This window comes from Triturus cristatus, chromosome 8, assembly GCF_964204655.1.
Source record: "Triturus cristatus chromosome 8, aTriCri1.1, whole genome shotgun sequence".
Lineage (NCBI taxonomy): Eukaryota > Metazoa > Chordata > Amphibia > Caudata > Salamandridae > Triturus > Triturus cristatus.
The window spans coordinates 1,083,697,234-1,083,769,322 of NC_140591.1; positions in this window are offsets into that span (position 1 = coordinate 1,083,697,234).

Here is a 72,089-nt window from a genome sequence, read left to right on the forward strand (position 1 = left end):
AATCTGTTCAGTAGTTCCTGAGAAGTTTTTAAAAAAGAGGTCAGAAAATCAATTTCCCATAGGAAACTTCAGACATGGCTACTGCCTGAACTGCTGAACGGATTTACACCAAATTTGGCAAAAAAGTAGCCCTTGTTTGAGAAATAACTCTTTTTGTTAAATGGTTTAAATCCGTTTAGTAATTGCTGAGAAAATCAAAAATAATAGTTTCGATATCTATGGCCGCGGTGGATCCGCAGACCCTCCTGACCACGAGCTTTATTCTAATTGGCATGTCAACACTCCAAACCAGGAAGTGTTGGCAGCCATCTTATGACTCAGTAGAACCGAGTCACAAGAAAAGAGAAAAACAAATGCGCAAAACACGAAAAGGAGGCAGGGTAGAAACACCCTGACCCCCTAGGGCTGCTCAGGGGTCCCACAAGGACCCCTAGGGCCAAAAAACTGCATTTAAAAAAAGTAAAAATGGCAACCTTGGCAGGGGATCCGCGAATCCCGCCGTGAAAATAATAAAAACAAAGCCCGTGCTCCCGTGCTTCATTATTATTTAGCTCCCGGGTGGGCCAAGTCCCGGGGTCATGATGAAAAGTAATTGCGGGGGCCCATGGGAACCCCTGCAGCCCTGGGGTCTGCCACCCTGGGGCTTTTCTTAAATATTTGCGGGGGCACAGGGCCCCCCCGCAGACCCAGGGACAGCCACCCACGGGGCTTGTTTGTTTAATGTTTGAGGGGCCTCCAAGGCCCACAAGCCCCCGGGGATTGTTTAAGATAAAATAATATTAAACCTTTGTGGGGGACTCGAGCCCCCCCACACATCCCGGGGACCCACCCTGCCATAGCAAACTGTGGTTTGGATTTTGGAAGAGAGAGCAGGAAATCTGCTCTCCCTTCCAAAATCCAAACCAGATTGCTTTTCCACACGGGGAGCTGCATGTCAGCAGCTCCCCGTGTGGAAAAGCAATGCCGGCTCCCGCAGGAGGCGGGGAGCCAGCTGGGACTGTGGGGGCTTTGGGGCTCCCCCCACAGTCCCCAACGAGAGGCCAGGCCCCGGGAGATGGGGTCCCCGGGGCAAGGAGTGGCCCGGGAGGGGGGCCATGGGGCCCCCACTCCCATAATATTTTTTTATTTAAACACGCAAAAGCCGGCCCAAGGGGGATGGGGTCACCGGGGCCATAAATGGCCTGAGTAGGGGGGCCATGCAGCCGCCCTCCAAATATATATATTTTTTAAATAAACACTGGCCATGCCCCAGGGGTGGGGTACTCCGGGCCGAATATGGCCTCGGGAGGGGGGCCACGTGGCCCCCTTCAATTTTGGATAAAAAAATTAAAATATAGGGGTCAGGACCTGGGGGACACCTCTCTACAACGCAGTTCTGTGTCACTTACTGGCGGTACCTAGTGGGCTAGTTGGACCCCAGGGACCCTCAGGATTCAAGGGGACTTTATCCCCAAACCTAAAATGCACCACGGGGTGCGTTTGCACAGTGGTGAAGGGAGGGGGCGGGGGCTGAGGTGACATGTGTGCAAACACAACCTGTGGTGCGTTTTAAGTTGGGGAATTAATTCAATCCTGAGGGCCCCTGGGGGCCAACTAGCCCATCAGGTACCTCTAGTATGCGCCACAGGCCTGCATTGCAGAGAGGTGGTCCAGGCCATGCCCCTTTTTACACCTCTCTGCAACGCAACTCTGTGGCACTTACTGGAGGTACCTAGTGGGCTAGTTGGACCCCAGGGACACTCAGGATTCAAGGGGACTTAATCCCCCAACTTAAAACGTGCCACGGGGCACGTTTGCACAGTGGTGAGGGGAGGGGGCAAGGCCTGAGGTGACATGTGTGTAAACACGCCCTATGGCGTGTTCAAAGGTGGGGAATTAATTTCTCTTCAATCCTGAGGTTCACTGGGGGCCAACTAGCCCACCATGTACCTCCAGTAAGCGCCACTGCACTGAGTTGCAGAGAGGTGGTCCAGGCCACACCCCTTTTTACTTCTCTCTGCAATGCATGCTCTCTGGCGCTTACTGGAGGTACCTGGTGGGCTAGTTGGACCCCAGGGATCCTCAGGATTCAAGGGGACTTATTCCCCCAACTTAAAATGCGCCAGAGGGTGCATTTGCAGAGTGGTGGAGAAAGGGGGCATGGCCTTTGTCTATCTCTCACCAAGGACCAGGATGTCCTTGGGTGCCAACTACACCTCTTGTTACCTCCAGTAAGTCCCACACAGTGGTATTGCTAAGATGTCTTTGGCGGCCATGGCCCCCTTTCTCTACCACTCTGCAATTATGCCTTGTGGCAGACTACAGGATGGGGGATGAAGTCCAATTTAGTCCTGAGGGAGTTTGGGGGCCAAGAATCCCTCCTGGTACCTCCTGTAATTCCTACACAGCAGAATTCCTGAGCGTTGGTTGGACGCCCAGCACCCTTTCTTCACCACTCTGCAAACGTGACTACTAGTTAAATTAGCATATTTCTGCACCTTTGACTTAGAGGTTGTTTTAATCCCCCTGCCCTATTATGTACTAGGGCCTTACAGAGGAGGTCATGCTAATCACAGGGGTACCCCAACACATAGTGTTCCCTAGTGTATGTAGGTGTTTTCACTGTATTCTAAGTGTCTTTTAGCATAGCACTGGCGCTAGGCCTGGTTAGACAGAGTCAGTTACCACCAGTACCCGTCTGAAAAATGTGTGGGCACAGGATGATTTTGCAACAAGGCCTCTTTCTGCTCCTCTGTTGGTTCTTTCTGCACATGTCTTGCTTCTTCCTGCACTTTTCTTCGTCTTTGTGGACTTCTGTTGCTTCTTTCTGCATTTCTTTTGCTTCTTTCAGTGTGTTTTTTCTTCTTTCTTCACATGTCCTACATCTGTAGGCATAGTTAGAGACTAGCATTTAAAAAACCTTTGAAATTCACTTAAAAAACCATAGGTTTCAGGCACGTTATAGTTAGAAATTAGCATTTAAAAAAAACTTTGAAATTCACTGAAAAAACCATAGGTTTCAGGTACTTTATAGTTAGAAATTAGCATTTAAAAAACCTTAGAAATCCATTGAAAAGCCCATAGGTTGTTTGCAGTGAATATATATATATATATATATTCACTGAAAAAAACATAGTTTTCAGTGGCGTTATAGTTAGCTGGAATTTTCACTCGTACAAAACCATTGAAATTCCCCCGTTATAGTTAGTTAAGCTAACTATAACTCGCGCGCCCGCAATGCACTGCTGATGACGTCACATATTACATCACTCATGACATGGTCAGTGACATCACTCATGACATCACTGATGACATCTCAAATGACATCACTGATGACATCACTGATGACATCATCCAGTGAATGTGTGTTTTTCTGAAAATTACATATGTTTTATATATGTATATCTCAAGGTCGATGGAAGAATAAATGGGTATATAAGTGTCTAAATGGATGATTTGTTTTTGAAAAATTGATTGTATAACTGACTGATTAAGAATATCTTATTGAATACATGGCTTAGTGAGTAATGTTTAAATATGTAAAAATCTGTATCAGTCTCTCACTTTGTGTATAAGTGGCTGCATGGGTTGGTGAGTAGCTACACTAATGTCTATATAGGTTATTAGTTGGTTTTTTGAGTATCAGTATGAGTGTCTGAGTGTCTGTATGGTTCGGTGGGGGGTATTATGTAGTGCATAGGTGCATGAATGAGTGACTCACTGTTTGTATGTGTTGAAGACAGCATGTGTGCAGGACTGTATGGGTGGATGAGTTTGTGCATAGGTGTGTTAGTGAGTGATTGACTGTCTCAATAGTGTCTTTATGAGTAACTACATATGGTGACTATTGGTGTATATAAGTGAGTATATGTGAGAGTGAGAGATTGGAAGAGTTCCTGTATGAATAAGTATGTGTTTCTATAAGTGATTGTTTAAAAGACTAAGTATGTGTAAGTTTCTGTGGAAGTAAGTGTGGTGGTGTGTGTATAACTGTATATGCAAGTAAATGGATGTTTGATTCTTTATTAGCATGAGTGAGTAACTCTATGGATGAGTGGTGTTGTGTAACAGGATTTATAGGTGTATGAGTACATATGATGAGTGAGTACATGTATGAGTGACTGTATAGGACTGTAAATGAGTGGATGTGTATGTGGATCTTAGAATTACTGAATCGGTTGTTTTAACTGGTATTGGTATGTCCATTGTTTTGAAAATTTTAGTTTCTATTTTTGAATGTGTGTATCAAAGGTTATATTAGGGGGAGAGGAGGTCTGCCACTCTATCACAAGGATGATGTCATCAGTGATGTCATCAGTGATGTCATTTGAGATGTCATCAGTGATGTCATGAGTGATGTCACTGACCATGTCATGAGTGATGTAATATGTGACGTCATCAGCAGTGCATTGCGGGCGCGCAAGTTATAGTTAGCTGAACTAACTATAACGGGGGAATTTCAATGGTTTTGTACGAGTGAAAAATCCAGCTAACTATAACACCCCTGAAACCTATGGTTTTTTCAGTGAATTTTTAAGGTTTTTTAAATGCTAATTCCTAACTATAACGTGCCTGAAACCTATGGTTTTTTCAGTGAATTTCAAAGGTTTTTTAAAGGCTAATTTCTAACTATGCCTACAGAGATAGGACATGTGAAGAAAGAAGAAAAAACGCACAGAAAGAAAAAAATGAAATGCAGAAAGAAGCAACAAAAGTCCTCAAAGACGAAGAAAAGTGCAGGAAGATGTATAACGTGCAGAAAGAACAAACAGAAGAGCAGAAAGAAGCCTTGCTGCAAAATCATTCTGTACCCTCAACTTTTTCAGACGGATACTGGTGGTAATTGAGTCTGACTAACCAGTCCTAGAGCCAGTGCTATGTTAAAAGACACTCAGAATACAGTGAAAACACCTACATAAACTAGGGAACACTATGCGTTGGGGTCCCCCTGTGAGTTAGCATGACCTCCTCTGTAAGCCCCTAGTATATAATAGGGCAGGGGATTAAAACTACCTCTTAAAATGCGCCACAGGGCGTGTTTGCACACGTCACCTCAGGCCCCGTCCCCTCTCTTCCCCACTTTGTAAACACGCCCTGTGGCCGTTTTAAGTTGAGAGATTAAGTCCCCTTGAATCCTGAGGGTCCCTAGGGTCCAACTAGACCACTAGGTACCTCCAGTAAGCGCCACAAAGCTGCATTGCAGAGAGATGTAAAAAGGGGCACGGCCTAGACCACCTCTCTGCAACGCAGCGCAGTGGCGCTTACTGGAAGCACCTGGTGGGCTAGTTGACCCGCAGGGTCCCTCAGGATTGAAGGGGAATTATTTCCCCAACTTAAAATGCACCACAGGGCATGTTTACACACGTTAACTAAGGCCCCGTCCCCTCCCTTCGCCACTGTGTAAACACGCCCTGTGGCCGTTTTTAGTTGGGAGATTAAGTTCATTTGAATCCTGAGGGTCCCTAGGGTCCAACTAGCCCACTAGGTACCTCCAGTAAGCACCACAGAGCTGCGTTGCAGAGAGGTGTAAAAAGTGACACAGCCTGAACCACCTCTCTGTAACGCAGCTCAGTGGCGCTTACTGGAAGCACCTGGTGGGCTAGTAAGCCCCCTGGGGCCCTCAGGATTGAAGGGGAATTATTTCCCTAACTTAAAACGCACCATAGGGCGTGTTTGCACACGTCACCTCAGGCCCTGTTCCCTCCCTTCCCCACTGTGTAAACACGCCCTGTGGCCGTTTTAAGTTGGGAGATTAAGTCCCCTTGAATCCTGAGGGTCTCTAGGGGCAAAATAGCCCACTAGGTATGTCCAGTAAGCGCCATTGCAGAGAGGTGTAAAAAGAGGCACGGCCTGCACCACCTCTCTGCAACGCAGAGCAGTGGCGCTTACAGGAAGCACCTGGTGGGCTAGTTGGCCCCCAAGGTCCCTCAGGATTGAAAGGGAATTATTTCCCCAACTTAAAACGCGCCACAGGGCGTGTTTGCACACGTCACCTCAGGCCCTGTCCCCTCCCTTCACCACTGTGTAAACGCGCCCTGTGGCCGTTCTAAGTTGAGAGATTAAGTCCCCTTGAATCATAAGGGTCCCTAGGGTCAAACTAGTCCACTAGGTACCTCTAGTAAGCGCCACAGAGCTGCGTTGCATAGAGGTGTAAAAAGGGGCGTGGCCTCTGAACACCTGTCTGCAACGCAGCTCCCTGGCGCATACTGGAGATAACTGTTGGGCTAGTTGGCCCTTAGGGACCCTCAGTATTGAAGGGGAATTAATTCCCCAACTTACAACTGGCCAGGGGGCGCGTTTGCAGAGTGCTGCAAGGAGGGGGCGTGGCCTCCGGCGTGATGCCGGTCTTTTATTTATTTAATTTTTTTAAGAAGGAGGGCTGTGTGGCCCCTCTTCTTTTCTAAATTTATTGGCCCTGGGGACCCCATACCCCAGGGCCTGCATCCTACTTTTTTTTGTTGAAAAAAATTACTTTGGAAGGGGGCCGCGTGGCCCCCCTCCCAAGGCCTTAATCGGCCCCGGGGACCCCAACCCAAGGGTCATGACCTTTTTTTTCTTTTATTCTTTAGGAGGGGGGTTGCTTGCCCCCCTCCTCAGGCCACTTATGACCCCAGGGACCCCATCCCCCAGGGCCGGCCTTTGTTTTTTATTATTTAAAAAATATATATATTTATAGAAACACCTATGTACCTATCACCATGACGATTTGCGTGATATTCATTAAAAGGCGACTATGCATACAATGAATCCACGTGGAATGTATTTGCACCGCTAGTGAAGCTCTGACGTGTCTGACGCCCTACCGTGCCTAATCCTGGTGCCCCCGCCGGTGGGTACTCTCCAAGTAGACACCCTTGTCGTTTATTTATACAAACATGGGTAGCTACTGACGGGCACATTTAATACACACGCACACCAAGCCATTCATAGGGGATTCGACAAAAATTCGACCAAACTATGCAAGAAACCCCCCTCACGGTTAATAAAACACACATCCACCGCCGGATATGTAATACTTTTTATTTTACTCTCTGGAAAGGAGACGAACCTCACTTGAGAGTCACAGCGTGCTCCTGGCTGAGCCCAATGCTGAGTTACACCCACCAGTGCCCGCCGAGTGCCACACACCTCTGTGTTGTATTCCACCAGCTAGTGCGTATGCTATGACACTCTCTAGCCCATGTGCACTGTAACACCACCCCGTGACTATATCATGCCACACTTGCCTTCGCACGGGTTATATTGCCCCATCTAACGTGCCTTCCTCAATGCCTATGTTATAACGCATAGCGCTATGTCATACATATTACAATCTGGGATCCATATCTTTGTCACAGTGTATATGCAACGTTAGACTCCCCAGCACATATTTTATATTACAACTTCAGAGACTAGTTAGGTTACACAACACTGCCCTGTGCATATTACACTCCAAGGCGCATATTGCATAGCACGCGCTAGTGCCTGTGCTATCTCGCACTCTCCAATGAATCTGTCACTGCGTACAATGTACTGCATATTATATTTCATGCCCCGGTTCATCATATCACACTTTTTGGTGCATAGTTTATACCATACAGTATATCTAGTTTTCATTTTCAATCGTGCTCTCAGGACTATGTTCTATATAACACTGCGTTCACCAACCCTTTTCACAGGCATTACGTTTTGTGATGGGGGTGGAGGGTCAGGGGGGGATTCTACCAAGTGAGCCTGGAGTCACAGTCACAAACGTCCTCTTCTTCCTGAATAAAAGTGAGATTATGTTGCATACTTGTTCATATTTTAAGTAGTTCGCAGACACACATTTTAAAAACAATAAAGTTCCTAATACCCACCTTCTCTGAACAGTTAGCTTGCTGCCCCATCCACCTCCTCTCTATCCTCTGTTGTCTGAATCCATGGACTAGCCTCCTCCCTCCTGCCATGCATGGTCTGATGTGCTGCCACTGCCCTCCATTTAGCATGATGTACCAGTCCACTCCTCCTGCCCTCCATTGCCCAATTCTATGCCCCATTATTGACCTCCTGCTTAGCCTCTGTGCTTAGCTTGCTGCCCCTATTCTCCTTCTCCCTGCCCTCCGATGTCTTTGTGCATGTTCTGCTCCATCCTTTTTGCCCACCATGTTCCATGGACCTGCCACTCCTATCTACTCTGAGTGTTCTGTTGACCTACCACTCCCCTCCCACCTGCCTAGCATTGTCAGATGACTGTAACCTGTCCCTGCCACCTCCACCCTGCCTGTCCACATGCCATGCCCCTATCCCCTTCCTCCTGTCCTCCATGGTCCATTTTACTGCCACACCCTTCTGCCCTCCCTGGTCTGTTGTGCTGCAACTGCTCATCCTGCCTGCCCCGCGCAGTTTGTTATGAGGCCCCTTCCCCTGAACTCTCTTGTCTGTGCCCAGGTCCTGACCCTCCATTCTATCCTCCATGGTCCTTTGTGCATGCCCCTGCACCCTCCTTCTTGCCCATTATAGCCATTGTGCTGCCACAAACCCTCCCGCTTGCCATGCATGGTCTTCTGTGCTGCCATGGCCCCTCCTACCTTCCCTGTGTGGTCAGCTAGCTGCCCCTGACCCCCTCCCACCTTCCCGCCATGGTCTGTGTGTATGCCATCATAGTCTCACTGTTGTTCTCCATTGTCTGTCTTGTTTCCAGTGCCCATCCTGCCTGACCTCCATGGTCATCTTGCTGCTCCTGCCCTGCCCCCTTGCCCCCAGCCCACTGTTTCCATGTGCAGACCCCTATTCCCTCCCTCCTGGCTTGTCTGTTCCATTGTAATGCCACTGATCCGTCCCTCCTGCCCTTTATGGTCTGTTATGCTGCAGCTTTCTCTCCTGCCTGTCCATTATGGTCAGCTAGCTTCCATTGCCTCTTTCCCCTCTGTTCTCTGTTCTCCATGTGCATGGTCCTGTCCCCTCCCTATTGCTTTCTATGGATTGTTGTGCTGCACTCCCGTTCCACATGCCCTGTGTGGTGTATTGTGCTGCTGCAAACCCTAATGCCTGCCCTCCAGGGTCAGTTTGGTGCACCTCTCCATGTCCCTCCTGTCCTCTGTTATCCGAGTCCATGTCCCTACCCCAATTCCTCCTGCCTTCCATGATCCAATGTACCATACTTGTGAACATTTTGAGCTTGGTAAAAGGGGGATTTTGAAAAAAAACTGGGGTATTGATTTTACCCTTTGAGTTACATGAAATAAGAGGAGATTGTAGACACGAGACAGATCAAATAAAGCCCATTTGAGCTTAAAAACATTAGAAGTTTCCTGGCTGAATCGGGTCTGTTGGCATGTATGGTTTTACTACCACTGCCTCTTCCTTCTGCCCACAATGGTCTATTATATTGCCGAAGCCTCTCTTGCCAGTCCTGTATTGTTGGTTTGTTGCCCCTGCCCCCCTTTCCACTGCCCTCCATAGTCTGTTGTGCTGCCACTGCCCTTCCTGCCTGCCCAGTGTAGTCAAATTGTTGCCTCTGCACCCTCCTACTTGCCTTCAATTTTCAGAGTCCGTGCCCCTGGCCTCTGTCTCTCAACAGTATCGTAATGAACAACTAGATTGCTAACATTCTATATTTATTACAAAAGTGTGGAATGCCTGACGTCATCTTGATGTAATCAAAAGTGTAATACCTAGAGAATTTCCTTTAGAAATTACATATATGAGAGGGTCTTATTTGCATCAAAATTATGGTTAGTGCTCTAAAAACTAAAATGAGGACATATTTTCTGAGTTTTCAAATAGCGACAAAGCACTTTAAAATTATTTGTTATCTTTATGTTTTTCAATCCAGTTGACCACTTGATTAAATGTTGCACTTAGGGGAGAGACTTAGGGGAGAGGATGTGGTGTTACTTCCAGAGCTGCAGACTTTGCAACTGGGGAACCAGGTTGGAGTTTCTGTTCAGCTCAACATTCTGTGATTCTGGTCAAATCACTTAATCTCCCCACGTCTACAACCAAAATGAGTTTGATCTTGTGTGATGTAACCAATGCTCATGTAAAGCACTTCAATACCTGACAAGTCTTCACTATATAAAACTGCAAAAACACAAAAAATAAGTGTTTTGCACACTTCTGTCATGGGGCTACATGTGGGTGATATTTGTGCTGCATTTGGGCTCTTTTGTCTCTGGTGGCCATCTTGGAAGATTTATTTGTTATGAAGTTTCCTAATTTCCTCATTTACTGCAGTCTCCTCAGTAGGAAATGCTTTCAGTTTTTTACTTTGATTCCATCAAGAAGGTATTCAGATATGTCACACATTTGCCATAAATTCGGAATGTTAGCACTCTAGTTGCTCATTAGATCACTGTGGTAAAGCTACTGCTGCCCATGGAAGTCTGCTGCTGGTATTAAAAGTGCATGTTTCAGTCTGCATGTCAGAATCTTTTTATGAAATAGAAGAGGATTTGAGAAGTCACTCAAAATGTGCCCTAATTTTTCTTTCTTCAGCACTAATCATAATTTCTATGGCAAAATGAACCCCCTCATTGTGTTCCTTTTTAAATTAAATGTTTTAAGTGATACCAGTTTATTCCAATTAAGATGGCTTCAGGTGTGCCATACTTTTGTCATAAGTAAGACAGTAAGCGCTCTAGTTGTTCTTAAGAACACTCTGGGACATTCTGTCATTGGGCTATACTTGGGCTACATCTGGGTGATATTTGGGCTACATTTGGGCTCTTTTGTCTCTGGTGGCCATCTTGGGAGACTTATTTGTTAGGAAGTTTCCTAATTTCCATATTTACTGCAGTCTCCTCAGTAGGAAATACTTTCAGTTTTTTACTTTGGTTCCATCAAGAAGGCATTCAGATGTGTCACACATTTGCCATAAATTCAGAATGTTAGCACTCTAGTTGCTCATTAGATCACTGTAGTAAAGCTACTGCTCATCAGGGAAGTCTGCTACTGGTATTGAAAGTGCATGTTTCAGTCCGCATGTCAGAATTGTTTAATGAAATAGAAGAGGATTTGAGAAGTCACTCAAAATGTGCCCTAATTTTTCTTTCTTCAGCACTAATCATAATTTCTATGGCAAAATGAACCCCCTCATTGTGTTCCTTTTTAAATTAAATGTTTTAAGTGATACCAGTTTATTCCAATTAAGATGGCTTCAGGTGTGCCATACTTTTGTCATAAGTAAGACAGTAAGCGCTCTAGTTGTTCTTAAGAACACTCTGGGACATTCTGTCATTGGGCTATACTTGGGCTACATCTGGGTGATATTTGGGCTACATTTGGGCTCTTTTGTCTCTGGTGGCCATCTTGGGAGACTTATTTGTTAGGAAGTTTCCTAATTTCCATATTTACTGCAGTCTCCTCAGTAGGAAATACTTTCAGTTTTTAACTTTGATTCCATCAAGAAGGCATTCAGATGTGTCACACATTTGCAATTAATTCAGAATGTTAGCACTCTAGTTGCTCATTAGATCACTGTAGTAAAGCTACTGCTCATCAGGGAAGTCTGCTACTGGTATTGAAAGTGCATGTTTCAGTCCGCATGTCAGAATTGTTTAATGAAATAGAAGAGGATTTGAGAAGTCACTCAAAATGTGCCCCAATTTTTCTTTCTGCAGCACAAATCCTACTTTCTATGGCAAAATGAACCCCCTCATTTTGTTCCTTTTTAAATTAAATGTTTTAAGAGTTACCACTTTATTCCAATCAAGATGGCTTCAGGTGTGCAATGGGTTTGTCATAAGTAGAACTGTTAGCGCTCTAGTTGTTCTTTGGAGCACTCTGGGAAGCTGCAGTAGAACACAAAGGAATCAACTGACAGTTCCTGCCCTTGTTGGATGTACATGTTTTACTGAGAATGTCAGACTTCATTCTCACATAACTGAGAAAGATAATGTGAATTTACAGAAAATATGCTGTCAGTTTTGCTCATAGATCACCTTCCAAACCTCTGTGGGAAAAGCATGAGAAAATAGTTTTACATGATATTACAGCAGAAGGCTTTTTCCCATGGTAAAATCAACTTAGAAAACACCACAGTTCCTAAAATGAGTATTGTACCATCAAAAAATGATTTATAATGTAACTAAAGTCTTAAAACCTTCTATTAACTGCAATGCTTTTTAATGAGGTGCTATCATTTATATTGGTCCCAAGATGCCTGCCAACACTTCTTGGATGAAGTGCTGGCAGCCAATCAGATCTCATGATGAGATGGGTGGTTAGGCTCCGCCCAGATATATATGTGATTATGATTTTGATTTTCTCAGGAACTGCAGAACGGATTTACACCATTTAAGCAAAAATGCACGACTCTGAACCAAGGTCTACCTTTCTGACAAATGTGGTGTAATTCCGTTCAGCAGTTCGGGCTGTAGCTGCGGCTAAAGGTCCTGTGGGAAATTGCATGGGGAAAACACGTTTTGGGACCCCCTTTTTTCTCAGCCCCCGCTACATGAATCATCCTGAGACTTTCAGGATAGGAGCAGACCGGAGCTGGCCAAAAGTTTTGAAAATTTCGCAAAGATTCGTCAATGGGCGCAAAAGTTATTCCAAATAGAATGTTGCGGATTTCCTATGGAAAATAGGTCCTAACTATAACTACCTACTGGCGACTGCCAGTAGGTAATATATATATATAAATATATATATATATATATATATATATATATATATATATATATATATATATATATATATATAGGCACTCCAGTGAATAAATACCAGCACTCGCGGGGGGTTAATCCTGATGCGGATTTAATGGCACACAAAATGGAAAAACAAACGCATTTCAGCGGTACGCCTTCGTCAGTGTTTGGCGGCCGCCGCACACAAACCTCGTAATTTAGACGTCATCATCAGGTAGCAGGTTGGGTGTATGGGCGCCATGATTACACCAGGCAACATAATCTAATACAATGATTGATACATCTGCCGATACAGACTCATTTCTGCACCAAATGTTAACATAGTTAATTGTGGCAGTCAACAATAAATTGATACTTTTATCATCGCGCATGTTAAAGATCTCATACATAAACATGTCTGGTATATTCAATCAATTCCTAAATCCATAGGCGCCATACTTGATTCAGGCAGCGCGGCATAATTGAAAGATTATAAACATCTGCCAAAACTTATAAGTCAGCCAAATCATACGTGGCATCTTAGTGTCCCTAATACAATAAGGCGCTGTGCTGTATTGTGATAAAGCCCTGGATGGGCATTAACGGTGACCCTGCATAGTTCACCTTATATTATCGTGAGTACAAATACTATTCATCAAAAATAATCATTTGAATGCTTCACTGGCCGACCAAAATAAGCAAATCAAATCAAAGACAACGATATTGTCACAATTCATTTAACGAACCAATTGCATGGTGCCCCCGACCAATCCTGTATTCTCTTAATTGTTACACAACCAGCTGTATTTACATATTTACAAGTGAACTCCCAGTTCCTCCCCCATATTAAGTCCTATTGGGACCTTAGTGGCCATATCGATAATGTAACGGGACTCCAGTCTTCTAAGACGTTTCTCTCTGTCTCCTCCCCTAGAGTCACGTGCTACATAATCCAGACAGAAGTATTTCACTAGTTTCCGGTTGCTGTTATGATGTAACTGGAAATGTCTAGCAACCGGATAGTTGTTATCGTTATTTTGGATAGCTCGCTGGTGTTCTAAGATGCGAATCTTTGCTGCATGTATGGTACTGCCGTGAACTTCTGTCTGCATAACAATATTTTTACTTTTCAGGATCATCTGTACAGACAGAGACGTGGGACTGCCATGGGGGCCTGCTTCGCCCCCAGCTATGCGAATATTTTCGTAGGCTGGTGGGAGAAGCAGGCCGCATGGGCCGACTCTTGTGACCATTGGGTGGAGAGAACTATTAGCTGGAGGCGATATAATGATGACCTCTTTCTGATTTGGCGAGGCAGCAGGGAGTCAGCAATAGAATACATTGATCACTTGAACATCAATAATTTGAATCTAAGGTTCACTAGTAACATCAGCTCTAGTGAGGTCACGTACTTGGATGTGAAGGTATTTGTGGCAAAGGGAAAGATCGAAACAGCATTGTTTCGAAACTCTACCGCATGCAACTCAGTGCTACACGCAAGGAGCAGCCATCCGGTGAGTCTGAAAAACAGTATCCCCTATGGGGAACTATTGCGTATTAAACGCAATAGCACTAGACTGGAGGATTTCCAACAATCGGCTGTAGAGAGCATAGAAAGGTTTCAAGCGAGAGGCTACAAAAGGAAAATTCTTGAAAAAGCATGGAAGAAAACTGAGATGAAAAACAGAACCGAGTTATTGAGAGATGCTCCTAAAAATAAAAAGAAGGAAAGTGAGAATGCACCAAACTTCAGGCTGATTACCAACTATTCCAGTGCAGCGACCAATGTTAGAAAAATCATTCAGGCTAACTGGAATATACTGCAATCAGATGTAATCATCGGTCACAATATTCCTGTACATCCATCTCTTATTTTTAGGAAAACACGATCTCTCAGAGACCATTTGGTCAAAAGTCATTTGCCATCTACTCCAAAAGGGATTCTGGGTATAGCAGGTTTCTATCCCTGCGGAAAATGCAAAGCTTGTGCTAACAGTAGTAAGGTAACATCCTATGCGATTCCAGGACGTAGGGATCCTATACGTATCTCTAAGTTCATGAATTGCAACACAGCTTTTGCAGTGTATTGTCTGGTCTGCCCATGTGGCCTCAGGTACGTGGGCAATACCATACATGCAGCCAAGATTTGCATCCTAGAACACCAGCGAGCAATCCAAAATAACGATAACAACTATCCGGTTGCTAGACATTTCCAGTTACATCATAACAGCAACCGGAAACTAGTGAAATACTTCTGTCTGGATTATGTAGCACGTGACTCTAGGGGAGGAGACAGAGAGAAACGTCTTAGAAGACTGGAGTCCCGTTACATTATCGATATGGCCACTAAGGTCCCAACAGGACTTAATATGGGGGAGGAACTGGGAGTTCACTTGTAAATATGTAAATACAGCTGGTTGTGTAACAATTAAGAGATTACAGGATTGGTTGGGGGCACCATGGAATTGGTTCGTTAAATGAATTGTGACAATATCGTTGGCTTTGATTTGATTTGCTTATTTTGGTCGGCCAGTGAAGCATTCAAATGATTATTTTTGATGAATAGTATTTGCACTCACGATAAAATAAGGTGAACTATGCAGGGTCACCGTTAATGCCCATCCAGGGCTTTATCACAATACAGCACAGTGCCTTAGTGTATTAGGGACACTAAGATGCCACGTATGATTTGGCTGACTTATAAGTTTTGGCAGATGTTTATAATCTTTCAATTATGCCGCGCTGCCTGAATCAAGTATGGCGCCTATGGATTTAGGAATTGATTGAATATACCAGACATGTTTATGTATGAGATCTTTAACATGCGCGATGATAAAAGTGCCAATTTATTGTTGACTGCCACAATTAACTGTGTTAACATTTGGTGCAGAAATGAGTCTGTATCGGCAGATGTATCAATCATTGTATTAGATTATGTTGCCTGGAGTAATCATGGCGCCCATACACCCAACCTGTTACCTGATGATGACGTATAAATTACGAGGTTTGTGCGCGGCGGCCGCCAAACACTGATGAAGGCGTACCGCTGAAACGCGTTTATTTTTCCATTTTGTGCACCTTTAAATCCGCATCAAGATTAACCCCCCGCGAGTGCTGGTATTTATTCACTGGAGCGCCGCTATTACACGTGATCTTGCCGTCGCGTTTCCAGCACCCGCTACCGAGTGCACGAGCCACCGGCAAGAATTGGGAGCATTGATATATATATATATATATATAGATATATATATATAGAGAGAGAGAGAGAGAGAGAGAGAGAGATATCACTTTCTAGGTTGTGCCTAGGTGCAAGACCTGCTGTTATCAACCTTTTTGGCACGCCAGTGAATTGCCATTTGTTGGTTGTTGTGCCATTTAGAAATGCAGGGTTTTTATTGGTTCATTGGTTCTGATTCTCGCATCTTTGGGTGCTTGGTTCATACCCAGACAATTTCATTCATTGTTTTCTTCAGGTTGTCAATACCAGCATGTCCACGGTTCCTCCTGGTTGGCCATCCCAACACATGGTTACCAGATGGCCTCACAACCTCTCACATCACTTGCTCTCCCCGTGCTGTCCCCTCATCCCTCCCACAGCACTTGCTTGCCCGCCCTACCATCACCCACTTATTGGCCAAAGCTCTGCTGTCGATAAACTACCTGGATATACCTCATAATGGAAGCTCACCACATGAAGTCTCACAGCCCTTGACCTGAGTTTTTATTGTTTACACTATTTACATTGTTTTAGGCCGTTTTAGAGAGCAATGCTCTGTTTGGCATATTTCTATGCTGTCTCATACAGCTCTCAAATCACTCTAATGGGACTGCACCAGCACATCTGTGAATGGAGGTGTCACAAAATGAGGGACAGAGTAAGCATACAGTGTTAATTACTTGCACATTACAAGCACTCACAATTTTTGAGACAGGGGTACAGAGCAAAAAAGTGAGAAGTTAGGATAAAATCTTGTTTCTGCAGGTTTTGTGACTTTTTTCACAACGTCTCAACCTTTGCAAAGTTTTGTGGTTCCAAAGTTTTGTTTGAGGAAAACATCATATACATGAATGCTTTATAGGGAAATGTATGTGTTAATACCTACTTTTAATAGAAGAATTTGCCCACAAATATGATCTTTGAAGGAAGGTTCTTCCACAAAAGTACTTCACTTTAAGGAAATTTCACACACAGTGTTGACTTTGCAACATTATAGAGGCACAAAGGGGTATACGATTTACAGAGAATCAATGCTTTGAATGGGCAGATACTGTCTTGACCTGGTCACCTGCACTTGTTAAATTTGAAAGGTAGAGTACAAACACTTCTCGGTAGGGATGCAATACATTGTATGCTTCTTGGAAGCCAACATGTACTCTAGGATAGTGAATACCTGTACTTCTGTATTTCCATTCTAAGCTCTGCAAAAAACCATAGTTTGCTCAAGTGTAGTGATTCACTTATGAGCAGGTAAGGGATTGATGTGTGGCTCCGCGTACACAGCCTGGGATATCCAATCCGGTGCTTAAGCTTCTTGGTGCATCAGTTTTGAGCTTCACAAGTAAGGTACTCGTTTCGGATGAATGATTTTGTATAACTACAATAAACTATAAGATATGCATCATTCATTAACAGTAACTACCTTATGACTACCTCATTTGTGAAACTTGAAATGTTGTTGTTCTCATAAGAATGGACACTGTGTTTCCCAGGCTGAAGTGAAGCATATCCAGACCCCTGCTGAGGGACTTTTTTATCAGCCCCCCCCCCAAAAAAACAATCACAATACATTCGAAACATGTGAATATACTGAAGAATGCATCTGTAAGGGTTCCCAATCTGTCCAATATTGCTCAATGCCTAAAGGAAATCTCTTTCACAAATGTTGTTCAATGAGTAGTTGTGTCTTACTCCACTCTGAGATATGGTTTACCTGAAGGTCCAGGCCTGATTCACTAGGAATGAAAAAGAGGAAAAATAAGATCCGGCGCAATTGACCCAGCGAATGCGACTAGCAGAGTTGTGAAACTCCGACATACTGGAGCCATAAGCCATGAACATTTACCTGGGGTGGTGGCACTCTCCCGCTTCACTCTTGCAGAAGGTATAACAGCGATTACAGGTTGGCTACGGATCCACCCTAACTAGTATGGTTCACCGAAGCAGATGGCAGGGGTGATTTCTAGGCATGGGCGCAGGGTCTCCGCCCCCTTTAATTTTCCCCCAGGGCAGGTGAAAATACATTCATATTTATAAAATTGCAGGATTGCTAATGCAGGCAGTGCTACTTTAAAAAACAATTGAACACTCACTCAGTCTAGCTGGCTGGGGGTGCTGCAGGTGCTCCAATCGCACTTCTCTTGTGCAGGCTGGAGAATGCTTACCGTGATGGTAAACTTATCCCCTCGGGCGCTTTAGGCTGGAGCCCTGGAGCTCCGCGGCTTCATGTGAATAAGGGAGTGGAGAACATTTGTGACCCAACCCTTACTCATCACAAGGGTGGGGTCAGTGTACATCACTACACCACCCCACCCTGAGACGAGTTGGGAAAGTGTGGGGTCAAAGCTGTAGGCGAGCAGTTGAGAAATCGAGTCTGCGCAGTAGACCATCAAGTATTTTGAATTCACTGCGCAGACTCGAAGTGTCTGCTTCTCACGCTGCATTAAATGAGGGCAGCCTGTCATAGAAGAGAGTTAGCCACATACTGTGCAGCCTACATACTGTGCACCCTACATTGAGAAAATGGCCTCCCTATAGGAGCCCGGCTAGACGCTGTCCCCACCAATCACAACATGGCCATTGCAGAATCGTAATTGGCTTAGGGGAGGGGAGGGAGGCTGTCTGTGGCTGCTTCCTGTTCAGGAGAGCAGCAGGAAAACGTGTGTCCCATTCAGGAGGCAGCGAATGGACCCGGGAAGGTAAGTTTTATTTTATTTTAATGAAACCAGTCCAGCCTCCCCACCCCACGCGAACCTGCACGACCCCCACCCGCGAGTCATGCTGGCCACGACTGAGTGCATGGGCAGTGACTGCCTGCTTTCTCTTCACTGCTACAGCTGCACCCTGGAACCTTGCATGCTCCGTGCTCAGAGAGAGAAATGCGGGTTCGCTGGGGCACTGCTGAGGGACTCTTGCAGCCGAGAGAGAGGGTGCTTAATGGACTGTTGGGTAAACAACAAGCAAAATAACATTCTCCGGTGCCACACCCTAGCCGGGCAGAAGGTACTATGAAACTGGCTCTGCAGGCTTCTTCAGAGGTTCAAAGGTCTCATTTTACAATTTAGAGTACACCCCTAATCTCCTGGCAGGGGACACTGTATACTTGTGGATGGGGCCAATGCACTGGTGTATATATATGGTAGCAACAGGGCACATGGTGTTGACTCTAGTGGGAACATACTATTGCTAATAATCACACCTCCAAGAAAAGTAGGCTGAGAAAGTAAATGCTTTTAGTTTGCTTAGTTTTTACACTGCTCCAGTGTCTATATCCTTAAACCCCAACCATAACAATGACTTGAACACCTGTGCTTGTGAAGTGTTTTATTGAACAGGGTATATACCAGGGTAGTGCCAAGATCGTACACAGGCATCCTGCCCATTTCTCCTTTAATGATTCTGTCCTGGTCACATCAGATCTCCACCTCTAGAATTACAGAGAGGCCCCAATCCAATTTCGATAGTGCAATGAATCTGCTGGTCGGTCACACTTAGGGCTGTCTGCTTTGTACCCTGCTATGCGCAGACTGGCTTGGAACTGAAAAGGCTTGTTTTTTTATTTATTCTATTCTCACTAGTTAGGCTCAATGTCAGAAAGGTTGTGGCATTACCACCAGAGTGCTGACATTCGAACTAGAGAACCAGATTGAACTCCCGGTGTCCGCGCAACATCTTGTGATTCTAGTCAATTAAATTATTCTCCCTTTGCCTAAAATAAAAACAAATGAAACAGCATTGTGTAATGTATTTTATGCTCCTGTAAAGCGCTCCGGTGCCCATGGGACGAGATCGCAATATCAAAAGCTGCAACCACTCACTGTCTAATTGTAGGCAATGATAGTACATTCACAGCATATGAATGATGGGAAAAACATTTTCTTTTCATTCGGTTTGGATGGACATTGGACACATTTCATACTGCGATAAAAAATAGAATGCAATAATTTTACACTTTATTCTACTTTCTTTATTCAACTTTTTCCACATTCTCACACAGTAAAATATTTGTTTCAGTTTTTTAAATCTGAGAGGCACAGGGCGTAAACTGCATATGTAACATCAAGAGAAGATAGCACAGAATTTATTTTACAGTTAAAAGTGGTGGGTATACCTTTCTGTGATGCACAGAGAGGTGTGTTTTCAATTAGAAATCATTTATAACAAATAAGAGATAGCTTAAAAATCTTGGAGCATATTATCAAGGGCAGTATCGCCACTTTAGCGGCACTTTTTGCCGCTAAATCGGTGATATGCTAATTGCCCTATTAGGAAGGCAGCGCTAACATGCATTAGCGAATGTAAGCAGCTGAATTCCTAACTCCACACATCTTAGCGATATACATCGCTAATGAGATGCAAGGAAGGCGTTCCCTCCTAGGACAACACGTGTAATGCTCGCTAAACCAACATCGCGCTATTACCAACGCTGCTCCTGAACAGTGAAGCGAAGAGAGAAGGTGCGCTAAGCCCCCATTATCGCCGGATCCTAACGCCATAATAAAACCTGACTTGTCATTAAAGCCTATGGGAGGTGGATTGTATGGTTTAGTCCACAGTACCCTATTACCAAGCTTGACATTAGCGCTGTGAAATCATCGCAGGATTTCACACGCTAATGTTCATTATCACAGTCTATCAAAGGATTTCACATCGCCTGTCAGCTAAGCGTTGCTAATACGCCGCTGACACGGCGATTAAATCCAGCGATAGCCGGCGATGATTAAAATCGCGCTAAGCGCGCTTTGCGATCTTTATTGCAGACTGTAGATAATATGCCCCCTTGTTTACTGGCTCCATGAAACAAATTCTCTTTTTCCTCACTATCCTCAATGTCTCAGCCTGACATGTATTTACTAGGAGGTAGGAGCAACATTTTTGTGTGGGAGATACCAAAAAACACTCTCTTGCCTGCTGTAGACATCCCTGGAGACGAAGTCAAGCATGTTTGGGAAGCCAGGACTTCTTCCAAATATTTGGAAGTTTTTCTACCATGAAAACAAACTTTATTACCAAAACTAAGGCCACGCATGAAAAACGCTTGGTCTTCCAGAGAGCAGCCCTCCAAGGAGGCATTACAAAAAATCTATAGCTTTTTTAGATGGGCCTGGTGGGCTCTTTGTTTCCCTTGCACCAAGCAAAGCTGACCGGATTCGCACCTCACTGGTGCAGCAGTCTCTGAGCAGCCTCAACATGCAGTCGAAACGCTTCAGTGCTGCAGCTCTTGACATCTTTTAGCTCCTCTCACACTAGTGAAATACCCCGGCTGTAAACCCCAGGCTTCACCGGGTCGCGGACTGTTAAAAAACCCCAGCTTCTACAATTGAAAATGTGTACACAGATGGGTTTTGTTACAAGCTGTCTTTAATTTGGGTAGTACACACAAGTAGGGAAAAACACTTTGAGAAATGGTTTTGCAATGACCTTACTAATGAGACTTGATTAAAAGATTTGCTCAGAATCACATTATGTTGTTGAGGCAACAGCTGACTCAAACCCTTTGTTCCTGGGTCCTGAAGTAGGCTTTTCTGTCCAGTGACAACTGCGCCACATCCTTCTTCTCCCAGCCCACCTACGTCTCCATGCAAATTAAGCATAAAAAGCAGAAAATGTGTCTGAGACATTTCCAACAGGGCAGCATCCAGTAGATTAACTGTGGGTCAAAATAAGCAATGCTAGGGGAGGGTGTAGGTGAAACCAGTGAACAAGCAACATCAAAGAGAAACTGCATAACTTTATCCATAACTAGCTTTGCATTGCCATAGTTTATTTAGGGTTGTAACTAGTAGTTGAGTATATGTTTTTTAAAGACTGATGCTATGTTTCTGCACTCTACGTCAATCCACTCCACTCTATACCACTTCACTCTACTCTAAAACAATCTACTCTATACCATTACACTCTAAGCCACTCTTTTACAATCTGTGCAACTCCGCTGCACTTTATTCTACTGCTATATAAGCAGCGCCACTCTGTGTCAGTAAACACAACTTCACTCTACACCACTGTGCTTTACATCACATAATTACTATACACATGTTCCATTGAACACCATGCCACATAAGTACACCACACATATCGACTCCACAAGACACAATTGCATGACACACAATTCCACAACTAACAATTCCAAACCAACCTACATAATTCCACTCAAACCACATACATCCATTCCACAACACAAGGGTAAAAGACATTGCCATTTACAACGCCACTAGCTCTAACTCAAAAAAATGCAAGACCTATTGCATTTCTAATGCTTGTTTTATGTATGTGTAGTTACCCTGGGGGCTGCAATTGGCCCCCAGTTAAACCACACATATATAAAAAAAAGTTATACAAATATATATATACCCTTACCACATCCCGTTTACAAATACGACAGGCTCCGACAAAGCTCGGGCTCACCATGAAGCCATAATTCGTCACACCACCAGACTTCAGCATTGGTTAGTTCCACTTGTCTTTATTAAATTGTACCATACAGACGCTTTTCGGCTTGTTTGCCTTTCTCAATGTAGGCTGCAAAGCGGGGGACTCACGCGGCGATTTAAAGCCAAGCACAGTGTCTTCTCATTGGTAGGGTGGAGTGGCCATAGAAAGAGGACTGACTCTATATCCCAATGGTATCCGGTTAAATGTGACTACAACAACGTGCTATGATGTAATCACAAGGCAATCCTTTTTCCATGTAGAACAATAAATTGCACTGTAAATTGTGGCAATTTACTCTGCAGGCTTCTCCTAGGGCCACTCCAGCTCAATGTCTCTTCCAACATTCCCCTTCTTGAAAATCAGTGGATCCGCATACCCAAATATCCTCCAGCAACTCCTGTACGTGTGAGGTGCAGTCACCTCCGTGTAGACACATATTTAATGTCCTGACTATAGCCAGCAGATGCGCCAGACAGGCATGTATGCTTTCCCCGTCCTCGGCGGTTGACGACTAGTCAATGCTGGTGTCCAGATATGCAGCATAATACTGCTCTCCTCTCTCCCCTCTCCATGGTCGGGAGAACTCCGCAGAGTGTATAAAAATACAATGATCCACTCTCTCCCATTACTGCGGTGTGCCAGACGGAGGGGGCATGTCGGTTATAGCACGGGCAGCTTGTACCAAACATCCTCATCACAGCCCGTTTACAAATACGACGGGCTCTGACACAGCTTGGGCACACCATGAAACCATAATTCGTCACACCACTAGACTTCAGCGTTGGCTAGTTCCACTTGTCTTTATTAAATTGCACCATACAGACACGTTTTGGCTTGTTTGCCTTTCTCAATGTAGGTTGCAGAAATCCCAGGGCACTGCGTTCCAACAAACTGCTCCCGGTCAGGTTCTCAGTGCTTACTATTATTCATGATGAGAGCACTTCTCCCATCATGGTTTGGGGTCAGAAGGCCGAAATCCACAAGAAAACCTACATACGTGCTTACAAGAAGGACACGGGCGGAGTGGGCAAGAACAACAAGGTTCTTAAACCATGCAATGTGAGTCGTAAAACTCACATTTGGAAACTGTTTACCCACCTGATGCAGATGGCAACATACAATTTGTATGTTGTTTATCATCAGACAACTACAGGAAGATTCATGTCTTACCTTGACTCTTAGTTGTTTGTGATTGAAATTCTCACTACTACAGAAGCAGCAGCCTCCACTTCATCTGTTCTGGAGGTCGTGGCAAGGCTGCAGGAGCAACACTTCGCTGATTGCATTTCAGCAACATCCAAAAAGGAGCAGCCATGTTGTTGTTGTAATGTGTGCTTGATACATAGAAAGAGTAGGGGTGGGCAGAGCTCGCAGAGTTTCACTCTGGAATTCCACGGAGTTACCAAAAAACTCTGTGGAATTCCACAGAGATCCAAATGTAGGCAGAGTTATTGTTTGGCAAGGAAAAAATCCCTAAACTTCACTGACAACTGATACAGCAGTCTGGCACGAGGCATTTACCAACTTAAAAACACCTACATCACCTAATCATAAATATAATTTCACATTATCATTAACACCATCTCGCCACCCATATAGCCACATTAGAATTTAGAGCATACCTCAGCACATCTGACCACAGTACGTAGCGAGACGCGATGAGCAGCACGCAGTCAACTCCATTAGGCATAGGAGCTACCACTGGCACTATCACTATATTAATTTCTAGCAGACTGTGGGGAAGGCTTCCAAAATCAAGGACCAAGGGCGTTCACCACTTCATAATGTGACACTCAACCTTAAGCCACTGATGTCCTCCCCTTTCCTGTTGCTGCTCTCTCCAGCTCTGCTCCTCTGCCCCAAGGAAGAGTGGCAGGGGTTTTGTGTAGGCTGCCTGAGGTTGCACTGGGACCACTGCAACTGTCAGCACCGGCAATCACACTCTTCCTCACCATTGCCTGAGGCCGCTGAAAACATCACCGTGCTGGGAGGAGGGGGATGGGAAGAGAGCCGGCACACCCCAGTGAGCTGACAGGACAGGGTGCTGGAGTGAGGAGGAGATGTCAGGAGGGTCCGAATGGGACCCTGACAAACTGGGACAGGAAAGGAAGAGAAGGAAAGGGCTTCAAAGAGAGGTTGGCGGTCCCAACTCCGTGACTGGATGGGAGGGAGTGGAAGCGGGCACTGTTCTGTTCTCATTGGGCAGAGTCAGTCACCGTTTATTTTGACTGACCTGTAACTGATCCTCCCATCCATCCCAGCAGCCTTGTGTTTTCCTACTTGCTTTGTTGTATCATACTAAAGCAAAGTTCTAAGAAATTCACTGAGGTGGAGCTGCTGTTACATAAACCTTTCAGTGGCTGTAAATAAGTGCCTACTGTCTGTGGGCCACTACTTTGCTAGGCAGGTAGTCGCAACATTTGAGTTCCTCTACTTCAGGAAACCATGGACTTACTTAAGGCCTGCTCACCACCTTTATTCACCCTCAAAACTTGGTAGTTGTCCTGTTCGCTCATTGACAAGTGCATTATAGTCCCCAAACTGCACATACTGGTGGACAGAACATAAACCATGTTGTTGCGGAGTACCCTGTTTGGCAAAATGCTAAATGCTTGACTGCATTTTAAGTGCTTGTTAGGGAATTTATGTATCATACACAAGAACTACCCTGATTGCCTTCGAGATCCAGAGCAAGTGTAAAAAGTCAAATAAATGTCCTGTGGCACTTATTCACCAACTTTTCTACTTGATTTGAAAGTGTGCAAACTCATTTATTAACTTGTACCATAACCATGTTATTGGAAAGGGGTACAGGACAGAATATCTTGTATGATGATTGTTTTAACATCTTGAGTATAAGATGTGAAAAAAATCAGCATACAAGATATTGTGTCCTGTACCCTTTTTCAGTAACATTGGGTATGATACAAGTAGGTAATTGAGTTTTCACAATGTCAAAGCAAAAGTAAAAGAGTCTGTGAATGAGTCCCACAGGACATTTGTTTGAATTATTACTTTAGGGAACCCGGCAATATTCCCCAGCATGTTTTCTTGAGCTTCAAGTAGCTAGGGACAGAAGACATTAGTATAGGTCCATTTGACAAATTATACAGGATTAGTCAAGGCTCTGATGAGGACAGAGACACAAACGGGTACGAAAAGCTTACAGTAGGTGTGCTTTCCCAGGGATTTTGCATAGGTTGATGGCAGACACCAAAGGTAGTACAGATACACATCATGACTTCATCTTCACCTATGGATTCATTCAAACCCATTGGTGCAGCACTCACATTGAATTACTATGGTACGTATGGGTCAATGCTTGACCTGCTTGCCATGTTAATCATTCGTCAGAAGTTAGTAGATGTTTAGTTTTCTGCATGATAACTGCATTATAGTCACAGCCAGTCACAGCATTGCACATTACGGTGGATTAGACACATGCTATGTTGTCACTGACTACCCTGTCTTTCAAAAACTACCGTTCTTAATAGTTTATGAGGTTGTCTTTAAGAAACTTCGGAAAATTCCCCAGCATTTTTGCCCTATTTTCAAAGGTAAATATGTTCACTCAGTTTGAGAAATTGGCCATGGGGCATACTCGAACACCCCCAACTTACATCCACAAACTGGAAGGAGTTGGATTTAGAACAGTCAGCGTGCTAAAGGAGCATGAAAGACATGCCTTCCTAAGCCTAATGTGGCTGTAATGGGAGCCATTAGTAAAAGTTCACTAGACATGCATACGGTAATGTTCAGAAAGAAGGAGGCGGTTACTTGACAGGTGGTAAAATGTACTAATTCCTTCCCGTGATGTATGAATGTTATGGGCCCTTGCATAGCATCGGTATGTGGGTGTGAGTGCACTGATCTGTTGTATTGGGCCTATGGCCAATGGTATGAAAGTCTTGTGTGCGGTGCGTGAATGGTGTGTGAATGGACTATAAAGCGGTTGGTGCAGTGAAGTGGCTTTATGGCTCACCTTCAGAGAGCTTGTTTTCAATATTTAGATACTTTGATAAGTATTTGTGCTTTGAAGTGTTTTGAAGTCAACTTTTCTGGAGCTGCTCAAACCAACCAGTGTAAGTGGTGGATTAACTTTAACAAATTAGTTTAAGATTTATGTTTGTGGTGGCAAGATGGGCTTTACTAAGAACTCCTTGTTTTTTTCACTTTTGTTTTTTGTCATTATGGGTAGCTCTGGATTTTGTGCCCTAGCACAGCGGTCACCTAGGTAAACCTGCACATTCTTTAGAATAAGACAACCTGGGGAGTACAGCGATGAATGATTTGCATGGCTCTCACCAGGTTCTGTTTACCCCTGCAGACCTCAAATTTAGCTAAAAAATCCAATTGTCCCCATATGTCTGTGATGGAGAGTACCTATATCTGTGGAGAGCCACAAACTTCCATCCACACGGCACTCCCCCCAATAAAATTAGTACTTCACTTGTGCGGGTGGGCCAAGTGCCTCCAACAGGGAAGGGCCCAATATATATTGTGGACGCATCAAAATTATCTATCAGAAAACTACTTACATTTGCAAGGGGGGAACCTGTGTTTTTGGTCCCAGGCTCAGCGGCCATCCAGGGAAATCTATCAAACCCAGGCATTTCCGAAAATCAGGTATCATTTTACTCGGAAGACTGAGGGGAACCCTGGTTGGTAGGAAATTTGTGCCAGCGTGACGATCTCAGACAGAAATGTGAGGAAGTTTTTTTTTTTTAGCTAAATGGGAGGGTTTGCAGGGGATTCTGGCTAAGAAAACTTTGGGGGATCCATGCAAGCCACACCTTCCTGGACTCCCTCCGGGTGTTTAGTTTTCAGAAATGTCTGGGCTTGGTAGGTTTCCCTAGATGGCCACCGAGCCCAGGCCAAAAATGCAGGTGTCTCCTTTGCAAAAATAGTTTGTTTTGTGATAGATAATTTTGATGTCTGTACAATACGTTTTAGGCCCTTCCCTGTTGAGGGCACTTGACCTACCTACACAAGTGAGGTAGCCTTTTTAGTGGAACACCTGGGGTAACATGCATAGATGCATCAGATTTAGTGCGCTTGCCGCAACTGCCCTAACAATGAAATGGATGTGCTGTATTTACAATACAGTGCTCCATAGTGCAAGGATTCACTGATGTGTTCGAAATTCTGACACATCTTTTGGCGCTAAAGTGACGCATTGCTGGAGTTGGTCGAATGACTGATGCAACTCCAGCAATGCATCAGAACACAGAGGCAAGCCCCATGTTAAAAGCCCTGTGTCAATCCTTACGTCTGGTTTGAAAAGGCGTAGTGATTTTGAGGCAGTCAAATCGGAGAGGGACGCAGTCAAATGTTGTAAATTTCACTGCGTCACCTCTACATGGCTTTTAATGTGGGAATGCCTACCCTGCATACATTATACCTGGCGCATGTCTAATGTGAAGCAAGACTGTACAAGCTGATGCATTGTGCCCAATGAGTCAGTTTGTAAATATAGAGCCGTGTGGAGCACAGATGTGCTTTGAAGTGTTTTGAAGTCAGCTTTTCTGGAGCTGCTCAAACCAACCAGTGTAAGTGGTGGATTAACTTTAACAAATTAGTTTAAGATTGATGTTTGTGGTGGCAAGATGGCCTTTACTAAGCACTCCTTGTTTTTTTCTCTTTTGTTTTTCGTCATTATGGGTAGCTCTGGATTTTGGGCCCTAGCACACCGGTCACCTAGGTAAACCTGCAAATTTTTTAGAATAAGACAACCTGGGGAGTACAGCGGTGAATGATTTGCATGGCTCTCACCAGGTTCTGTTTACCCAGAATACCCTGCAAACCTCAAATTCAGCTAAAAAATCCAATTGTCCCCACATGTCTGTGATGGAGAGTACCTGAATCTGTGGGAAGCCACAAACTTCCAACCACACAGCACTCCCCCATGTCTCCCAATAAAATTAGTACCTCACTTGTGCGGGTGGGCCAAGTGCCTCCAACAGGGAAGGGCCCAATACATATTGTGGACGCATCAAAATTATCTATCAGAAAACGAAGTACTTTTGCAAGGGGGGCACCTGTATTTTTGGTCCCAGGCTCAGCGGCCATCCAGGGAAACCTATCAAACCCAGGCATTTCCGAAAATCAGGTATCATTTTACTCGGAAGACTGAGGGGAACCCTGGTTGGTAGGAAATTTGTGCCAGCGTGACGATCTCAGACAGAAAAGTGAGGAAGTTTTTTTTTTTAGATAAATGGGAGGGTTTGCAGGGGATTCTGGCTAAGAAAACTTTGGGGGATCCATGCAAGCCACACCTTCCTGGACTTCCTCCGGGTGTTTAGTTTTCAGAAATGTCTGGGCTTGGTAGGTTTCCCTAGATGGCCACCGAGCCCAGGCCAAAAATGCAGGTGTCTCCCTTGCAAAAATAGTTTGTTTTGTGATAGATAATTTTGATGTCTGTACAATACGTTTTAGGCCCTTCCCTGTTGAGGGCACTTGACCTACCTACGCAAGTGAGGTAGCCTTTTTAGTGGAACACCTGGGGTAACAAGCGTAGATGCATCAGATTTAGCGCGCTTGCCGCAACTGCCCTAACAATAAAATGGATGTGCTGTATTTACAATACAGTGCTCCATAGTGCAAGGATTCACGGATGTGTTCGAAATTCTGACACATCTTTTGGCGCTAAAGTGACGCATTGCTGGAGTTGGTCGTATGACTGATGCAACTCCAGCAATGCATCAGAACACAGAGGCAAGCCCCAGGTTAAAAGCCCTGTGTCAATCCTTACGTCTGGTTTGAGAAGGCATAGTGTGCCATGCCTACCAACCACTGCCCTGGCCTAGGTCAGTCACCCCTCTAGCTAGGTGCACTATGCCAGTGGTGAGGGCACAGAGGCATGAGCCCTGTGCCCCTACAGTGTCTGAGTCCATTCTCAGACATTGTAAGTGCAGTGTACCATTAAAGAGTATATGGTGCTGGGAGGTTGTCATTACGAACTCCACAGTACCATGATGGATACACTGAAGTCTGGGAAGTTTGGTATCAAACTTCTCAGCACATTGTACCCACACTGATGCCAGTGTGGGTTTCAATGTAAAATGCACAACAGAGGGCATTTTAGAAATTTCCCCTGAACTCGAACCACAACCAGTGTCCCGACTGAGTGGCTGCTTAGGCTGCCACCCACCAGACATGTTGCTGGACCCCTGGGTCGAGAGCCTTCCGCTCTCGAGGGCCTGCAACAATGCACATCCTGGGACAAGGTGCTAGGTCCCTCCCCCAGGATGGGCAGGGGAAGCTTCAAAGGCCTGCTTCCTTTGTGAGTTTCTCCAGACCACTTGCTGTACTCAGCAACTGGTCCCCACTGGTTCTACCCCCCCACATTGGGCGGGAGAACCCGTGGGACAAACAAGTGAGGAAGAGAGGTGTGCCCACCTCTGCCAACTCCACACCCTAAGGTGGGGGAGGTGAGGTGAAGCACAACCTCGAGTCCCCGCCATCTTGAGGATGGGGGACCCAGCCAACCAGGGACAGGCTCCTGCCCCCCTCCCACTGGAGAGTGGCAGAATAGGGGGTGTACTCACCCCAGGGAAGGGACCCATTGGTCCCTGCCCTTTACCTAACTGTAACGCCCTTAAATCTAGTATTTAGGGGCACCCAGAACCTTCCTTCCTCAGATCCAGCAACCACAAGAAAAGAAGAAGGACGAGAAGCGGTGCAGAGCTAACAAGAGGACGACGCCCACTGACTTGGCTACAGCCCTACAGGCCTGTCTCCCCTCGAACCTGCTCCTGCGAAACCCCGGCATGTCAAGCAGCCAGCAACCTCAAAAACCCTGGAGGCCCTGCCTGTGTTCACTTTCCAAGCTGTTTTTCCCGTGAACACCAGACGTGTTTAAAATCCAGCACACTCTGCACCCCTCAATCCAGATGACCCCCACTACCGCGACCAGAGCGGGTATGAAGATCCGACGTCCAAAGGCACCACTGCATCGACACCCCACAGCCTTGTGTGCCCAACCCAGCGGTGCCTGACGATCCCTCTACATCCCAACTTACCCCTCGAGGTAGTGGTCACTCCTGGAAGATCCTCGTCCCTAGCCTGCAGTGTTTCTTTGTTCCGGAGAATCCCCATTGAAATCAACAGGGCACCCAACCTCAAAACAGCACCCTGCACCCGGCTGCCCTAGCACCGCTGAGGGTGCCCCTTTTGTGCTACCTTGGTCCCCAACTTGCCCTGAGCTTAACCCTAGGAGCTTTGCTCCCACAACCCTTTGGCCTGCTTGCCAACCGCCATCAGCCGGAGCCCCCCTATCCTCCATAGGATAACATTGGGTCTCAACACTCTGCACCCAGCCACCCGAGTGCCGCTGAGGGTGCAGCAACAGTGCATCACTGACCCTGGGAGACCCCTGAGGCTAACCCCAGAACCTTAACTCAAAATACCGAATACTTACCTTATCCTCATAGGATATTATTGACACTCTTTCTCCTTAAAAGTTTGTGTCGACTTTTGAAAACTACAAATATTCCTTAAAAATCAGCCAAATAATCCAAACGCATTTTCTCAACTGTTTTCAGGAAATGTCCCAGTGATGAATCTAGGATCCAGCACTGAGTAAGAAAAAGTATTGATAACATAACTTACCTGCTGAGTGAATTTCCTCCCAAAGGATAACATTGGTGATTCTATGTGAAAATGTCAACTTTTGAAATGCAATAATATTCTTTAAAAATCGTACCTTTAACCAAAACGCATTTACTCCCATGTTTTCAGAATGTACTATACCTGCAATGTGTTGCAAACTGCATACTTAAAACTGTAACCAAAACCTAGAGTTCAGTTCTTGAGTGTGTGGCTTCATTTGCTGACTGAGTGGGTACATCAAATGCTTTACACTGTCCTCTGATACTGCCTTACTGCTCGACCAAGCTACCACTTTAGAGATTAAGGTTCTATCTAACCTTTAACCTCTGCCAAACCTCTGGAGACCCTTGGACTCTGTACACACTGTACCTCACTTTGGTGCAGTCTATATAGAACCATTTTCTTACACTCACTAATTATGCTGTGGACGTAAAAGCCAAAGTTGTTCACATGAACGGGCGCGCTTACCTGACAGTTGACTTGTGGCAAAAGCAATCCAGACGGATTTGCTTTATTATGACACTGGCTTCAGTCTGTAAAGCAGAAAGACAAGCGTGATGATTAAATAAATCAGGACAGCAAACTAATGGAAATTTTAGGGCAGAGGGCTTTTCACTCACTGAGCGGCATGCGTAGGACACTGCTTCTCTAGCTACCGCTGCCTCGACAGACGGAATGTAGAAATGAACGTACACAGCCGTTCTATTTAACCTCGTGGTGGGCTTCAATAGACAGAGAAACCGGACTTAAACCATCTGTCTCGTTAATCAAAAGAATGGCAGCCATCTTAAATCTATACTGAAAGGGCTATGGAAAGCCAAGTACTGTTGGCATAGAGTATCATTATTAGTAGTTCAAGATGTATGTTTGCCCGAGTACCCTTTTGTTAGCATAAAGGATAAGGTTAATCAAAACGAAACATTGTGAAAGTAGAGACAAAGTGAGTAAGTAACGATGAGTCAACTTAGAGCTAGTTTCTCTTATACAGCATTACATTGTGAAACAGATGGACCAAATGATAGTTGTAAACAAAACTGTCATACTGTTACCACTGTCATAGCTAACGGTTTTCTGTCAGATGAATAATGCTAATATTTTAGGGCAAATCACCCTGTATATGCACTCCTTTCATCAAGTCGAAATTATCCACCCCCAAAGGTCTCACTTCTAAAGATGGAAAATATCCGAAGGTCTCAGGAAGACTGATCTGATCTTTTGCCACACTTCAGGTTTGGTATGTCTCAGCGGCAGCTGATAATTTGAGAAGGCGGCCAGTGGGCGGGACACACATACTCACACTTACCCATCTACATGCACACTAATTCACACCCATGCATTCACAAGCACACACACATTCATTAACCATTCACAATTGCCTAGACACACAAAAACATTCACATCAAGCACGCACTAATGGGAATGCTGGCAGGGAGATGGAGAACCACGCCTCCGCTCTCACCTGAGGCTCGCTGACTCCCGGCTCCTGGCCCCTCCTTCCTTGACCCGTGCAGAACGTGTGCTGCGGACGCCGGTGGGCGCGGCGGTCAATGGCGGACGGCACCAGAAGATAGCGGAAGATAGCGGACGACTCAGCGCTCGGATTTCCTTTCTTTTTGGCCGTGAAAGCGGGACAGCGTGACCGCTTCTGGATGTGCTGCTTGCAGTAGGACGGCTCTGGCATCGATTACAGCTCCACTACAGCTTTGGGCTTTGTGGCTGACGACGAGGCTGCAAGGTGATGCGACGCTGTGAGTGAGGCGGCGGGTGATTCAGCCGAGTGCAGACAACGTTTTCAAAACTGCTTCACTCAGTTGGCTATTCTTCTATGGCAGCAGTAGCACGCAGTGAGTTGGTCATGAACTGAGTATTCCTGTTTATTTCTTTTCGGATCTGCCATCTTGTCGGCTTGCGGCCTCTGGCTTTTGGCTCGTTGCTTCTGGCTTTTGGCTTGTGACTTGCTGGGCAGTAATCCTGCTGAGGGCGGCATTATCCTCATTGGGGTTTTTTTGGACTTTCAGACTTTGGGGGAGAGGCGAAGAGAGGAGACGAGGCCCGTAAGAGCGGGCCCTTAACTTTATCTGCACTCTAGTCGGTGTAAGGGCTTTTTCTTTTGCTTGGTTCAATATGGGCAAACTGCTTAACACACGCAAGGCCAAAGTTCTTCGTCTTCAGGCTAGAGAAGCCAAAAATGCAGCCAAATTATTGGGCCATAACGCTGCCAATAGTCCCAGCTCGGATGCTGCTGTAGGAGACGCAAGAGTTAGGGTCAACAGCTCTGAGAGTTCCGAGGAATTGGAGGTATCTCTGGGCGAATCTCTAACTCTGGACGCAGAGCCATCGCATACTGTAGAGGTGGCTCCTTTAACTCCTATTCCAGGCCATTCGTCTAAGCAAGACAGAGCCATGGATGCGTTGAAGGGGACCAAACCATTTCCTCTTTTCGACAAAAAGAATCCAGCGCTCTCCTCAGACTCTGCGCTTCCAACTTCCTCCTCAGACTCCCCCAATAACCCCAATCCTCCTGTACTTTCAGCAACTTCATCATCATTACCAAAAGAGAAAGACAACTCCTCGACGTACCTGCATACAGTTTCAGAGGCTTTCTCCCTGGAAAGTACAGCTCCATTACTGACCGACAAACCGCCAGATACTCCTGCCCATTCTGTTAATCTGAGTTCTCCCGGTTCTTCAAGCCCCTTGTTAGATCTTGACACTAAGACTGTTGGGGAGATTCAGATGTCAGTTAAAGACATGTTAAATTTGATTCTTGACGAAGTTCGAGAACTTAAGAGGGCTCAAAGGGCAGAGCTAGCTTCAATTCATCAACGGTTAGAGAAAATGGAGGCTCTCTTTTCTACATTTCCGGTTCGTCTCCAAGAGGCTGAAACTCGTATTTCTAGTCTGGAGGATCAGATGACGGAGGTTAAAAGAGATGTTAAACACCTTTCTGTGTGCACACGTTCGTTTGAACATAAATTGGATGATTTGGAAAATTACAATCGCAGATCAAACCTTCGGATAGTTGGGGTTCCAGAAGGTCTTGAAGGCTCCAATACGGTGCAATGGGCAACATCCTTTTTAAAATCTAAAGTGATCCCCGACTATGAAGGCGACTTATCTATTACACGCGCTCACCGCGTTCCTGCTCAGCCTTTTCCAAACTCCTCCCTTCCCCGAACAATACTACTTAATTTTTCTGATATCCGGGTCAAAGAGACTATCCTTTCAGCGGCAATTCAGAAAAGACAATTTTTTGTTACCGAGACTGTCAAATGCCGTATCTTCTCAGATATGTCTGCCTCTGCCGCCCGGAGAAGAAAGGAGTTTGTTCAAATGTTGGGACTCTTTAAAGCTAAAGGGGCTCAAGCGACGATCGCCCAGCAGTCCAAGCTTAAAGTGCTAGTTAAAGGCAAATTTTTTATGATTTCTGATATATCAGCGGCACAGGATCTCCTCAAGGAGATTTCATCTGTATAATTCAAGGTTTCTTCCTTTTCCCCTTTTGTTTTTTCCCTTTTTCTTATCCGAGATGCGGGCACAGGGTCAGGGGGGGGTCTGTGGAGTCTGCGGGAGTCAGGCAACTCAGGTAGCCTAGGGGGTGTCAACAGGTCGCCCCAATGGTGTGGGCTAGGATCCTCTGGTCAGCGTGGAGGGAGGTAGCTAGGCCATTGGAGGGTGGGGTTTGGGGGGGTGGTGGTGGTGTGGTTGCGGGTGTTTGGGTTGTGGGTGGTGGCTGGGTGGAAACTAAAAGGAAACTGATTGTGTCTGACTATATTTACTTATTTTGTCCATTTGTTAACATGTATTCATTGTATTTAAGGGGCCAAGAGCAGATAATTCTCTACAGACAATTCAACTCCGATTTTAATGTCTAATAAGGAGAGTTTGAAGTTGCTTTCTTTGAATGTTAATGGCTTAAATAATATTAAGAAAAGACGCGCTATGGAAGTTTGGTTAAAAGCTGAGAATCCCTCCGTTATTTTGTTACAGGAGACTCATATTCCCTCTTCCAAACTAGATAGGTTCTCTATGCTTAAATCCTGGGCTTCGTTTCGGTGCTTTGCATCATGTGATGTATCTCAGCGTGGGGTGGCAATATTCTTGAATAAGAACCTATGTGCAGATATTATTCAATCACAACAGGGTGGTGCAGGACGTTGGTGCTGGGTCTTATGCAGAGTCAAAACCAGGCAGAGACCTTTTATCTTTGTATGCTGTTACGGACCTTTAACAGACGATGCTAGTTTGTATGAAGACTTGTTTCAGTCTCTATTGATGGTCTCAGGTGATATCGTGATTGGTGGTGACTTTAATTTGTTAATGGATCCGCATTTGGATACATCATCCCAATTATCCAAACAACTCAAACCGAAAGTCTTTCAAACCATCTCACATTATATTAAACTATTCGATCTCTCTGATCACTGGCGGGCTGATAATCCTTCTAAAAGAGATTATACTTGCTGGTCGGGCAGATTTAAATCTTCATCCCGCATTGATTTTTTTATAGCTTCACGTAACCTTAAACTCGGCTTTTGTAATACGGTGTTTAATGTATTCTCAGATCACGCTATGCTTATTCGGGAGTTCGTTTTTGGGGATATTAGAAGATCCCCTAAAAGATGGGTCTTCAATAGAGCTTATCTCAATGATGATAAATGGGTCTCTGAATTAAAAAACAAGATTCAAGACTTTATAACTCTTAATATGGGCACTGCCCGTATAAGTATAATTTGGGATGCCTTAAAGGCTTTTATTCGCGGATTCATTATAGCGAAAGATGCGGCTATGTTAAAGGTATCCAGGGCTCAAATCAAACTATTGGAATCTCGCATACAGACACTTAGCGTCCAAAGGCAACAAAATCCCTCACGATTGGTTAAAGAACAATTAATTGACGCTAAACATAAATATACTACTTTTTTATATGAGCAGGGCGAGGCATTCTTTCGTACCCATTATCAAAAAATATATGAAGAAAGTAATTTTACTGGGAGATTCTTGGCTTGGCAGGCCAAGGAACAAGCAGCATCTAATTTAATTCGGGAGTTAAAATGTCCGGTCTCACATCAATCAACAACAGACCCAGATAAAATAGGTTCGATAATGCATTGTCATTATCAAAATATATATTCACACCAGCTAAAAATCAACCAGTCTAAATTAAACTCCTTCTTACGGCAGGCTGAGATTCCTTCTCTCTCCCACCCCGAAGATTTAACCATGGCAGATGGATTTTCTTTGGAAGAGATAGAGGGGGTGGTGAAAAATCTTCCATCAGGGAAAGCTGCCGGTCCGGATGGACTGCCTGCAGAGTTTTTTAAGGTTTTTCTTCCTTCTTTCTCTAATTTGTTCTTACTTTTGCTCAACTCTATGTTGTCTGGCGCCTCAATCCCTGACTCTTTTCGCGAGGGCACTGTGGTCAGTTTCTTGAAGAAGGGGAAAGATGCTACTGATCCTAATTCATATCGCCCCATTACTCTTCTAAATTCGGACTACAAGATCGTCACTAAACTATTGGCTATTCGATTCAACCGCATCTCGTCGGATTTGATCCATACAGACCAAAACGGTTTTATTACTGGTAGACAGCTTATGACTAACACTCACTATCTGGCAGAAGCTTTGGATTACCTGGAGACACAGAGAATCCCTGCACTTATTTTGTTATTCGATGCCGAAAAAGCTTTCGATTTGGTGGTTTGGGAGACACTTTTTATTATTTTGCAGCACTTCCATATTCCAGGTATCATTATTAACTTCATTCGTAATCTTTATTCTGGTGCTGAAGCCAATATTATTATTAATTCACATTCGGTTGGATCTGTTGCAGTTAATCGTGGAACTCGTCAGGGGTGTCCCTTATCACCGATTCTTTTTGCCTTTTTTATCGAACCCCTCGCAATAGCTATTCGAAAGTCTGCAGAGATCTCACCCCCAATTCCATTTATGTCTAAGATAAAACTTTATGCTGACGACATCATGTTGCTCATTAAATCCGATTTGCAGTCTCAAGCTCAGGCATTTCAGATTTTTGAGCAATATGAATCTTTTGGGGGTTACAGGATTAATAAGAAAAAGACCGAAATATTGATTTGTGGCAATCACGTTCCAGAACTATATCCGGATCTACGCGGTTGCTTAAATAATAAACCTAAAAGATATTTGGGGGTGATTTTTTCTTCTTCAGTTACAGATCTTTTCGGTTTGAATTTTGTCCCTCTTCTCCAAAGGGTTCGTTCGATGTTAACTCGCTGGAATAAATTACCTTTATCATTACTAGGTAGAGTCGCCCTGATTAAAATGTCCATTTTACCACTGTTTAATTTTCTGTTTTCAACAATTCCGTGTTCTCTCCCAGGGTCTTTTTTTTCTAAAATAGAATCCTTATTCTCAAGCTTTCTCTGGTCACATAAAAAGCCCCGGATTGCGTTGACTACCCTCTATGAGGGTTTAGATAATGGCGGTCTTGCACTTCCAAACATTAGAGAGTATTATTACGCCTATTTTGCTCAGTACTTAACTCGTTTCAAGGTCCCTACTTCGATTCCAAATGATTATGTTAGTTTTTTTTTCGATTTAATCTTTTCAGAGAGTCAAATATCCTCCCCTCTTCAAATACCCAAATCTCCAAAATTGGTTAGGTATAAAATAATTGCTTGGTTTTTTATGAAGCGTAAGGCTTTGATTAGTCGATACTCTCTCTCTCTTTTCAATACCTCCTCCTCGTTGATTAATTTACTCTCCTCAAAAGGGCAGGGGGTAAGCCCGCAGTTAATGCGCTATTGGTCTAAAGCCGGCTTTAGCACAATAGGCGACTTTTTACATCATTCTAGGTGGTTAACTCCGCCCGAGATGCGCTTACTACTTTCAGGCAACTTTCTGTTAGCCGGGTCTTATCATTTAATCTATAAACTTTTACAGCCGTTTGCTCCCACCTCCTTTACTCAGATTTCCCCTTTTAACAACGATCTCTTGTTTAATAGTACTTTAATAAGGAAACCTGGTGAGTGGAAACGTCATCTTGCTCAGATCAAACAAGACGATTTAGAATCGAAAGCAGTTAAAAAATGGTGGGAACACGAAAAGCAGGTTCTATCTTCAACGACGTGGCGGACTATTAATAAATATAATTTTTCCATTTTACGGGGAGCCAATTGGCGTAGAATGATATTTTTTGGGAAATGGCTCCTCTACTATACCCCGGCGGTAATTGCCAAAATGTCTAGTAATTCTGCTCCGATTTGCTTTCGTTGTCAAAGTTTTGCCCCCGCTAACTGGACACACGTTATAGTTGAATGTTGCATGATTAAAGATTTCTGGAGAGATATTCTAGCTTTTTTATCCTCTATTTTTCATATCCAGATATCTTTAAATTCCAATTTGATGCTGCACGGTCTGGATCAGAATCTAAATATCTCTGTCTCATATGCTAAACTTCTGTTTATTTGTATGGCAGTGGCAAGATCATTGCTCCTTCAGAATTGGCGATCAACTCAGACTCCATCCTTTTATGAATGGTTGCGTAAAATGCACAGAGTTAAGATTAGTGAGCGTAACTATGCAGCAAGGATTGGCGGGGGGAGAAAATTCGACAAAATTTGGGAAAACTTTTTTTGACTCTCTTTTCACTCTGGTTACTTTTAATTTGCTTTTGTTTTTGTTATTGTACAAAGATTTTGGTTTATTGTATTTGAGATGCTTTGGTTCTTTCAATGCGATACTTTCTGTATTAACATGAATGCTGTATGACACCTTCAGTTTCAATAATAAAAAAAAAAAAAAAAAAAAAAAAAAAAAAAAAAGCACGCACTAATACACATAGCTCCATACATAGACACACGCATGCAAGCACCAGACATTTAAAAACAAGAATAACTTATCAAACAGCAGCACTTATCTTGGGTGGTGGGTTGAAAGCCCACGAGGTTCCACTAAGATTGGGACTGCTGTCTCCCCTCAGTGAGAGGAGGTGGCAGTGCCTTACTTATCATAGAGTAGGATGGGGTTAGGGAGAGTTGCTCACCCCACCTCACTTTGTGATGAGTGTCACTGAAGGATTCTTGGCACTGGGCACTTCGGTGCTTAAACCTTTATCTTCTCCTTTTTATATGTGTACACTCCTCTTTCATAGATAGTGAGCTGTGACTGCTGAGTAATGGAATTGAAACAGGACAGGATAAGAGAGATGTACAGGGAGATAAAAGGAACAGCATATCAAGAGACATGAAATAGAGGGAGAAGAGGGTAGAGATAGAGATGATGTAGAAAGATGTATGAGGAACCAAGTAAAGTAAAGAAATAAAACTAAAGTAAAAACATAGAAGCTAAGGTAGCCAGAGGGAAACCTAAGAAGAGATTCAAAGAGGAAGATCTAGGTAGAGGGAAAAAGAGGCATTAAAATCGGTTTGGTGTTAGTGTGCTAAAGACAGCTGAGACAGGGAGAAGGAAATGTAGAGAAAGGCAGTGGCCCCTCCCCCCAGTTGTGTGTCTTAGCCTGGGCTGCAGCTTCAAGGATACCTGTAACCGGGGAGAAAGCCTGGGCCAAGCAATGTTCTCAAAGTGAATGACAGAACAAAGATTTTATCTTCAAATGAGACACATTCATCTTCTCCGGCTGCTGCAAAATGTATTCCCAGGAGGGCTTGGGGGTCTCTGGTGAATCACAATATTGTAATCCATAAAACCCTGGTGGGGGCTCTCCTTGTGCAGGCAATGCGTTTTATGTTTCACTGCTGTTCTAAAGGTGAAACGATTTTGGGCCATCGCACTGGGGTGAGAGAGAATCTGCAATTGAAAGGCAATATCTGCCCTGTTGCAGACCAGGCTGATGCCTTGAGCACTTCCAAGCAAAGCAGCAGAAAAAACAAAGTGTCTTGAATTATAATTGCTTTCACATAGTGCTTCCTACTCATGCTAGGAGTAGTAAGCGCTATATAAATGTAGAAAAAAGGTGAGAAAGTTTTCCTTTTTTAAAATGGCTTTGCACTTATTCATTGATCATCGGGCAGTTTGAACATTTCTACCACCAGCATCCTGCATTTGGAGAGGGTTGTGATTTTGCTTCTAAAAAGTCCAAGTATTAGCTAAAAAATAAGAACATGCAAAGTGAAACTGATGGAATACAGATGAACAGTACTTATTTTGTTTTGGTAGTTACTGGTGGACAGCACCCTAACTTATTAAGGGGGACAAGGACTCTTAGAGGATGGCACTATGGGTGACAGACTCAGTCCTGTCTGTATAATGTTCCTGGCTGCCTGTCCTATACCCGCAGGGACGCCCCCAAAGGCCCCCCTGCACTGATGTTGCCTGTGAGTCTGGCAGGAGGTAGTGGCATCAGCATCAGGGTGAAGGCTTGACAACGACATCATGTCACACAGTTACTTTAACTGTCTGTATTCCCACAGGGGTGCAGCACAGCCTGTCACTGTACTTCTCTGCCTCATGGTTGCTCTTTAGTTCAGTTTGGATAACTAGTAGGGTGACCAGACTTTGAAACCCCAAAACCGGAACTGTCCACAAACCTAGAATTAGGACTACAATTTTGCATCAGCCGAGGGATGTTGAATGAGTTAACTGACAGCTCTCAGCAACACAGACACTGTAGGGAACATAGATGCAACTTGAAGAAAAAATCCTCCGGGTAACCAAATTCCTTTCTGCTACTGGATAGGTCCGAACCGCTAGACAAAAAAACTTGCCTCCCTCTGTGCTCAGTTGATCCTCTATGAAAACAGGGAAATATGCTAAGTGTAATTCAATTTGTTGGGAAAAGTGTTGGAAAACCAGACTTTTGGTCATCCTAGTTGGATGGAACATGTGTCCATGGAACATCAAACGTAAACCTTCAGATATTTTGGTCAGTATGCCCTTTTGTTAGAATCTTGTGTAAAGCAGGGATTGGCAATTCATTTGTTTTGGCTTTTGAAATATTACATTGGCATTTGCCATAGTACAAGCAATAAGAACTGGGCATGTGGAGCATCAAGAGAAACAGGATAAAGTGTTTACAAACCACATAGGAGAGTTATAAAAGGGATAGCCTGTGTGAAAGCTTCCTCCTACTAGAAAACAGATAGAACTCCAACATTAGTGCAAATGCATCTCTCTTTTTCACAGAACAGGTGCAGATGGTGCACTAGAATTGCAAGCTTCCTTTCCTCATAGAACAGGTGCAACTGTGGTGACAGCAAAGCAGGCTTACCCTTCCTGCGGAACAGGTATGGCCTGGGCAACAGCAAGGCAAGCTTCACTACAAAGTGAATCCTTAAAGTGTAAGCTTTTGTTCTTCACAGAACAGGTACAGATGGTGCACTAGAAATTCAAGCTTCCTTTCCTCATAGAACAGGTGCAACTGTGGTGACAGCAAAGCAGGCTTACCCTTCCTACGGAACAGGTATGACATGGACAACAGTAAGGCAAGCTTCACTACAAAGTGGATCCTTAAAGTGTAAGCTTTTGTTCTTCACAGAACAGGTACAAATGGTGCACTAGAAATTCAAGCTTCCTTTCCTCATAGAACAGGTGCAACTGTGGTGACAGCAAAGCAGGCTTACCCTTCCTACGGAACAGGTATGACATGGACAACAGTAAGGCAAGCTTCACTACAAAGTGGATCCTTAAAGTGTAAGCTTTTGTTCTTCACAGAACAGGAACTCCTTGAGAGCAACAAAACATACTTCCTTTGTTCACAGAAGATAGCACCAGTGCAAGCTCATCTTTCATTTATAACAGAGCAGCTGTAGTGCAAACATCCATCGCTCATGTGAGTAGTCCAGGATGAAGGATACACTTAGATCTCTGGAACGATGCTGAATCCAATGGGATGGGTATAAGGGTGAATGAGTCAGTGAACGAAAGCGTGAGTGATGCTACCACTTTCACTTACTTGATATTCTCTATCACTGCACTTGTAGTCACACTCTTCCATTTCTGTTTTTCCTGAAGATACTATATAGATGCTTCCTATCCTGAAACGTCTGTCACACAGACTCTTGCAGTCACCACCACTCATATGTATGTCATATCCTGGAGCCTAGATGCAGTCACTGCAGTGGGGGTGCGAGGGGTGCGGGCCGCCTCGGGTGTCATCATTGAGGGGGGGTGACAAAATGGCAAAAATATGTACCACCTGACCTTGCTACTCCACTGAGTCACTGTCTTGCTTTCAGTGAGTGGAGGTTTTAATGTTGATAATCTCTGTAGCTTCCTGCTACTGTCACTGAAGGGACTTGTTGATTCTATCATATTCTGTCAGTTCCTGCTGTTGTCACTCAGTACCGTGGTCACTAGATGAATACCATGCCGGCCTGCTAGTGCTTCTGCACATCATTTACACTGCTGTCATCCACTGCTGATCCCAATGCCGTTCCTTCTGCTGTCACATCACTTGGCTGGAGCAGGCAAACCCCAAAGTGAGTGGGTGGAGGTGTAAGGCAACACAATCTGTGAGAGCAGCTCATCATCAAGGGTAACGGAGGAGGGGGGTCCTGTAGCAGCCTCAGTGCAAGTGCAATAATCCTTGGTGTATGTTTTGGTGGCACCACAACAAAGGGGAGGGCCCCAATCATGATGCCTTCAGTGGATAAAAGCTCTAAACACATAGGGCCCGATTCACACAACTAACTTAAGACAAAATCCTAAACTTACTACCATTTTGGTATTCACAGAAGGCACTTACTCATTTCGGTATTCACAGAAGTTAGGAGTCCTAACTTTAGGACTCCTAAATGCCTTCTGTGAATACCGAAAGCCTTAAAATTAGGATTTTTCTCAGTTTAGTAGTAGTATAGTTAGGACTCCTAACTTTAGGACTCCTAAATGCCTTCTGTGAATACCGAAAGTCTTAAAATTAGGATTTTTCTCAATTTAGTAGTAGTAAAGTTAGGACTCCTAACTTTAGGACTCCTAAATGCCTTCTGTGAATACCGAAAGCCTTAAAATTAGGATTTTTCTCAGTTTAGTAGTAGTAAAGTTAGGAATCCTAACATTAGGACTCCTAAACTGAGAAAAATCCTAATTTTAAGACTTTCGGTATTCACAGAAGGCATTTAGGAGTCCTAAAGTTAGGACTCCTAACTTCTGTGAATACCGAAGTGAGTAAGTGTCTTCTGTGAATATCAAAATGAGTAAGTGCCTTCTGCGAATACGAAAATGGTAGTAAGTTTAGAATTTTGTCTTAAGTTAGTTCTGTGAATCGGGCCCCTTGTTACTTTTCTAGCTTTACCGCCCATCTTCCTGTGAGAGAGCACCAGGCATCTGTTCAGGTGGAGGAACATGTTCTGCGCACTAGTTGAGGCTGCAAGCGTAGTGCACTGGCTCGAACTACAGGGGAGGGAGGGGTGCAGCTTACACATGCATGGGTCCACACACAGGTCTTCATCTGACCATCCCCATGTGTCTCAGTTTAACCCTGCAGAAGTGTATTCTCAGAATCTTTGTCCAACCCTCTTTCATTCAGAGAGAAAGAAACTGTGACTGAGGTCAAGTGCAAAAGCAGTGTTATAAAACCCATGTATCACAAGGAACTGTGAAATGTGGAAAATATTTAATGAATGCCTGTGAAATAGGGATTTTGTCCTTTTGATAGGCCCCAAACCACTCTGCATAGCGTTAACATCCTCCAGGCTAGTAGTATTATGCAGCATTGAAGACCAAATTATGCTCAAGTTTATCTAAATTATGCAACAACAAAAAAAAATGATGTGGCAATTTCTCTGGCAGTATTATTTTCATCAATATGACCTAGAGACCATTTTTTTGGGGGGGAATATACAAATTTGGCATATTATGAGGCAAACTCAGTAAATCCATAATTATATGGTAAACTCGTCAGTCCAGAAAGTTGCATACATTTGGTGACTTCACTTCACCATAGCCCATTGTCGTATTGATAACTTATTTGTGACAGGTAAACAAACCATAACCATTCTCATTTAGATCATTGCTCATTGTTAGCTGCACTTTCAAGAAAACTGCTTTTTCAAGCGAACTACCTCAAAATAACCATGTAATAAGAAAAATGCATACCATGTGTAAACTGGTCCTATATTGCCATCTTGAGGCGTGGGTGACAAATAACAAACCACTTGTCCTTTGACCTCTCGGTATATGGTGTCATCAGACCCCCTCGTTGATAATATTGGACCATGTTACACAGTTACCCATATTGTATCCCCCCTTGCACTCTGAAAATATACATGACTTTAAGCCATTGTGATATGTAAATAGACACTTTTGAACTGTAAGCAAGAGATACAGTAGTCAAGGTGTTATCCATGAAAATATCTACAAAGCAAAATCATTTGCATTTGACCTGCTCGCAAGATAGCATGAGAAAGATGGCCATGGCCTATGGTAAAATATAAATAGATATGAGTGTTCACAAAGTTTGATGAATGTCAATGTATTAAGCATTTCCAACTACATTCTGAATGCTTAACCATTTGGTGAATGCTTTATTATATCAACTAAGAATGGTTCTCTTGTCTAGTGGTTAAACTGTTAAACTGGGAACTTTGCTTTGAGCCCAGCATGGCACTTGACTGACAATTGTGTAGTTCTGGGCAAATCACTTAATCTCACTGTGACTAAAATATAAATGAGTAAGATGCTATTGTAAATACACGTGAAGGGTTGATTTAAGCCTCCATTTGGTGTATATAATCTTGTATTGTCTTCCATTAACTCCTATGACGTTCTGTTGCTCCCGAGCTAGGTCTGTGCTATATACATACCATACATGCATGTGCATGTTTTGACACTGTGACCAGATCTCCCATTTATTACTCCCTGTGGATAACCCTTGCTTTTGAGTTCCTGGTTAATGCCCCTCTTTGTGTGACAGCCAGATAGAGGCCTTCCATGATTTGCTTTCTCGGAGTGCATGCCCCACAATGTTAATGGGGTTCATATAAGTCTACTTCTCAACATCTGTGGGAGCCTTTTATTGTGCTATTTGGGAGACCCCTATACCCATACCCATCTTCTTGTATTCTGGAAGCATTTGTTTATCATACACATTGTGTCACTTTTGGTAAGGAATGGCACCTTTCCAGTAATCATTCAGCGCTTTCTTTTCTGTGTGTCAGACATACACGCTAGGCCCCAGACTCGATTGGCACCAATGACCTTGCAGACAACTGATGATCGCAGGTCTGGTGGACGCTGTCTGTTCTCGCGCAGTGCTCATTGTCTCATAGAAATGCACTGGCAAAGCCAATAGATCTGGCTTTAATTTGCTAAAGCTTGAAGATACAGGAATGTATAAATTCTAATTGCATGTATTCGAACATTTAGATCTGACTAATTGGGTTTGTCAGTGTGTGCTCTAATAATGGCTTTGAGCATGTCTCAACACCCACCACTTGAAGTACTAGCCCCTCACCCCTGAAGTTCGGAACTAGTTGTGCCCTCTGACATAGACAAAGAGGTTTGAGGAAAAACAAAGAGAACAAGCATTGGCATAGCCAATAGGTCTCGCTTTTGGGACTGTCTAAGTATTTAGTTATGCAGCACAATATCCTTGGTGCAACCACATCAACTGTTGCGTGGCTAAACACTTATAAAGTCCCAAAGGCGAGACCTATTGGCTATGCCAATGCTTGGTGTGGTTGTGTGTGTGTGTGTGTGTGTGTGTGTGTGGTTGTGTGTGTGTGGTTGTGTGTGTGTATCTGGTTGTGTGTTTGTGGTTGTGTGTGTGTGGTTGTGTGTGTGTGGTTGTGGGTGTGGTTGTGTGTGTGTGGTTGTTTGTGTGGTTGTGTGTGTGTGGTTGTGGTGTGTGTGTGTGTGGTTGTGTGGTTGTGTGTGTTTGTGTGTGTGGTTGGGTGTGGCTGGGTGTGGTTAAGTGTGTGGTTGTGTCTGTGTGGTTGTTTGTGTGGTTGTGTGTGTGGTTGTGTGTGTGGTTGTGGTTGTGTGTGGTTGTGGTTGTGTGTGTAGTTGGGGTTGTGTGTGTGTGGTTGTGTGTGTGTGGTTGTGTGTGTGGTTGTGTGTGTGGTTGTGTGTGGTGTTGTGTGTGTGGTTGTGTGTATGTGGTTGCTTGTGTGTGGTTGTGTGTGTGTGGTTGTGTATGTGTGGTTGTGTGTGTGGTTGTGTGTGTGGGTGTGGTTGTGGGTCTGGTTGTGGGTCTGGTTGTGGGTGTTGTGGGTGTGTGTGTGGTTGTGTGTGTGGTTGTGTGTGGTTGTGTGTGTAGTTGGGGTTGTGTGTGTGTGTGGTTGTGTGTGTGTGGCTGTGTGTGGTTGTGGTTGTGTGTGTGTGGTTGTGTGTGTGTGTGGTTGTGTGTGTGTGGCTGTGTGTGGTTGTGGTTGTGTGTGCGTGGTTGTGTGTGTGGTTGTGTGTGTGGTTGTATGTGTGGTTGTGTGTGTGGTTGTGTGTGTGGTTATGTTGTGTGTGTGGTTGTGTGTGTGTGGTTGTGTGTGTGTGTGGTTGTGGGTGTGGTTGTGTGTGGTTGTGGTTGTGTGTGTGTGATTGTGGGTGTGGTTGTGTGTGTGTGTGTGGTTTTGTGTGTTTGTGTGTGTGGTTGTGTGTGGTTGTGTGTATGGTTGTGTGTGTGTGGTTGTGTGTGTGGTTGTGGTTGTGTGTGTGGTTGAGGTTGTGTGTGTGTGGTTGTGTGTGTGTGGTTGTAGTTGTGTGGTTGTTGTGTGGTTTGTGTGTGTGTGTGGTTGTGGGTGTGGTTGTGTGTGTGTGTGGGTGTGTTTGTGTGTGTGTGTGTGTGTGTGTTTGTGTGTATGTGTGTGGTTGTTTGTGTGTGGTTGTGTGTGTGTGGTTGTGTGTGTGTGTGTGTGTTTGTATGTGTGGTTGTGTGTGTGATTGTGGTTGTGTGTGTGTGTGGTTGTATGTGTGGTTGTGGTTGTGTGTGTGGTTGTGATTGTGTGTGTGGTTGTGTGTGTGACAGTAATACTAAAAGCATCTCAAAATAAAGGAACACAGACATCGAGTTTGTGGAAAGAGAAAGCACGTTGTAAGTCAAACGAGCGCAGCAAAGCATTAACACAACAACAAAACAAACAAGATCACTTAGCGAAGACTGAGTGCTGATAATGGATACACAGAGCCCATCATCTTAAGAGTTTGATTGCAGCCAATGTGCACTCAAACCTGACCACTCCGTGTGAGTTGCACCCTATATTTCATGAGTTGTAACTGCTGCACCCACCATAGCGCTTTGAGATCTAAAGCGCTACATAGGTCTAATCGATTAACCAGTCACAAACATGGTGTGCTTTTAAAGAGAATGTGCCAAAAGTTTCCAGCTTCCTCATCATGTCCTCATGAAAGCGCCAACGAAACAAACACCGTGAACGTTGTCCAGTTTCACAGTAACATTTCCTTAATGTTCTTAAACAGTAATACTAAAAGCATCTCAAAATAAAGGAACACAAACATCGCGTTTGTGGAAAGAGAAAGCACATTGTAAGTTAAACGGGCGCAGCAAAGCATTAACATAACATGTTCTTTGATGTTTGATGTTCTTTGTCAGCCTCTGCTCCTAAGCGCGCGCCCGCGCACATGCACTGTAGCTCTAGGCTGGGCATGGTAGCATTTTTTTGAGCCCTCACAAAAAGTCATGCCAGACCAGCGCATGCGCTGGGTCAGGCGAGACCTAAAAATAGAGAGCAAAATGAGAAGTGGTATAGAAAAACGGGTCAGGTATGTAGAGTAGTGGAAAAGAGAGAAAGATGGACAGGGGGTAAAGATTAGAAGAAGACATTAAGTGCAGTGTGAAAAGAGGAATTCAAGAGACATGAGAGAAGTAGGGAAAGAGAGGTCAGGCACATACAGAGGTAGAGAGTACAAGGGAGTGATGCCGATGTAGAGATATCATTAAAAAAAGAGGCTAAGCAAGGTAGGTGAGTTAGAGGGGTTGAGTTGAAAGCGAAAAGGAGGTCCATAGATGTGTGTTTGTGTGTGACATAGAAAGACAGAGAGAGGGAGAGGCAGATATGTTGATGATAGAGAAAAAGAGGTAGGGAAATAGAGGTAGCCAGGAAGGAGTATGACATTTAAAGAGATGAAGGAAATGGAACAGAAATACAGTGAGAGGAAGTGCAGAGGTGGGGTAGTGAACTAATGATGAGGTAAATTTAGAGGTCAGGTAGTGAGAGAAAGCAGTAGGGAATAGAGAGTGGAGGCTGTAATGGAGATGTGAGGTATAGAGAGAAATGAGAAAGAGCTGGGAATTATGTAGATATAGATAAGAAGGCAGAGACAAGGAGTGAGAGATGGGTGATGTAAAGATAGAAATGAGGTTTAGTGAGAGGTGAATTAAATGGAGGAGAGAAACATGGAGTTCAAATAAAAATGTGCTGTGAGTAAAGAGAAAGAGATGAAGTAAAGAGAGCTGAGGTAGAGGAGATTAAGAATGATACTTGTAGATATAGTAATATAACGTGACTGAAAGAAGAGTAAGGTCATGAGAGATAGGTAGAGATGAGGTGGAGTGAGATGCCGGGTATAGTGCGAGAGAGGTGATGTGAACAAAGGTGAGGCAGGGAAAAATAAAATAAGAGAAAGAAGTTAAGAGACATGCTGGCACATGCATCAACAAATACTTTTGCGATTCCTTAATTGCGATTTTTAAGGAATCGCAATTAAGGAATTGCAAAAGCCTATGCATGTAGGAATCACTATAAAAATAGCGATTCCTACAAATTCCTTAATTGCGACTCGCAAATTGCGAGTCGCAATTAAGGAATGCCGTCCCATTCATTCCTATGGGCCTCCAGGCCCATAGGAATGAATTGGAGATTGCATGAGCAATTTGCGAGTACCAGTAGGTACTCGCAAATTGCTCATGCAATTTCAAGGGTGCAAGGGTGTCAAAATGACACCCTATTGCACCCCTGAAATTGATCTGTGCACATATGTTGCACACACACATGCTCTAAGGGCATGTGTTTGCGCAACATGAAACTTTGAAAAATGCACATAAGTGCATTTTTCAAAGTTTTTGCAAATTACCATGAAGTTCAACTTCATGGTAATTTGCTCCCCCTATTAGCGAAATCGCTAATTTTTTCACTTTCATGCATTGCATTTAAGGAATCTCAATTTGAAATTCCTTAAATGCAATCGCATTTTAAGGAATCGCAATTTAGAGATTCCTTAAATTGCGATTTTTGCATTTGGGATGATGCATCCCAAATGCAAAAATACCAGTCGCAAAGGGGCAGATTCTGAGAATCTGCCCGTTTGAGACCGGTTTTTACATTGATGCATGTGCCTGATGGTTAAGAGAGATGAGGTGAGGTGAAATATGAAGAGAGAAATGACAGAAAGCCTGAGAAAAGCCACAAACTACCTGAGATTGTGAGGGTTCAGCCTGGGCAAGTCATCCATGCACACAAATAGGCAGATTTATTTAGCACAAGAGAGCATAGCAACCAAAGTTGTTGAGCTGAGTTTTGCATAAGGGAGAGAAAGCAGCCCAGAGCCATATTATTTGCTGCTCACTACCCCTACTCAGAGCAAAGCTTTTACACCATGGCGCAGATATGTGTGTGCTGTTTAGCACAAGATTTATACTGGTAGCATACCCTTCCAGTACAAAATCTTATGCATAGACAGATTCGTAAACATTACACACGTATATGTGTTGTGTATTGCAGCACATGTGGAATGGGTGGAATGTTTGCAGAAATAAAAACATTTCCCCACGACAACGCCTGTTTCAAAGAGGCATTATTTTTAGACACACAGACTGATCTGGCTACCTTTGATAATTCTGGCTTTGAAACAAAATCAAAAATTAAAAAATATGGCAACTTGCACTAATCCATCCAAGTAATGCTCCCCTGATGCAAGGTGGCACAAAGCACTGCAAACTTTTCACTGAGAAAAGGGTACATTTGCAACACAAAAAAACTGTCTGCTAGATTGTAAACACACTTGAAAGGGTGGTGTACAGCTTTACGTCACTTTGCATGGTTTTCCCCTAGTGAAAATAGTAAATGTGGTTCTAGGTGTCTGTTAAGCATACTGGTATGTAAAATTAAAAAGGAATCTGTTTTTTATGAGCAAAGCAATTGTGGCAGGAATTTCGACAGTTCACTCGCTTTTTCAGGGGGCATCTGGGAAGGGTGGGGGCCTTGGGCAATTGCCCTCTTAGCCTATGACTTAAAACGGCTCTGGAAGCCACCTCTGTGCTGAGCCAATTGTATAGGTAAAAAGTACCTCCAGCACCTATTAGTACCTTTCTAAACACTTTCTAATGGGCATTTAATATGTGAGTCAATAACTTAGGATGGCAGCCTAATTTTATGGGCATGGGAAAGTATTATTATATCTGTGAAATTTCCGAATTTTGTGTTACACAAAATATTCTGCTAATGCTGCCAGTAAGCAATTTCACACTATTTTGTACAGTTTATTTTCTGATTCAGCAAAGGATTTGTCTCAGGAAACTGATTTAAGGAAAAAATGTATTCAGTGAGACATTTTATCCCCCAGCCAATTCCCTTGGACATATCTCCGGTGACTTTTCAACATGGGGTATGCCCTCCCATTCAATTTAAATGCAAATAACTTTAAACTTAATTTTGGATATTTTGCGTGATTTTCCTAAAATTAAAAAATATATAATTTGTACACCCTAAATGGAACAAAGAAGATAAGTGCCAAAAGGGGTTTGATGACGTGACTTACTCCACAGTAAAACAGAATTGGCTTCAAAGTACAAGTTTTTCTATCCGGAGCCATAGTCTCTGCACACATATCCTTTTCTTTCCTGAAAATGATTTCTGGATATCAGCAATCCAGCCATTCCTGGTGAGACAGTCCTTTTTATTAGGTTTCGCCTGCACAGTGTTTGCGCTGTGCTTGTGAAATCTATTGTATTGAATATATCTTAAAAGAGTCTTACATCCCGCCTTCGCATGGAATTTGTCCATGCGCTTGTCACTTTACTTTTCCTTCGTTTCTAGTGGTTTAAGCATTCTCCCTTGTGTGTTTCTCTCCAATCAGTATCCCGTGGCCCAAGTACTCATGCTCATACGTTCCGCTTTGATGGCTGGAACATCTTTTTTATCGATTTATTAAGGCTGCACAGCGTTTGCTGTATGCTGTTTACCTTTAGTTAACTGTTTGTGGCTGCACGCATTTACAGCGTCTAGCTGCACGTATTTACAGGGCGCTCTTAAATATTGTAATCTCACCCTGTTACCATACATTTCTACTGCTGTTGCCAGGTCTATGTTTTATTTTGTCTAATTTTGCATCCAACACCTTGAACTGATTCTTTTGTTTATATGACGCATTCTCAAAAATATTGTTGTGCAACCGTGGATTTTACGCGTTTGTTGGCAGCGTATTTGTGCTTTATTTTCATCCCTTCTTTTATTATTTCGACATATGTTGATTTTACTCACTTTCAGTTTCGAAGAGGATGAAAGCAGAAATGCGGTCTTCTCCCCCACTCTGCTTCAGGGCCTTGTACACGGTGCACAGTAAAGTGGACGCTTTCAGGGAGACGGCAGAAGCTGGCAGTGGCGGGGAGTGAGGGAGGCAGGCATCTGGCGCTGGGAGGTTCACACCCTCGGCAGGCAGCCAGCAGGCCGTGACTGATGCCCCTTCTATCTCCTTGTTTTATCATTATTTACTTGTTGTAGGTTACCTCATCCCTGTTTGATATGTTCTTTGTTGCGTGATTTACACAGTTAACATTTTCAAGGCTCAGCTCACACATTGGCTCAAAGAGCTGATCCAGTCGTGGCTCTGTCTCTCCCTGTTAATTTGTTGGCCTGGCCTGTCCATCTCTACATATCTGTACTGTAAAGTAAACAAATATGTTTAAAGCTCTTACCGCTTTCATAAGTTAGAAGCTTTCCGGGTAATGACGCGTGCACTTTTGTTTTATCTGTGCCTGCCTTTGGCCTACTGTAGTAGACTAGTATTGTAGGTCTTGCTGCTCAGCCAGAGTGGAATGTTGGTGCGTGGTTAGAATGGAGTGTTGGAATGCCTGCGTGTGAGAATCAGTTGAGGACGGGCTGAGCAGCAAGTGGGCCCCCCCTTGATACTTATCATCTGATTAATAAAGCATTCTTCATATGCTACACCTCGTCTACTTCCATTCATTTCATCTTATTACACCTACTATATGTATCACATATAAAGTGACCCACTGCTAAGATTGTGCCGTATTCTACACTTTAACTTGAAATATCTGAAACTAGTAAATAGGGCAATTCGTTTTGTGCGAAATCCCTATAAAAAGCAATGAGGGCAACTTTATGGGGTATAGGTTTTCTGGCAAGCATGTGTTCGTGACGGAAGCGTTAGAGAATCCAACAACATTACAAAAGCTTTCTATTGATGTTAATTTGAAACAGAACATCCCAAATAGATCACAACACTGCGCTCATTGTAAAACACGATTGGTTGATAAGCATTAAACAGACACCACCATACTTTTCTGTAGACCCTGGAAGTACCAAACAGTTTCACTTACCTACCATGCTGAAAACAATCAAGAATTATGCCTGAACTTTGAACGGTGTAATGTAAACTTTTGAGTGTGTTCAATTTGATTGATTATTGATTTTTTGGAGGGACGGTTGTTGGCGTGTGTAAAGGGTGTAATACTGCAAGTCATGTTACTATTCCACTTACAAACTATAGCAGATTAATGCACCTGCTACTGAGATCCATGAGTAAGCTGGGCGTCATAACTTTCAAAGTGTGTGAGATAGCCTAACTGGTTCATGCACTTGCTGCTGCAGTTTGGAATAAACTGCACACCACAGGCCTCAAATCCACAGACCAATTTATTATTTTATTTGTTCTCAGTTGATAAAATATTTATCATTAAGTTTGCTCATAAACGTATTGTAAAGGTCCATTTGTACTGTGTGATCACCACAATAGTTAACCTTTCCTGCATTTCCTTCTGACCTGCTGTGCAATTTGAGTCTGATGTTTTTGTCTTCACCATAAAGTGCTTTTGGATCAACCAACTACAAACCACACTGATAATAGAAGTGGGGTCTAAAACAGGGCCGGACTTTTGGGAATTCATAGGCTGGCCAGAAACAGCGCGTAGAGTAAAGAATTCAAGCTAATCTCTTTATTAGCGGCACAACATATACAGTAAGCACAGTCCAAGTTTTCCAATGCTTAACTAACACGGACTATCAATTCAACAAAAAACAAGAGCAACCCGTATGTCCCTGTGAACTGGGTATAGCTAGTCAGATTAAACACAATTGTTCACAAGGAACTCATTTACGTTAAGAATTATTGTTTTCAGCAAGCTTTTACTATCTTGCAATGATTTTAGCAAAGGAAGCTATTTGTACAGTCAATATTTTCAACACTAAATTGCCTCTTCAATTTTCATTTATGAATTCAAGGATTGGAGAGAAACAGTCCAACAAAAAGATCTTATTCAACACTCACTTCAGTCAAAGCGAGTGCTTTTTATTTGCAACCAAAGTTGATGGAAATTAGAATAAATATGAAAATTCACTTCACCTACATTTTGTTAGTACTCTGTACCTTTCATCGACACCAACTCGTCAAACAGGTTAAGGAATACCACAACAATAGACCACCTCAAAAGCTCCTCTCTCCAGTAGAGAGTTGTACAGTGATGGCCCGTGCAGGTTTGTGCAGTGGGGAAGGGTGAAAGTGACAAATGGCGGGATAGGGACTGTAAAATAAATAATGAAATAAAACCGCTTAACCTTGCACTCGCAGCAACGCCTTTGGTGATGCGGAGAGCGCAAGGTAAGTGGTGTTATCTAATTATTTATGTAACATTCCCTATCCTGTCATTTGTCACTTTCACCCCCACACCCCCACCCCGCCATGCCCCACCACCCCACCACGCTTACCTGCACGGGCTTCCACTGGATTTGTAGCTCACACATGGTACCATTTATACTCTACGCAACATCACTCTAAGTCACTGTACTCTACGCCACTGCACTCTACTCTGCACCACTGATCTCTACATCATTGCTCACTTCGCCACTCTACTCTATGCCAATGCACTATACGTCACTCTATACCACTGCACTTTATGACACTTTACTCTGTAACACTGCACTCTCCCCCACTGATCTATACACTGCTTTGCACTGTACTACTGCACTCTATGTCACTGTACTCTACACCACTATATTCTAATCTGTACCACTATGCCACTGTACTCTGCACCACTGAACTCTATGCTGATGCACTCTACTATGCACCACTCTAATCTCCACCACTGCATTCTACGATGCAGCATTGTACTCTGCTAAATTCTTTGTCCCTTCACTCTACGCTACTATGCTCTTCAACACTCTACACCAAACCACTGTATTCTACTCCGTGCCACTTCACTCGATTGTACACCACTACACTGTACTCCGCACCACTCTATGCCATTGCACTCTAAGCCACTGTAATCAATGACATTTCACTCTATGACACTCTACTCTACACCACAAAAAATTGCTTAGTATGAATCACAAACGCGAAACCTATTGCATTTACCAATGATTGTCTAATTTGTTTGCCCTCTGTTTTCTCTCTTTTTGCAACACAGATAACGCGTTATCAACTCATTGAAGCGGACTTGGAGATTTGGCTTGTACAAATTAATCACATTTCATGTCTCTAAACTCATAATATATGCACAACAGAAATCAGTTTCTATTATTGTAATTTGCTTATGAACACAGTTGAATTTTAAATTATAGACCAATAAAAAAAGGGCATCTCTAGCCCCAAGCTATTTTCATCTGCCTAACATGCAAACATGCTAATCAACTGCACATATTTTGCTTCATGACATTGAGCATTTTCAAATACTTCACCTTCATCTCATATTATTCAATGCAACGTTTAATTATCTACAGTAGCAGAGGAATACCTTTGCACAAACATATTGCCAGGAGCTATTTTTCATGCATACAATGAAGAGGAAATCTGCTAGCAATGTAAATGAGCAATGATGTGCATTGATGGAGCATCGAAAATCATAGCGGTTTGTCTCCTGTTCCGTTCAGCTTTTTGCCTTTGCGGAATTAAGATTCAAGTATGCATTTTAAGGACAAATTTAGAATCAATAATGCCCCTCTGGAAAGATCTGTTCTTTGTCTATCACAGGATCTGTAGTTTATGGCATGAAACTACTCCTGTCTTCCAGGGAACGTATTACACAAGCACCATGGGGTCGCAACGGGTGTTGGAGCCCAATTTATGCACCCTGGGGCACTTTGGTACTACAGAAGGGGCACCTTTATTAATACAGATAGGTCTGGCGCACTTACAGTGCCAACGCTATCATTAGAGGGCCCCATCCAAATGAGGGAATCCCTTTTCGCCACCGCTGTATTACCGACGTGGGTGCAGGGACAAACATGTCTTTAGAAGGCGCACAGAAAGTGTGCCACAAAAAGGTGGTGCACTTTTAGTGCTCCTTCTAAATGGAGCCCTTTAAAGGGATGAAAGGGGGTCCCATGGATCCCCCAAACATCCCCTTGCAAGCGGGTGCAGTCACTCACTGCACCCGCCTGCAAGGGGTTCTCTAATCCCTTTCAAAAGTGCAGGTGGTTTGCCAACTGCACAGAGAAACACGAGCAGCTTTTAAACAGCTGCTTCGTATTTTTCTTGAATGCGCTGCCTGGCGGCAGTGCGAGTTCTCAGCTACCCCAAGGGCATTACTTTCTTCCTGATAGGGCCCACTGTCTGTAATACAGGCCCTGTTCTTGCTCTAGTTTTTCATGAGTTCTGAAATAATCAAGTCATGCGAGTGGTATGATGTCAATTTGACCACTGATGGCATTTGCAATCCTAAAGAGTGCAACATGCATCATCAGGCTCAAATAATCCATGACACCACTTCCTGGGATGTCAACATAATCAAAGTCACTTCCTGTAATATTATCAAGGGGTCAAATGGTGGACAATGCCTATTTCACTACTGTTGGCATTTGTATTTCTAGGTACAGCAACATGCATCACCAGGTTCTAAGATTCTGTGACACCACTTCCTGGAATGTCAACAAAATCATAGTTCATTGGATGTGATTTCCTGGCATGCTATCTGGGGGTCAAAGTGTGAATTATGTCACTATGGCTACTGTTGGCAGTTATATTTCTAGAGAGTGCAACACCCATACATTCTCTCCATTAGATTATACAACATATTGGGCAATTTAAACCTGCAATGATAAATTTGCCAAATTAATACATGGTGTAATTATGAAATTGGATATATCTATGCACAGGTGGTATTTTTCACCTAAGAACTTTGGGGCATATTATCAAGACAGGCGATAAAATTATCGCCGCTTTAGCGGCAGAAAACTGCCGCTAAAACGGCGATAATGGGCTTGATAATATGCTGCAGAGAATTCCAATTGAAGCCCAGGTTAGATGTCCTTCACATCTAACCTGGGCTTCAATTAGAATTCCATAGAGCATATTATCAAGCCCATTATCGCCGTTTTAGTGGCAGTTTTCTGCCGCTAAAGCGGCGATAATTTTATCGCCTGTCTTGATAATATGCCCCTAAATTATGCTGAGAACTATAGCCTCCCCTCTCCGTCCATCTTATTCCTCCTGCACCTCCATTCTGCCTCATTCATTTTCTCCCTACATTTGTCCTTCTTTCATTCTTGCACCCAGATGTACAGACTAGTTACCATGCAATGCCACACAGCAACCAAAGTTTTTGCACAGCATTGAGTGAGAGGGAGAAAGCAGGTCAGTGCCATATCTCCTAAGATAGCATGTATGCACCTTTTTATAGCTCTCAAACGGGCCGATTCACAGAATCAGCCCATTTGCGAGCGGAAAGCTTTTCAAATGTATCAAATCCTAATTACGATTTGGTAACCTGTTCCTGAATCGCAATTTGGGAAGGGGAGTGTTCAGGGCGTCCCTTCCTCATACCCAATCGCATTGGTACGTATGAATGTTTTGTGACCGTAAATGTGGTTGCAAAACATTTGCATTTTACTGCCTACTTAACTTAGGTGGTAACCCATTCGCAAATGAGAAGGAGTCCCCAAGGGACCCTTCCCCTTTGTGAATGTTTGTAAAAGCATTTTTAAGGAGCAGGCAGTGGTCCCACGGGCCACTGCCTGCACTTAAAAAATGAAAGGAAACATTTTCATTTTTCTTTTTTAAATGCAACCCGTTTTCCTTTAAGGAAAATGAGCTGCATTTAAAAAAAATGATTGCTTTATTTAAAGGCAGTCATGGACATGGTGCTCTGCTGAGACCAGCAGGCCACCCTCACCGTGATTTTAGCTATTCCTAGGGGGTCGCAAATTGCGTCCTACCCTATTAATATTCATGAGGTAGGTCATTTGCGACCCCTTAGAAATCACAGAAAGGGTTCAACACACTTTCATACATGCCGTTTTGCGATTTCCTAATTGCGAATCCTTGTGATTCACAATTAAGAAATCCCAAAATAGTATCTTCATACATTTGGCCCCGAGTGTTGTCCTTTTCCCTCTCTAGCACACAATTAGGCTGCATAGCACCACATATACTTTAGCCTTTTAGGTAACTTTCCAGTACAAAATGCAGTGCCTAGCCAACCTTAAAAACAATTCCCACCTTGGATGTGTGGTGCATACACGGACTGTCAGAAACGTTGTACGCCTGCCTCAAAGATACATTATTTGTTTGCTGCAAAACCATGTCTACAATTCTTAGTAGATAGAACTATGCATCAAAAACCATGGGTGCTTGTGTGGGAACTACAATGTACACCAATGGATTGCCCTTTGGTGCACAGCAATGCAAAGCGTGCAGTTTTTGTCACTTTCAGGCAACTTTTCAGCACAAAACACGTTTTACACTGGAAAGTAAATTCCAAACATGCATTTTGCTCCAGTTTGCACCGCCTTTGTGATGGAAACCGAGTGATAAATGTTAGTAAATCTGCCCCTTAGTTTTGCAACTTAAACGGTGTACTCCCCAAACAGTGTAACTCACAATTCATGACCATAGTTTTATGTCATTGAATTGGAAATAAATGTCACATTCTATTGATGTGATCTTTTTTACATTTCATTACATGTTTACTCAACTCAAATACCCATTTCTGTTTTGTGCTTTGTAGTTTAATTTAATTTAATTTAAAATTAAATACCAGTCACAAAACACTGTAAATCCTGCTTCAATGTGTTTAAGCATTATCATATGAAGTAATATACCAATTAGCTGCACATTTAATTATTCAGGATATTAGGCCTATTTAGACATTTCACCCTAATCTGAAATGATTGAATAGGGCATTTATTGTCTCTTCAGAGGCATAAAAAACAAGTTCTGTAAACAACATTTAACAAAGTGCATGCCTTACTCTTTTGTATGAAAGGGGAGTCTCCTCAAATAATAGCGGCCTTTATAAACTTTTACCTCAAAGCTGAGCGGCTATTGACTGCAAACGGATTGATTAACATTACATAATGCCGGCATTGTCAGTAATTTTACCTAAGTGGAGTGGTTATTGACTGCATAGTCTTTGATGAACATTATGTAATGTTGGCATTTTCAGAAATATTATGTGTAAGGACTAGATTAAAACATAATTTTATTTTTTCTATTTTATACTGAGATGTTGAAGGTCTTGTCATATTTACTTGTATTTTCAAAACGAGTATTCTGTGGCTTGAAGATAGAACTGTCAAGACACTTCTGGGAAATATATAGGAAGGATGAAGGTGTTAAACTAAATCAACTGTGATAGCATCTTCTGGGTCCTCTGTAGCTTCTCTAAAGAATACCCTTCGCCTACTTCTGGTCTTCCCCTTTCAGGGTAATGCCTGTAAGTATACGTGCCTCCTTCTAGGAAGATACCTATCTTTGAAGATCCCTATCTTTGTAGGGCAGCTGTCCATAGAGTGGTTTTGTAGCCTTTATTTTCTTAAGTACATGGATAGCCACATGGATTTTGCCACATATGAAATTGCCAATGCCCTTTGATTACATTTGGCATTTCATAAGAAAAGGTTTTGGCAGCATGAAAAATAAGCATCAGATTATATTCCATGCAAGGATGGTTGTTAGACTGTTAGCAACTAATGATGATCATCTGGATATTTTCCCAGAAAGACTAAACTTCCCAGATCAACATTTTTATTTCACACTGTATGCACCACTTGAAGTACCTATTTAGAGAGTCTTTAACTTCAATGTGTTGTGGAACAGGCACACCACCATCCATCAACTTGTTCTCAATTTACAGCACAAGCATTAATGTGTTTAGTGAGGACGACCTTCACATGTGACTAACTTCAGTGCATCTTGAGCCTGCTAATTTTTTTGTTTTGTTTTATTTTGCCTTAATGCTGCTCCAAGCACTTATACTAAATCTTTTTCAGGTGAAAGACAAATTGGCTTGTTTCACCTAGATGGAGTTGTATTCTTTTTGGTTGTGACAGCAAGAGAGGAAAACAGGTTTCAAGCATGAGGAGTGAAGCTTTCTGGTCCATCATTGTGGCTGCACAGTTAGAAAGTCATGTCTAGGCCTAAGCGGAGTTCACTGAGCTTCACTCTGCAGAATGCCGCGGAGTTGCTGAAAAACTTTGCGGAATTCACAGAGTTCCTTGTGCAGGTAGAGTTTTTTCTCTGCCATCCCTAAATTACTTCAGAGCATCATTTCAGGATGTTATATAGCCAGGGGAGAAGGAAAACACACTGACTTTCAGCACCCAAATCATCATGCTTCCTTTGATTGCACAGAGACAGTAGCGAGGGGGAGAAGGGGCGGGGACGTCTTTTATCAACCAGTCCTGTGGCCCTGGCCATGCGGCACAAGAATGTCAGGTCAACTTGTGGAGGTGGAGAAGCCAATCTGACTCCAGATGATGATAAAGAGGATAAGGGGGCGACCGGAAAGCCTCATAATTATCATCATCTACTTTCCCCTCGTTTGTCAAAATGCACATGCCCCTTACTTCTACAGTGCGCCAATCCAGAAATAATGAACTCTGTGGCTGGCTCTACTGCAGCAAAAATAATTATAGCATCTAGCCAAGAAACAGAAAACAATCAAATGTGGCCAAAAACTCATGAAATTGTGAAGCGTGAATGGTAAAGAATGGTATTTTACGCTTCCAGCTTTGCCCCTTATTCCATTCGTTAATCATTTCCATGGCTTATAGTACAAACAAAAGTGTGCCCCTGCATATTATTTTCAGCTTTATGACTCCTGTAGCTATGCAAGGCTATCAATTGTAATGGCTTGCCACATGTGCTCTCCCCTAACCCCATCCAATTCTGGTCCTAAGCTCTTCAGCCCCTTCCTCAGGGCATTGTCACTCTGCATTTCCTCTGTGCTTTGTTACACGAGTCATACCACTCAGGATTGGGGCTGTCGCCGCTTTACTGCCCATGTGTTACCCCCTCCATTACCAGCATACTCAATGCTGTATAAATGCAGTCACCCTGAAAGCCATGACTGTGTACCACTTCTGACTGACAGGCTAAACAGAATCCAAGCATCTGCTGCAGGATTCAAGGATCCCAGAATTCAAGGATCTACAGCAGGATTCATGGATCCAGAGAATCAAGGGTCTGCTGCAGGATTCAAGGATCCCAGGATTCATGGATCTACTAATGGATTCAAGGATCCTGGGAATTGAGGACTTTCTTCAGGATTTGAGGATCCTGCAGTTCATAAAAGTCACACCCTGGGTATGGCAGTTACTTGGCTTTCCTTCCTGTTGATGAGAGTGAGCCTCTTCTTCAGCTTTGATTTTCATCTGTGTTCCTCTGCTTTAGCTCAGCAATTTGCCTATGTTCACTGTCTCAGTAGTTGAGATTATCTTCAAGCCAATCATCAAGAACGTCTTCCCAGACCAATTCTGTTTGTGACACTTCTTGAAATTATTTCTGCAACCTCACTTCAAAAACAGTCCTTTCACGCCTCTGTGCTGTCCACTGCACCTACGTACTGTGCTTCTGTCAGGCACTCGAAGTTGCACTGTAACAACTGTACTTGGGCTTCCACAACGTTACATGCAGATGCTTTGTGAACATTTGTGTCTGATCAGTGTCTCTAGCTATTGGGAATTTAAAACTGCTATTGGACATCGCGGCAAGAAATATCTCATGACAATTCTTTTGGTGACAAAGCGTCTGTGCCACTAATATGCTGAATGTTTACCATAGTGCATCAGAAGTAAGTAAAACTTGTGTATGTCTCATTTGCTGTAGAATGTTAGCATTCATGTGAAATCCATATAAATGAACAAACTATGTTTTAGGATAAAGTATGGGAAAAGAGATATACTGTATTCTCGTGTTCTGTTTTTCTATAAAAAATCTGTCACTTGTGAGAGACTACACAACATTCAAGAGGCACTCTGAGATGAGCTTCATAACTACAAATTAACTACAAATTAACTATGTTATCACTGCTATCCCTACCCCCGTTCCCCAATCTTTACCATCAGTGCTGACCACAATCTTGAACGTCTTTGACACTGTCAATAGGGAAGGAGATGGGGACGGAGACTGGTGAGTTCCACATTGAGCCCACATCAACATTCGGATCTACAAATTAGTCTGACACCAATCTCCTGATATGAAGGCATTGGTATTCCTAGTCATCATCAACACACTGTGTGTGCTTGTACATAAAATGATGGATTAAACATTGTCAAAATGTAATAAGATTGTTGTGGGTTCTCCTCTGCATGTGACTCTGGGGACTTTCTGTGGAAACAGATGTGCTCTTTGAATCTGACTGTCAATCAACCAATCTGGTAAACCCCTTGATGATTTCTGTAATAGTTGTACAATGTATCTATGGGTATCTTTTCCTCAGCCCCAACCGGGAAGCCCAAGGTACACAGATTGTTTCAACAGAGTCGGTTCTCCATATGTTCAGGCTTACATATTATGTCTCCAACTCTTGCCTCCTGTTCAGTTATACATTTATATGTCCAGAGGCTCTATCCTTTACTCCATCTTGGTTATTGTTGCCACCAATGTGCAAACCTGCTTCACAACTTTTTGCCTAGCAGCCTGAGGTTTTATACTCACAGTTCAGACTTCAAGATGGCCCATTGAATTTCCTTTTCTGTTTTCAGCAATTAATGTATATATTGCTGCAGGTGTGGGTTCTCCATTTACAACTGTAATTTCAAGCTCATAACTGAAAGTTGAACAGAGCTAGAACAAATAAGCTGTAAATGTTTTATGAAAAGAAATATGTTGATGATCAAATCTTATTGATCCCGACAGCTTATTCCAAATGGTAGAGTGTTAAAAGTGGAAGGCCCATTTTTGTACAATTACTCTAAGCATGATTACAACAGATGCTTCCTGCTAGGTCTTTGATATCTTTCTACGTGATAAACTCACAGTCACTCCCTCAAATAGTTATTAGTTGTGCCAAACATCTATTTGTTAACTTGCCTCAAGCATGTAAATGTTAACCTTGCAGAGACTGGTTGCTGATCTATTTTTCTGAGAATGGTTATTGCTGTGCGTGGTGATCCTTCCTGCAGGGTCATCTCCAAACATTTTGCCTTCCTCCTTCTGGTTTTTGCTAAATTTGTTTCTGCTGGCCTTAGAACTCTGTGCACTTTACCATTGCCAAACAATGCTTAAGTGCTTGTGCTCTCTCCTCTACACATGGTAACAATGACTTATACCCACAATGCATATTTAATGTACTTATAAGTCCCTAGTAAAGTGGTACTACATGTACCCAGGGCCTGTAAAAAAATGCTACTAGTAAGCCTGCAGCAATTATTGTGCCACCCACTTAGGTAGCCCTTTATACCTGTCTCAGGCCTGCCACTGCAAAGCCTGTGTGTGCTACTTTAAACTGCCATGTCAACTTGGCATTTGAACCCTCTTGTCAAGCCTTAAACTACGCTTTTATTACATACAAGTCATCCATAAGGTAGACTCTAGGCAGCCCATAGGGCAGTGTGCTGTGTAATCAAAATATTGGACATGTACTTTGAAGTTTTACATGTACTGGTAGTGAAAATTGTTTAAATTAGTTTTTCACTAATGTGAGGTCTACCCCTCCCTTAGGATAACAATTAGGAATTTTTATTACATTTAATAAGTTATAATTCTCAATTGAAAGCTGGTGGCTATGTTGTTTTTGGTGTCTCTGAAATTGTAATAATAAACCCTCTTTAAAGATAAAGTCGGATTTTTTCATTACAATTTTAAAAGTGCCACTTTTAGAAAGTTGGCATTTTGCTGTCCTTGGCCCTTGTGTGCCGGTAGCCTTTCTTGGTTCACATGACTGGGTGTAGCTGACAGTTAGATTTTATGAATTCCTCGCAGGTAGTCACACAATAGAGGGATTAGGTGTGCCTGAGTGGGCCATCTGCTGGCAGCAGGAGGCGGAGCTAAGCAGGGCCCCACTTACACCTGAATAGCCTATACTTTGCTTTCACACAAAGGGCCTAACAACCTTGCTTTGTCGCTTCAGCCAGCTTGGAGCCAGGGCAGGGGAGGCAGGAAATTCCATGCACTTGAAACCCTCTGTCTAGAACATTCTCCCACCTTCCAGAACCCGGGCACCAAGGTATAAAAGAATGACCTCATACACCAACCTTTCGTCCACTTCTGGACCTGAGGATACTCTGCCATTAAGAAGGAATGCTGTGCTGCTGAAGGCCTACCATATGCTTGGACTGCACTATGCTAGACTCCTGTTTTGCTGTGCTTACCTGTTTCCTGCTGCCCTCTTGTCTGGGTTGAAGGATTGGACCTGCATCTTTTCAACCCACAACCAAGAGTGACTCCAAGGGCTAGTTGGCTGGCCGTCTGTTCTAAAGCCTCAGGGATGTGGCAGGCTTCCAACAACCTTGCATCTGCACCTGGACTCTGCCATCTGTGAGTCCTCCCTGCCAAGTGTTGCCACCCCAGTCATGGACCCTTGGAAGTGGAAATAAGGTGCTTTGATAGCCTCTGTGCATCCAGGGGAACTGATGCATCTCCTCTGTTGTGCAGTACAACCCCAAGCAGAAACGAAGCATCTCCGCTGCTGCATGGATTGTACTCACCAGGCTGTCACAGGCTGCATCACCTTCAGAACCACCACTGTGGGACGCATCTCTCATAGACGCAGCCTTGTCAACAACACCAGACTCCGCCCGCATCATGGCCTTGCCGCTCCTTGAACCTGCCGCATTGCCCTGACTACGCAATATATCTTCAACTCCGGACTTCACAAACCAAGCCCTCGTTGAAGGGATCCTCGACGCAGACACAACAGGATCTTGCACCGCAGCCTCACTGCATCTCTGAACCAGCACATCACTTTGGCTGCACATTGCATTTTTAACGTGGATCCACGCAATGCTCAGGAAAGCAGGATTTGAGGTACTCTGTTCAACGGGCCTAATAGGGTCCCAGTAGCCAGTCGGCGCTCCTTAGCACTGGGCCTGAACTTGTGACTTTGTCCTGGTCGGCGCAACCCGACATCCACTGTTGCCATTTTATGCCTTTTGGCGCTATTTTCTCTAAAAACTTTCAAATTCAATAGCTCCAGTTCTACTGACTGAATTTTTTCATTTTGCTCTAGTTTTATTTATTAAACTAAGCTCTAGTTTTCTAAATCTGTTGTGTGCTTCTTTTGTGGTGTATTTTCACTGTGCAACATGCTGCCCAAATACTTTACACACATTGTCTATGAGTTAAGCCTGTCTGCTCTGTGCCAAGCTACCCAAGGGTTGGACACAAGTTAAATTAGGGTTTGCTTGTGACTTCACCCTGAGAAGAATTGTGGTTCATGACTCTTGCTGAAAATTCTGTAATACTTGGACTGTATGGATGTTCCTCTTTGAGGTTCACTATAAGCGGAAATTGCACTAATAAGTGTAAAGTACAATTATTGTTCTGTCTCTTTGGCTCTAGTAGTCTCCAATAATGTAAAAGCTCTTCTCAGCAGCTTTATATCGTAATCAGTTGATGGAATGATGGAATTTACCTAGCTGCCCTATATCACCTGTGAGTAAAGTAGTATAATTGAAGTTTTAAAGGCATCTAGAGGGAGATCTGTTACTTTTTAAAATATTTTGTGTCCGGCACCCTTTCATTGTTGCACTTTCAAATAGGCAATGAGGCGCTCAGTATACATGAAATGATGTTTGTTAGAAATGGGTTCTCTAGTTGGCAGTGGCTTGCACCCCTGTCCAAGTAGGAACCCTTATTCTTGTCAGTGTAAGGGAGTTACACACCCAAGATAACCCCTGCTAACCCCCTTGGAAGCTTGGCATGAGCAGTCAAGGTTATCTCTGAGGCAATGCGCAAAGTATTTGTACAAAAACACACAGTGACACAGTGAAAACACTACAAAGGGACGCCACACCAGTTAAGAAAAATAACCAATATTTATCTGAATGAAACAAGACCTTGACTCCTCCCTCACCATGACCCAACAGATCAACGTGCTTCAACAGCCTCCGCATCCTCCGCAAGACCTTCAAATGGATCCCCGGAAGCCAGAAAGAGCACCCATGAGTGCGTGGGTGGTGCTCTTTCTGGCTTCGGGGGATCCATTTGAAGGTCTTGCGGAGGATGCGGAGGCTGTTGAAGCACGTTGATCTGTTGGGTCATGGTGAGGGAGGAGTCAAGTATGATGCCGAGGTTACGGGCGTGGTCTGTGGAAGCAGGGGGGTTGCCGAGGGCAGTGGGCCACGAGATGTTGTCCCATGCGTAGGGGGTGGGCCCCAGGATGAGGACTTCTGTCTTCTCTGAGTTGAGCTTCAGGCAGCTGCTGCTCATCCTGGATGCGAAGTCTTTCATTCCTTTCTGGAAGCTGAGTCTGGTGGTGTCGGGTTCCTTAGTGAAGGAGAGGATGAGCTAGGTGTCGTCGGCATAGGCTACTATGCTGAGTCCATGCTGTTTGACGATGGCGGTGAGGGGGGCCATGTAGATGTTGAAAAGCGCAGGGCTGAGCGATGATCCTTGGGGTTTTGAAATACTGACTTATGGATTTTTTTAATCTGTAATGATGATGACTAAATATCCACAGAATAAATCAATCAATCTGAATTAGCTGTTAATTAAACCCTTTAACTCACACCTTCTCTCTATTTTGATTCTTGTGATGCTCCAAGTGGACTTCACTGTTCATGGTTTTTGATGTAAATGATTGCTCCATCTCAATTCTCCTTGTCAATGAACAAAGGTTCATAAGACCAATGGCGGAGTTTATTTAATGATTATACTCAAAGACTGAGATACAAGGATCCCTGCTCCTGCACCATATATACATTTATTATTCGCAATACTTTCCAAGCTATACTTCATGGTTCTTTTCTCCAACAAGATTCATTCGCAACTGCCTCATCTAGTAACTTTTAAAGATGCTTATCAGGAGTAAATAAGATCATCTTTAGGTCATATTGAGAATAAATAAAAATAAATACAGTGTAGATACAGATGTCATTTGGTGTTTGACATGTTTGCCCTTTTCGTTACTGGTTTGATAAATAGCAGTTTTTGCCTGTTCTCATGGTGTTCACTCCCTTTTGCTGCATTCCATCCTGAAAGAAATCTATCAGTAAAATGAAACATAGCAGTTGGGCAGGTCTTTTGAAAGCAATACACACTGAAGTTACCTAATATTCACACACTCACAGAGTTTACCTGCGATAGGAGCCGCAAAAACATCGCCACAGATGACCCCGGCAACTATCGCTAATGAGATGCAGAGTAGGTGTTCCCGTGCCAAAAGCCGCAAAAACACCACTCCACAACATTCTCAATGACCAGTCAGATCGACGAAAAGACCACGAAACATGCGATAAGGTGCGTTAGCAGCAGAAAATTAACACCTGATCTGACCTGGTGCAAAGTCGGACGGCAGCCTGCACCACAAAAGGGAGCCCAGCCCAGACCCACACCTGAAGAACAACAGATGCTATGGAGCCACTGAACATGCGTGCCGGACACCCAAAAGGGCCACAACACCCACTGCCACCACCCCCAGGACCACCCCTCCCCAGCAAGCCCCCCCCCCCGGCCAAAGACATGCCACATCAACTAAACAGAATCATGTACCAAATAATCCTGTCCGTTGGCGCAGGCCTACACTGCAGCCCAGCAGGGCACACAAAACCTGACCGGACCGCCGGGACAGGGCATCATCATAGGCTGCACACCCGCTCAGGACTTGCGGAATGTGATGTTGCAGTCCCATGGGCCCCCATGCCTACATGCACACCACACGGATACACCCCAAGAGAGGTTGGAAATGGCATCGAGCACGTGCGTCTGGCCCTTTTTATTGGAAGGGTCACATGTGCTGTGACGTGTGTGCTGGATGGGTGTGGTGTGGGTGTACACTGTACACTAGCCGTGAGGGAGTGGCTGTGGCATGCTGACAACTAGACCTGTGAGCAGCAGATCCCTACAGGGAAGACCTGGGACATGTAGCGTTGTCATCCCCCCGTAAGCGTAAGCGGAGTGGGCTGACCTGGCGTGTGCCAGTCCAGCGTAAAGGGTTTGAACAATGACACCAGGGCTCTGGGCATTGTTCCGTACTGGGCTGGAAAAGGAAGTAACAAAGAGTGTGTCGCTGTTGTTGCGTCGGCGCCACCATGACAACATTCGGCAATGTGTCACCCTGTGACCCAAGTCCAACGACATGAGCCACATGGATGTAAGAGGAATTCACTGACCCTACATTCGCCCATACTACCACACGTTAACAACCATAGACAAGACACATCTGTGTGATTCGGAATGTTTAATGCACATTCAGTGGAGTATTGCATCTGGAGCAGTACAGGGCCATGCAAAGTCCACTTAACAATGTTAGCCATGGAGGGCCAGACAGAGTCCTTCAGGGAATGACAAGTCCAAAGAAAGAGGAAGAGTTCAGTCCGAAGTCTGTTAGCTGTGTCATTGGCTTTCATACAGAATATGGCAGTCCATTGCGAGGTACAAGGTGAGTGTCACAGAGTGTATCGGGGGACAGTGGAAGGTGATGATGCAGAGGGCAGAACCAAGCTGATACTGTCCATATGGGGGATATGAATGCTACAGTTTTCTCCGTACCAGTTAGGCGGTTTCGTCCGCATCTTCGTCCCCTGTTGTCTCATGTGCCTCAGGTGTGGGCAGTACTGGCCTTTCTCCAGCACTGTGCGGCACTGACACTTCAGGGGGCGGAGATGTAGATGTAGTGGTAGTAGCAGCATGCATCTGCACCAGGCCTTGTGGCAGCAATGCCATGAGGGTGGTTTTGAGGTCATTGTGGAACCCAGCTACGTCTCGCTGGTGTGCAGCCGTGGCAGACGCTATTTCCGCATTGGCCTGCTCCATGGTCTCAATGAGCCTCCGCATAAGTCCCAACTCCTGGGCGAGCACGCTGGAGGCACTTTGACTGGACAGTCGTTCTTGTCTCAGAGTTAGGATTCTGGCGATGATAGCCATGGTTTGTTGGAGAGCATGGAGCAGACTGTGGGTGTCTGCTAGGTTCCTGATGGGACTTAGACACCCATGTATGGCAGTTTGTCTGCCATGCGGTCGAAGCCCACCGCACCTGTTCAGCCAGCTGCACCTGGCATCCCAACACACGACATTGGAAGGGTCCCGGGAGTCAGCCATAGTGGTGGGTGCTGCCTGCTGTGTGGTCTGTGCAGGGGGTGGGGTGTCACCATTGCAGATGGGCTGCCCAGCTCCTGGAGGTGATCTGCAGAGACTGTCAATGAACTCTTGGAGGGCATCAGAGTCGAAGCTGTGGTGGTCCTCTTCATCATCAGAGAAGAGAGGTTTGGGCTGCTCTGCAGGAGGAGTTGATGTGCTCTGCATGTTATGTGTGTGTGTGCTGCATTGGGGGGTGGCCCCTGTTGCTCTGTTTTTCTGCCTCATATCCCTTTCATGCGGTGTGCCTTTGACTTCTGTGCTTGTACAGTGCTGACATGTAACATACTTGGGTAAATTTTCTCTTGGTGGGAGTTGGGGTCCGGGGCATAGTTTGTCTGCATATGTGCTCAGCTCAATTGTGCATGTGTGCCATTGTGCCCATCTACCCCTGTCCCCCCGTCCCTAGTCGTTACTCACCCTGGTGCTGTTGTGTCCAGTCATGTTGAGCAGTGTCCGGTCCCCCGACTCCAGCCACCGTCTCCCCACTGATGACTGTGGACACCATTTCCTCCATGTCGTCCAGCTCCTCCTGTGGTACAGGACTCCCTCCTCCAGTCTGCATTGCTGCCGTCCGGTTGTTGGCGAGTTTCAGTTTTGTTTTGCGCTTGACGTCATTCCAGCGCCTCTTGACCTCTTCCATTGTCCTCTTCAGCACTCCAACTGCATTCACCTTGTCCACGATGGACTGCCATAGTCCATTTTTTGTTGCCAATGACACAGTGAAGGTGATGAACAGTTGTTGATGGTGTTCGACCACCTCCGTTATAAGGATCCTGTTTTCCTGCGGACTGAAGCACTTCTTCCTACTCTTCTTCTCCTTGCCCTTCCCTGAACCCGAGGTCCCAGGCAGGTCCTCCGGGGGCTTGTGGGGTTCTGGATCTCCTCCGTACTTGCTCCGTCAACATCATTGTGCTTGGCTGTTGTTTGGCATTTGTTTGTCAGTTATTTTTCTACTTTTATGGTGATTTTTACCGCATAACGCATGTGATTTGCAGGCCTGTAGCTGGTTTTCGCTGATTTTTGTTTCGCGATTGGCCTCATCGCAGCTTTTTTTGCGTTCGTGTTTCGCATTTTTGCGGCGTGGAGTTCATTTTAACACGGTCAGTTGACGCGTTATCTGGGAAATATCGCATGGTGCCACAGTGTTGAGAATGCTTCGTTAACACAGCGTCATTTTCACGCGATAGACTGCGAGGTTGAAGGTTGCGTTAAGTAACTTTTGCGATGGTTATCACACGTTCTTGAGAATATGCCCCATAATGTTTTCTCTGTGAGAATGTACATCTTCTTGTGGGCACTAACAACTCCATGAACACTTGATCAGTATAATCTGCTTTCAGTTCTATACCAGGCGAGTTGTATTTGATCTCAGTAATAAGTGAGATGTTCCGAATGTGTCCAATGATTACTTTGAAAGCATGGCTGCAGATCCAATTCATCTATTTCCACAAAGCATATTGATGTTCATCCACTTTTCTATCCTTGAAAGCATGGCCGTTAGAGAAACACCATTTTAGGACTGGTTATTAAAGGTCAGCTTGGCCCTGGTTTGTTCCTCGGTACTCTGTTTCTTAGTTGCTCAGCACATTCAGCACAAAGCTTTCAGTGGCTCCTGTATGCTGCAATACACAGAAACCTTCCTTCCATCCAATGTACAGCAACTAGCACACAAGTATTGGCAAAGCTAATAAGTCTGGCATTGGTCAGCAGGGTTTTGACTTTCTCAATGATTGTTTTTTTTAATGATTGTTAGAAATGGGGTTTCTGGTTGGCTAGGGTATGCACCTAAGCCAGGCAGAACCCACCACTCTAGTCAGGGCAAGGGAGTTAGACATCGAAGATAACCCTTGCTCACCCCCTTGGTAGCTTGGCAGAGCAGTCAAGCTTATCCCAGAGACAATGTGTAAAGCGTTTGCGCAACACATACACACCAGTGACACAGCAGCGCAACACAAAAAGAGACTCCACACAAGGTTATATAAAAATATCCTTTGTATTGTACATAAAACACTTTAGACCATAATCGCATAAATCACTGTGCCACTAGGCACTTGTCATGACGTCACATAGATTACATAACCACTTTGCCAGTTGGGCAATTGTCATAACAACACCAGTAGTGCACTAAAGTAAATACTTGTAGAGTGCCAACATCATAAATCCACCATCACTGCACATATAAGAAACCCCTGAGATAATTCCTGTGGTCCTGACCAATCAGGCATACATGACACACATAGTAGATCAGGGCAGCAAAGGAAGTAGTAAGGTTAGGCACGACACATAGGAATTTATCCACGCATATCCCCATTAGCATGCGTTGCAATAAAGAGCATCAAAAGCGGCACCTGCGCTACTATTATTGATGACACAGTAACTGTGTTTCTCCCACATAGGCTCTAGGCCACCCACCCTTCTACAACAGGGAATATGGTAACCCTCCTCCTTCTACAGAGTGGGGAGCCTCCATCAAGGTCTCACCCTGTCCTGTCACAGGCAACCAATTCCTCTCCTCAGGTAAGGTCTAAGTATGGGGAATGCAGCTGTAGTGGCCATGAGAGACCTCCCTTTGTCCCTCCCAGATGCTGTGTTCAGGAAAACCACCGGCAGCTGCCCACGAACATGCCCAGTCAACAATGGTCTGAAGACCTCGCTGGGTCCTCCAAGGCAGGATTTCCAAGAGGGCAGCTGCCTGCGAACACACGGTGCAGCTGCTGAAATGTAGTTCCGTGAGCAGGCCGAGGTCGCGCCTGACCGTGTCGCCGGCTTCCCTGGAATACTCTTATTGGCAGTGTTCCTCGGTGTAACCACCGGCGGCTCCCAACTGGCTCGCAGTGTCCTCTCTGCAGCCGCCTCCTCATGGTCCCTCCTTTGTGGCTCCCTCATCGCTACAGCGATTTGCTGGGGCCACGCTGCCTCTGATCCCCACCTTCTCACGTGAAGGACAGCAGCAGGTGGGGCTCAGCCCGGAACTCTGATTCTAGCAGCTGCACAGGCTGCTTAAGTTTCATGCAGTCCACTCCAGAATGGTTTGGGCAGTGCAGCGCGGCACACAGTGCAGGGCAGAGGAAAGCGCTCCTCGCGTACTTCAAAAGGACAGGCTGCAAGACACAGTGCTCACCATGTGCTGTTTAAATCACACAGAGCAAGCCACAAAGCCCTGGGAGATCACTGGGGGCCCGAGCAGGAAGCAGCCTCAAGCCCGCACACAGGCAAAGTCCAGATGGCGGTTCCTTGGCAGCACAGCAATCCTCTGGGGCAGCATTCAGAACCAGCAGCGTCTGGTTACAAGTCCATGCAGTGTCTAGATTCATGGTGTCACTGCCCCTGTACTTAGAATTTCAAAGCATTTATTTGGGGGGCACTTCAAACACTGTTTAGAAGTGCACAACACCGCCATTCACATTCCAAGGCCCGGCCCCAAACACACTACAGGGGGAAGAGATAGCAATGTAGAAGGAAGGCACAGACCTATTCAGGTGCAGGTGTAACTCCTCCCACCTGTCTAAATGCAGACCAGGCCTATTCAGGTGCAAGGGAAACTCCTCCTGCCACTCTAAATGCAGCCAGGGTCTATTCAGCCTAGCGATGAGTCACCCAGTAAAGGCAGGACACACCTCAACCCCCCTTGTGACTGTCTAGAATAAATGCACATCCCCTCTCTCTTGTCAGTCAAAACCAGA